Consider the following 72,089-nt stretch of genomic DNA (forward strand, 5'->3'; position numbering starts at 1 on the left):
ACGGGCAGATGGTCACGGCAAGTGACCGGGGCAGTCTCTGGGTAAAGGGTTGGTACGACCTGTGGCGGCTGATGGTAGACGTGAGCTCCCAGGTGAGCAGGCGAGAGTCTCTGGATAAACGGGTGGTCACAGCATGTGACGGCGGAGCCTCCAGGAAGACCAACAGACAGGCGGCAGATGAGCGCTCCCAGGAGAGCGGGCAGAAGTCTCTGGACAGGCGGGTGGTCACAGCACGTGACGGCAGAGCCTCCAGGTAGGCTAGCAGACAGGCAGCAGATGAGCGCTCCCAGGTGAGCGGGCAGGAGTCACTGGACAGGCAGGTGGTCACAGCACGTGACGGCAGAGCCTCCAGGTAGGCTAGCAGGCAGGTAGCAGATGTGCGCTCCCAGGTGAGCGGGCAAGCTGGTCCATAGACAGACTGACAAGAGTTGGAAGGCAGACCGTCGGACCTCAGGCAAGCAGGCAGGTAGTTGATGTGCGCTCCCAGGTGAGCGGGCAAGCTGGTCCTTAGACAGACTGACAGGAGTAGTAAGGCAGACCGTCGGACCTCAGGCTAGCAGGCAGGTAGCAGAATATCAGGCAGGAATAAGACAGCAAGCTGGCAGGAATCTAGCAGGTATCTGGCAGGTAACTGGCAACGGGACCTGAGGGCTGAAGCAGAGTAGTGAACAGTGCAACAACATTGCTGGGCACCTCCATTTTGGAGGAGGTGCCTTATATATGGTGAAGTCCTCCGGCCATTGGCCGGGGACTCCTTAGGACGGCGCGCACGATCCCTTTAAGAGGGAGGGAGAGCACGCGCGCGCGCCCTAAGCACAGTGGCCGGGAAGGAGCGCGCGCTGCCAGCAGAGCGGGAGGAGGACGCCGGGCACGGAGCAGAGAGGTGAGGAGAACAGAGTCCCTGCCTAGCAGAGGGCAGGGATGCCGGCGCTACACTTCCTCATTGTCTCCACCAACAGGAGTTACAGTTTGGGAATGAGGGTTTACATTATGGTCAGAACCTTCTGCGTCTGGTCCTGGATCTGACTCATAAAGATTCTGGGCATCAGTGCAGATCATTTCCTCGTCTGGATTCACAGAAACGCTGGAGCCGACCTCTGATTCCCAGGCTACAGTATGAGTAAACAGCTCTGCAGACTCAACCATCTGTTCTACCTCATACTCAGATGGGCAGCTGGAGATTTGGGAGCTGTGAGGAAGCAAGTGCGATTGGGGTGACACCTCTGAGGACTGGAGTATTTGTGATGTTGAAGTTGATGTGGAGGAGAGCCCACTTAAAGGAGCACTTGATATCCGTTGAAGCACCTGCTGTTTTTGTGCCTCGTTTGGAAATTGTAGCGATTGGCGTGGCCGTAAGAAAGGGAACTTATCACATTGTCCGCTAAAAGAAGTAGACATTTTAGTTTTGCTGGAAGATGGTCTTTCTTCTGCAGATGTTACTGTTGCTTTAACACCTACTCCACGGACACAACCTTTTTTCCCCTTCCCAACACGTCTATTCCCCTTTCCACCAGCAGCAGGCCTTTTTCCACTCATTTTCGTGGTTAACTAATTCACAACTCTGGAGTTGTTTGCACAAAAAAACAATGGAAGGGAACCGAGCAGAGCTGAGTGGCCAAACTGTGGTATTAGGCCAAAACTATTGTCTGGGTTAGATGCAGAAAAAAATTATATTCAATTTGCAACCTGATGGAGGTCAGTATAGATGGACTAATAGAACAAGTCCCACACACCGCTAGAAGGCCAAATATTTTTTCAGAGCTAGATGCAGAAAAAAATTATATTCAATTTGCAACCTGATGGAGGTCAGTATAGATGGACTAATAGAACAAGTCCCACACACTGCTAGAAGGCCAAATATTTTTTCAGAGCTAGATGCAGAAAAAAATTATATTCAGTTTGCAACCTGATGGAGGTCAGTATAGATGGACTAATAGAACAAGTCCCACACACTGTTAGAAGGCCAAATAATTTTTCAGAGCTAGATGCAGAAAAAAATTATATTCAGTTTGCAACCTGATGAAGGTCAGTATAGGTGGACTAATAGAACAAGTCCCACACACTGCTAGAAAGCCAAATATTTTTTCAGAGCTAGATGCAGAAAAATATTATATTCAATTTGCAACCTGATGGAGGTCAGTATAGATGGAGGGATAGAACAAGTCCCACACACTGCTAGAAAGCCAAATATTTTTTCAGAGCTAGATGCAGAAAAATATTATATTCAATTTGCAACCTGATGGAGGTCAGTATAGATGGACTAATAGAACAAGTCCCACACACTGCTAGACGGCCAAATATTTTTTCAGAGGTAGATGCAGAAAAAAATTATATTCAGTTTGCAACATGATGGAGGTCAGTATAGATGGAATAATAGAACAAGTCCCACACACTGCTAGAAGGCCAATTATTTTTTCAGAGGTAGATGCAGAAAAAAATGATATTCAATTTGCAATCTGATGGAGGTCAGTATAGATGGACTAATAGAATGATGCTATGCCCAAAAGGTTTTACTTCACTAGGTGCAGTAAAAAAATTGGTATTCTATACAGAGGTGGTGTAGCTTGCAACACAGATAGGCTATTCCACTGACTAACACACTCTGCAATAGGCCAAAAAGGATTAGCTTTGCTAGATTTAGCCAAATGCTGTGAAAAAAACTTGCACAGCACTGGCACAGACCTGCCTGGCAAAAACTGATAGGAACTGATGTAACTTAGTCCTGAAAAGGACTGCAATTACAATTAGTCTTTACTCCCAACCTATCTATTTAAGAGCACAGACCTGCCTGATAAAAGTCGTAGGAAATGCTGTAACCTAGTCCTTAAAAGGACTGCAATCACAACAATTCCCTACTCCCAAGCTATCTGTAATTTGTGCGAAAATTGGCTTGAAATTAACAAGGTATAGCGCACACAGCAACAGCGGTGCCGTCTAACACGCAGCTGCAGCAGTGAGAAAATGGTGGCGATGGGGAAAATGGCTGGGTCTTATAGGGCAAGGACATGTGACATACACTGCCAATGACACATGCCCTTGCTTGTGTGAAAAAAAGCACTTTGCTCCGTGTGTGCGCTGCTGATAGGCTGACAGATTGCACCTCCCCACTGTAAATGCGGGAAAGAGAAAAAAAAATGGAGATCTTCATTATTCCTGCAGAGATCCATCCCCTGCCCCTCCCCCCGCCCCGCTGTACACTCAAACTGCGTATTAACATTAATTTTCATCATTACTGAGAAAAAATCCAGTTATGATTTTGGTGCACGAACAGTTATCGAACATAACCTCGAATAGCCGAATTTTTTTCAAATCGTTCGTGTTCGCCGAACGGCTCGAACACCGCCCAAAACAGCTCGAATTTGAGATTGGCGAACAGTTCGAGTCGAACAACGCTCATCTCTAGTTATAATTCCACCGGCGTCAATAAAAACCCGCTCTGACAAAATTCCAGTGGCAGGGCAGGTCAGAACCTCCAAGGCATTGACAGCCAGTTTATGCCACGTGTTCAGCTTGGATACCCAATAATTATAAGGCACAGAGGAATCACGGAGGACGTTGGTACAGTCGACAAGGTACTCCCTCAGCATCTTCCCAAACTTTGCACCACTTGTGAGAGTACCCCGCGCCTCAGGGCCTGTGCGATGGGAGGGTCTATTAAAACTGTCCCAGAACTTTAACAGTGTTCCTCTGCCTCTGCTCAATTGCATTTGTATCTCTCTTGCCTGTACTCCTTTTTTGTCAAATGAACTGTGACCTCTGCCGACAACGTTTTCGGGTGGGAATTTTTTTAATAATTCCGCAACAAGGGCCTTCTCGTACTGTAACATTTTATTAGGCCAGTCCTGCCAGGGAATAAGAGAAAGAAAGGTCTCCTTGTAGCGTGGGTCTAGAAGTGGCACCAACCAATAATGACTGTCACCCAAAATTTGGACAATGCGAGGGTCAGGGGAAAGGCAGCGTAACATAAATTCAGCCATGTGTGCAAGACTACAAAGAGGCAAGACTTCCAAGTCCTTACCAAGAGGACGACTGACCATGCTCTCATCCTCCTCCTCTCTATCCTCAGGCCATCCACACTGAACAGACGGTATGACAGTTGTGCAGATAGTCTTTTGCGCAGGAAACTACAGGTGCTTATCACAAAATTACAATATCATCAAAAAGTTAATTTATTTCAGTTCTTCAATACAGAAAGTGAAACTCATATATTATATAGAGTCATTACAGAGTGATCTATTTCAAGTGTTTATTTCTGTTAATGTAGATGGGTATTACTTACACCCAATGAAAACACAAAGGTCATTATCTCAGTAAATTAGAATAAATATCAAAAAAACACCTGCAAAGGCTTCGTAAGCATATATAAAGGTCCCTCAGTCTGTTTCAGTAGGCTCCTCAATCATGGGGAAGACTGCTGACTTGACAGATGTCCAGAAGGCAGTCATTGACACACTCCACAAGGAGGGTAAGCCACAAAATGTCATTGCTAAAGAAGCTGGCTGTTCACAGAGTGCTGTATGCAAGCATATTAATGGAAAGTTGAGTGGAAGGAAAAAGTGTGGTAGAAAAAGGTGCACAAGCAACCGGGATAACAGCAGCCTTGAAAGGATTGTTAAGAAAAGGCCATTCAAAAATTTGGGGGAGATTCACAAGGAGTGGACTGCTGCTGGAGTCATTGCTTCAAGAGCCACCATACACAGATGTATCCAGGACATGGGCTACAAGTGTCGCATTCCTTTTGTCAGCTACTCATGACCAATAGACAACACCAGGAGAATCTTACCTGGGCCAAGGAGAAAAAGACCTGGACTGTTGCTCAGTGGTCCAAGGTGTTCTTTTCAGATGAAAGTAAATTTTGCATTTCATTTGGAAATCAAGGTCCAAGAGTCTGGAGGAAGAGTGGAGAGACCACAATCCAATCAGTGATGGTTTGGGGAGTCATGTCATCCACGGGTGTAGGTCCACTGTGTTTTATCAAGACCAAAGTCAGCGCAGCCGTCTACCAGTAAATTTTAGAGCACTTCCCTCTGCCGACAAGCTGTTTGGAGATGGAAATTTCATTCTCCAGCAGGACTTGGCACCTGTCCACACGGCCAAAAGTACCAATACCTGGTTTAAAAATGACAGTATCACTGTGCTTGATTGGCCAGCAATCTCGCCCAACCTTAACCCCATAGAAAATCTATGGGGTATTGTCAAGAGGAAGATGAGAGACACCAGACCCAATAATGCAGACGAGCTGAAGGCTGCTTTCAAAGCAACCTGGGCTTCCATAACACCTCAGCAGTGCCACAGGCTGATTGCCTCCATGCCACGCTGCAATTATGTAATAATTGATGCAAAAGGAGCCCCGACCAAGTATTGAGGGCATTTATTGAACATACATTTCAGTAGGACATTTCGGATTTTAAAATCATTTTTCAAGCTGTTGTTATAAAGTATTCTAATTTAATGAGATAATGACTTTTGTGTTTTAATTGGCTGTAAGCCATAATCATCAACATTAACAGAAATAAACACTTGAAATAGATCGCTCTGTTTGTAATGACTCTATATAATATATGAGTTTCACATTTTGTATTGAAGAACTGAAGTAAATTAACTTTTTGATGATATTCTAATTTTGTGAAAAGCATCTGTAGCTCCTGTTCTTCCTCATCCTTATTGTCACCCAATCCATGTTGGGATGAGATGAGGCTGGGCTGTGTGGAATCACCCTGTATGGTTCCTTGCTCCATGTCATTGTGCTTCGCCTGCAATGCATCCTCTTTAATTTTGACCAGAGATCATTTCAGAAGACAGAGAAGTCGGATAGTGATGCTCACCATCTTGGTGGAGTCCTCAAAGTTTTGGAGGATTGTACATATGTCTGAAATCCATTTCCACTCCTGAGGTCTTATGTGTGGAGCCTGAACTGAATACCGACAGCCATGTTGTTGATGCTGGTAGTCAACAACTGCCCTCTTCTGTTCACAAATCCTTCCCAACATCTGCAATGTAGAGTTCCAATGCGTGGGGATATCACAGACCGGTCGGTGAGCTGGAAGCTGCAAATGCTGCTGAAGCACGCAAGAACGGCGGAAGCTGTAGCTGACTTTCTAAAATGGGCACACAGGTGACATACTTTGACAAGCAGATGCAACAGATCCGAGTAGGTTTTGAGAAACCACTGAACCACGAGGTCAAGCACATGGGCCAGGCATGGTACTTGTCTGAGCTCGCCTCGCCTCAGAGCTGCCACCAGGTTTCAGCCATTGTCACACATGACCATGCCTTGCTGTAGGTTTAGCAGTGTCAGCCACAGATCTGCCTGCTGTTTCAGAGCTGTCCACAACTCTTCAGCCTTGTACAGTTTGTCACTTAAGCATATTAACTTCAGCACAGCCTGTTGCCGCTTGGCCGAGGTAGTGCTGCAGTGCTTCCAGCTTGCAACTGATGTAGTCATTTCGGAGATGGAGGCTGAAGAGGAGGAGGAGGAGGTGCAAGAGCTGTAGAATGTGGGGGCAACACTAATTGACCCAGGGCCTGCAATTCTCAGCGTCGGGAGGACATGTTTCGTCCCAAGGTCCGACTGGGTCCCGGCTTCCACTATATTAACCCAGTGTGCCATCAGCGAGATCTACCGTCCCTGCCCACAAGCACTTGCCCACGTGTCCATAGTTAGGTGGACTTTCCCGGTAACTGCGTTGTTGAGGGCACGTCTAATGTTGTGGGACACATGGTCGTGTAATGCGGGGCCGGCACACCGGGGGAAATAGTGGCAGCTTGGAACCGAGTATCGAGGGACAGCTGCCATCAGGTTGTGGAAAGTTTCCGTCTCCAAGAGCCTAAAAGGCAACATTTTGAGCGCAAGCATTCACGAAATGTTTGAATTTAGTAGTGTGGCCTGTGGGGCATTTGCTGCCTATTTGCGCTTGTGTTCCAAGGACTGCGGTAGGGACAACTGAACACAGCGCTAGGACAAGGACGTGGAAGTGCTTGCAGATGGTGCTAGTTGAGAGTGTGCAACGACAGGTGCAGGGCGGGAGGCATCTTGGCATGTGCCATGGACAGGGGATTGGTGTGCACGCACAACAGCAGAACAAGCAGTGGTGTCTCCCGCAGCCACTTTTTCTGGACCCTGGGGTTCGGCCCAGTTAGTCGGGTGCTTTGCTGCCATGTGCCTGATCATGCTGGTGGTGGTCAGGCTGCTAGTTTTGATACCCCTGATGATGCTAGCCTGGCAGGTGGTGCAAATGGCCTTTTTGGGGTTTTCTGCAGAGTCTTTAAAATTTAACCAGACTTGGGAAGACTTAACAGTTGTACTGGCAACTTCCGCTGTGTTGGAATTACAAGGAAAGCTTTCCCGCTTTGTGTCTGCAGCCACCACACTGCTTCTTCTGCCAGGTTGGATCAGTTACTATATCATCCACCCCCTTGTCTTCCACTTCTGCACCCTGGTCTTCCTCCTAACTTTCTTCTGGCAATTGTGTATCATCATCATCATCTACCTCTTGCGACAGTAATTGCACTTTCCCACCATTGAATTCGTGTGAACTTGGCTGCTCCAATATTTACACAAGTTCTCCTCTTGACTAGCTTGAAGCTGGCCAGGCGAGTGGCTTGAATCTACAATTGGAAAAGTGAACATCTCTTCTGAGTGTCCAAGTGTGGGATCAGTTGTCTCCGGGCACTCGGCATGGTGGGAGGAAGGAGGATCAGGGTGAGGAATATGCGGTCCAGACTCAAGACTACTGAGACTTGACCGTGTGGAAGACAGAGTGGTGGTGGTGATGGTGGATAAGTGACTGGAAGCATTATCTGCTATCCAACCAATAACCATTTGATACTGTTCTGTGTTCAACAGTGGTGATCTGCGGTCCGCTATTAATTGGGACAGGAAGGTCGAGTGACAAGATGTGGGTGTTTGTTGTGGCACAAGATCAGCTTGCCCACGGCCACGGCCTTGGCCTCGGCCTCTGCATGCACCATCATCATCATGTTCACTTCCCCGTCTTTTGCCACGCACCTTGCCCATTTTTAATGGAGGACAATATTTTCCACGTTCACGAGAAATGGCTGATTTTGGAATGCAGTAATGTGATACGTCTGACAGAGAACCACAATTTTAAATAGCAGGCCTGTAATTTGCTAATACTATCCTTCACAGACACCTAGTGTGAATAGCTTGGCCGACACACTGCAATGGAATGAAAATGGAAGAAATGTAAGATTTTGGAACACTCTTACAGGTGTTATGTCTGACAGAGAACCACAATTTTAAATAGCAATCCTGTAATTTGCTAATACTATCCTTCACAGACACCTAGGGTAAATAGCTTCACCAACACACTGCAACGGAATAAAAATGGAAGAAATGTATGATTTTTGAACAGTCTTATAGGTGATATGTCTGACAGAGAACCACGATTTTAAATAGCAGGCCTGTATTTTACTAATATTATTCTACACAGAGATCTAGTGTGAATAGCTTGACCGACACACTGCAACAGAATCGAAATGGAAGAAATGTCTGATTTTGGAAGTCTTATAGGAGATATCTCTGACAGAGAACCAGGGTTTTAAATAGCAGGCCTGTCATTTGCTAATACTATCCTTTACAGACACCTAGTGTGAATAGCTTGACCGACACACTGTAACAAAATGAAAATGGAAGAAATGTCTGATTTTGGAAGTCTTATATGTGATATGTCTGACAAAGAACCACGGTTTTAAATAGGAGACCTGTAATTTACTAATACTATTCTTCACAGACACCTAGTGTAAATAGCTTGACCGACACACTGCGACAGAATGGAAAAGGAGGCCAATATTTTCCACGTTCAGCTTAAATTTCTGGATTTTTATCGCTGAAATATGGAACAGATCTGGCTTCATTCTACAGTGAGAACAAGCAAATGGAGCAGAAAAATGTTGGACTCTGGGTTGCTTTTAAAGCAAATAACCAGGATTAAGATCAAAAAAAATTTCTCTTGACCCTTATATCTGGGGCTATGTCTACAAATAACTGTAATTATTACAGCAGCAGCAGCAGTATGGACGTTCAATGGACCCTCTTGCTATATGCACTGCAGTCTGTCACATACACTGCCTGCCTGCCTAGCACTGATTATATGCAGCTGGATTAGTCCTCAGAAGGACTATTAGTTCAGATGGATGTATATTTATATATATGTTGTGAAATACGTATACTAACAGGACGTTCAATGGACCCTCTTGTGCTGTATCATGCACTGCTGTCTGTCACATACACTGCCTGCCTGCCTAACTACTGCTATCAACACTGAATATATGCAGCTGCATTAGTCCTGCTAGTTCAGATGGATATATACTGTATATATGTTGTGGCATACATATACTAACTATAAACAAGCAAATCTCTCCCTGACTGAGCAGCACCTCTCCCTACTCTGCCTGATTCCTGGGTAGACTGTGATGAGCATGGCGGTGCCAGATCTTATATAGACCTGATGACGCTGTGCGGCCAGCCAATCACTGTAATGCCCACAACCAACATGGCTACAGCATTACAGTGCGTAGAAGACAATCCCTGCATGTTCATTGGCTCTCTAAAGAGCTCCAAACATGCAGGGAGGGGACCCAAGATCCTGCCCAAGTAACCCGGAAATACTCGCCGAGCGCCGAGCTTGTCGAGCACAGTGATGCTCGGGTGAGCACTGAGCAGTGGCGAGCACGTTCGCTCATCACTAGTAAGCAACACTACCTTTTAGCTTTCTCAGATTCTTCAAGCAAAAAGTAAACTGGAGTAGATGTACTTTTTTGGTAACTCATTAACATTATGACTAGAATAGAAAGCAAACACAGGCTTTATTCCATGATCACATCTGCTCCCGGGTACTATTGAATTTGATTTGTCCAATATTCCTTTCCGCTCGTGTCATTGACACTTAAATTAAACATTAATTAAAATAAAACCCCTGCTGAGTGAAGATAATCACATACAGCCCAATTCATTACTGCGTTTGCACCATTTTTTCTCTAGTTTTGGTGTTTTTCGCCTGTTTTCCATTTCTGCCCCTTTTTCAAAGTCTATTTTATGTGTTCAGCCATTTTGTTGTTTGTTTGCAATTGTTAAAAGGGAATTTAAAGGGAACCTGTTAGCTTCCGCAGGCACCCAAAACTGCCACCATGCATATATTGATTCCTTTATATACTTCCTAACAAGCCCCTTTTCATGCCTAAAAACAATTTTATAATTAGGCTTTCAATATATTAAATAGTGGGTGACTAGTCATGGGGGAGTTGTTTTCTCCAGACTAGTCTTGACATGATTTGCAAAAAACAGAGTCACTGCTTGCCCTTTGCAAATCTATGGCCCCCTGGCAATGTGAAGTTTTGCCCGGTATATGCTCCCCTGCTTCAACACTGTGCATGCCCAGGTAGACTGCAGTGATGTAAGACACAGAAAGCTGCGAGATTTGCAGACATGCCGGTAACTAATGGCTGAATTCTACAGCATTGCTTCTTCCTTAGGCACTTGCCAAGTTTCGATGATCCCAGGGTGTACACACTTGGCATCATTGTGCATTTCCAGGGAGGAAGAGATTTGCAAAGAGTCGTCGATGACAATACCACTCACGTCAACAGATCATGATCAGATGATTAGTGGGAAAATTAGTCTTGGGAAAACAATGCCTTCACAACTAGTCTTAGGCTGTGTGCCCACGATGAGTTTTTAATGCATTTCCGCAGCATTTTTGCAGCTGCGGAAACGCATTAAAAACGCATGGTAGAAGGGCAGCAATGTTCCCCAATGATTATCATTGTGGAAAAAAACGCAGCGCTACCAATTATTTTGCGGAAGCGCTGCGTTTTCGCCGCCATTGACTTGCATTAGAACGCGCCAATTCCGCAAGACTGCATCTGTACTTGCGTAATTGGTGCGTTCTAATGTGCGGATGGTACCCGGGTGTAGAGGAGAGGAGAGTCTCCTCCACACCCAGGTACCATTAAAAAACTGTAAAAATAAGAATAAAATAAAAAATAAATGTATACTTACCTTCTGGCTGCCCGCGGTGTGCTCCTCCTTGCTTCCCGGCACTTTGCGATGGAATGAAGGACCTGCGCTGACGTCAGAGTCATGTGACGGGTCACGTGATGCTGACGTCGGCAGGTCCTTCACTCTACCGCTGCCGTCAGCCGGGACCGAGCGAAGCAAGACAGCGCTGGCCATCGGAGGGTACGTATATATTTATTTTTTTATTTTTTACCATTCTCTCGGGTCACACTATATAAATCCATGCTGTTTGCATGGATTTATATAGTGTGACCTAGTTGTCAATCACTTTCCAAGTGATGCTAAAATCACTTTGAAAGCGCTTGTCAATCCGCATGTATTTCGCAGGAAAAACGCATGTACAATCTGCATGCGTTTTTTCTGCCAGGGAGATGCAGAAATGCTGCAGAAATTTTCTGCTTCATTTCTGCATCGTGGGCACATAGCCTAACCCTACAACTAACCCTAACCCATTCATTAACATATCTCCAGCCAAGTTAGAAACAAAAGAAAAAAAAGAAAAGGAGCTTGCTACCAACAATATAAAGGGATCAAAAAATACCTGTTGAAGTTTCCAGATGATTTCCACTTTTTAATTTTATTTGCTACTTTTCAAAAAGTCTCAAATTTTGCTCCAATTGTACTTTAGTCCCCCACCTGGAGGGATTTAATATATTCCAGGAATTTTAGTTAAATTTTTGTGACATTTTGCAAAATATGTTGCTCTAAATTGGGTTAAAGACAAAAATAATGACACTTTTTGACTTCACACAAAATTGATATTTTGATGAAATTGGCTTTCGTAAAATGGCAACAAATACTGCAAGACAAAAAAAGAAAAGACAACGCATCACAAAACTGAAGCAGAAATTAAACCAAATGATATCAACCTGCTGCGCCTCGATAAAAGCGAGAGCGCAACTCATAAACATAGCTATTCGAGATGAGCGGATCTTTTGAGATTCAAGTTCGTGAACTTTATTGAATTTGTCTGAAAAGTTTTGTTTTATTTTTTTTTTTCAGACAGTTGTTTTATGCATTCTTCTCAAGCAGATTATAAAGCTTAAATTTAACCCTGGCCCTTGCAGATTTAGTCTAATGGTGTTGGTTTTCATATATATATATATATATATATATATATAGTTTGTGGCAATGACAAAACCCATGTGTAATCTACTTAAAAAACATGAACTTGATTTTTTTTTTTTTACTTTCCGTCAGACCATTCAACATAGTTGAGATCAATGAAGAACAATTTAGTAAATATTCCCTTATGTTCCAGTAAATCTCCATCACAAGTCTACAGATAAGAAATAGGAAGATAAGATAGTGGCTGATGGCCGCCAATTACTGTGTGAGAGATTCATTCCACGATTTTACGACTATCCTCCCTATGGTCCCTTTTGAACAATAACATACAGGAGAGAGAGAGAGGACACTGATCATAAGAGCTTACACTCTACAGGAGAGAGAGGACCCCCCTGAATATAAGAGCTTATACTCTACAGGAGAGAGAGAGAGGACACTGACCAGAAGAGCTTACACTCTACAGGAGAGAGAGAGGACCCCACTGACCACAAGAGCTTACGCTGTACAGAAGAAAGAGAAGACCCTGCTGAATATAAAAGCATACACTCTACAGATGAGGGAGATAGAGAATCTCACAGATCATAAGAGCTTACACTCTACAGGAGAGAGAGAGAGGACCGCACAGATCATAAGAGCTTACACTCTACAGAAGAAAGAGAGAGGACCCCACTGACCATAAGAGCTTACACTCTACAGGAGAGAGAGGGGAACCCACTGACCATAAGAGCTTACACTCTACAGAACAGAGAGAGAACCACACTTTTCATAATAGCTTACACTCTACAGGAGAGAGCGGACCCTGCTTAACATATGAGCTTAGACTCTACATGAGAGAGAGGACCCCACTGACCATAAGAGCTTACACTCTACAGAAGAGAGAGGACCCCATTGATCATAAGAGCTTACACTCTATACGAGAGAGATAGGACCACACTGATCATAAGAGCTCACAATCTACAGGAGAGCGAGGACCCCACTGATCATAAGAGCTTACACTCTACAGGAGAGAGAGGACCCCACTGACCATAAGAGCTTACACTCTACAGGAGAGAGAGACCCAGTATCTCTGGAGTTAGAAAATGAACCGTACAAACTATGTTCCGCTGGGAACTGCTGATCTGTGATGGCCCAGGTACTGACCACTACTGTGCAGCACTGTGGTTGCAGAGCATTATGGGAAGGCCTATGCAGCAGCACAAAATGATACTAGCCTGCTCTCTGATGCTTCAGCAGTGTTAGAAATGCTGCTTCGCATGTTATTTCTTTTTTGCAAATCATGATTGAATCTTAAAATGTTTGAATTCGCGTGAAACAGCAAATTTCAGGAAATTCTACTTGAAGTTTGTCCTTCACAGATCGATCCACTATTTTCTACTAATAAGCAAATCTATTCTAAAAAGATCAAATTCAGTACAAAGAATCCTCCAAAATTTGGTTGGCTTGAATCAAGTAAAATGGCATCATTGACTGTATGTGGCCAAGTCAGTGACAGCGTCCAATGTGAAGACCCAAAGGAAAGAGAAAATGTAAGAGAAGCCAACCGGAGAGGATATGGGGGCAGCTGGAGATGAAGAGGTATCAGGAGGGCTGAGGAAAGTTGAGCAAGTGCTCACTCACACTAGCATATAAATCAGACGAGCTCAATCTGATAAAAACAATCGGATTTCACTCGGACAATGTTAATCAATGAGGCAGTGCAGATCTGTGTATTTTTTTCTCAGCTGTTTTCAGTATAAATGCTGCGATTTCACTTTGAAATCAGGACAGTGCAAGAAAAATATCTCATGCCATACGGACATAAGACCATCATCCGATTTTCACGGATACATTACAATTCTGTAGCAAGGGAAATTGTAAATGGTACGCTACTGTGAGCTAACCCTAAAACTGAAACCCAGAATTAAACAAACCTGCCAGAATTTAATTTCGGAAATGTAAGTCAAATCTACATACAGGTGCATCTCACTAAATTAGAATATCATCAAAAAGTTAATTTATTTCAGTTCTTCAATCCAAAAAGTGAAACTCACATATTATATAGAGTCATTACAGACAGAGTGATCTATTCCAAGTGTTTATTTCTGTTAATGTTGATGATTATGGCTTACAGCCAATGAAAACACAAAAGTCATTATCTCAGTAAATTAAATAATTAACAAAAACACCTGCAAAGGCTTCCTAAGCGTTTAGAAAAGTCCTTAGTCTGTTTCAGTAGGCTTCACAATCATGGGGAAGACTACTGACTTGAAAAATGTCCAGAAGGCAGTCATTGACACACTTCACAAGCTGCTTGAGGTCTAGTGTGAAGTTTCCACAATCAGTGATGGTTTGGGGAGCCATGTCATCTGCTGGTGTAGGTCCACTGTGTTTTATCAAGACAAAAGTCAGCACAGCCGTCTACCAGGACATTATAGCACTTCATGCTTACCTCTGCCGACATGCTTTTTGGAGATGGAAATGTCATTCTCCAGCAGGACTTGGCTCCTGTCCACACTGCCAAAAGCACCAATACCTGGTTTACACACAACAGTATCACTGAGCTTGATTGGCAGCAAACTCGCCTGACCTTAACCCCATAGAGAATCTATTATAGAGAATCTATTGGGTATTGTCAAGAGGAGGATGAGAGACACCAGACCCAACAATGCAGACGAGCTGAAGGCGGCCATCAAAGCAACCTGGGCTTCCATAACACCTCTGCAGTGCCACAAGCTGATTGCCTCCATGCCACACCGCATTGATGCAGTAATTGATGCAAAAGGAGCCCCGACCAAGTATTGAGGGCATTTACTGAACATACATTTCAGTAGGCCAACATTTCAGATTTTAAAAACATTTTTCAAGCTGTTGTTATAAAGAACCGTATTTTTCGGACTATAAGACGCACCGGACCATAAGGCGCACCTAGGTTACTCACCTAGGTATTAGAGGAGGAAAATAGAAAACAAATTTAAGCACAAAATGTGGTCACGATGAACTGTTAAGGGGGAGCGGGTCTGCTGCTGACACTGGTATAGGGGTAATGTCCCCCAATTCTGATAATATCCCCCATCCTGGTAGATGTGCCCCCCTTCCTATTATACGTGGCCCCCATCCCCATCCTGGTATGCATGGCACTCCTCCATCTGGATATGCATGGTACCCCTCCATCCGGATATGCATGGCACCCCTCCATCCTGATATGCATGGCACCCCTCCATCCTGGTATGCATGGCACCCCTCATCCTTATCCTGGTATGCATGACACCCCTCATCCGTATCCTAGTATGCATGGCACCCCTCATCCCCATCCTGGTATGCATGGCACCCGCCATCCCTATCCTGTTATGCATGGCCCCCCAGATCCCTATCCTGGTATGCATGGCACCCCTCATCCCTATCCTGGTATGCATGGCACACCTCATCCCTCTCCTGGTTTGCATGGCACCCCTCATCACTATCCTGGTTTGCATGGCACCCCTCATCCTTATTCTGTTATGCATGGCCCCCTCATACTTATCCTGGTTTGCATGACCCACTCATCCTTATCCTGGTATACAAGGCCCCCTCATCTTGATCCTGGTATGCATGGCCCCCCATCCTTATCCTAGTATGCATGGTCCCCCTAATCTCCATCACGCTGCACATAAAAAATAAACACTCCCACTCGCCTTTCTTCTCTCCTCCAGCGCTGCGTCCTGTCTGCCCACACTGATCTCTCCATGTGAGAGAGGGTACACGCGATCGCCCGGCAGTAGCAGGAGCCGCGCTGCGGTTATACTGTGTGCCACTATTAAGGAGCATGGCATAGGCATGGGGAACAGTGAATATTGATTTTCTTTAGCAGCGGGGACAGTGTAGGCTGCATCAGGCGGCTGCTGCCTCCTGTGCCCCGCTCCTCCGCCGCAACCACTCCCCCCACACCCCACATAGTGTACTATATATAGATATATATACACCCCCCCAACATTCGGACTATAAGACACCCCCCCCATTTTCCTCCAAAATTTTGGAGGAAAAAAGTGCATCTTATAGTCCGAAAAATACGATATTCTAATTTACTGAGATAATGACTTTTGTGTTTTAATTGGCTGTAAGCCATAATCATCAACATTAACAGAAATAAACACTTGAAATAGATCACTCTGTGTGTAATGACTCTATATAATAAAGGAGTTTCACTTTTTGGATTGAAGAACTGAAATAAATTAACTTTTTGTTGATATTCTAATTTAGTGAGATGACCCTGTATATGATGGCTTAGGTATAAATATCCTACTGTTTGATAAATAAAATAATAGATTTTCCATTAATAACCCAAGGAACTGAGTTGCGCAATCACATTGGTTTAAGTCGCTTTTTTGGCAATATTTCAGAAATAAATTATTCTCTCAGTACAATAAGGTATATTTTTTCCATAGATCTCCATTTTTTTTGTTTAATTAGTATAAAAAAATGCACATGAATGAGACATTTTGTTAAGTTTTTTTTTTTCCATTAGAGTTTGTGTGATTTAATGTGAAATCTTGAGATGAATCAATGAAGCACGTGGCAACAAAAAAATCCTGTAAGTACAAAAATAATTTACACCAAGTTTTTTGCTTGGGACTCTACTCAGCAAAGAAGTAACTGTGGAGGTTGTATGAATCTTAGCTGACGTAAATCAAGGGTGGGACTAAAAGCCGTAGAATGCCAGGAAAAAGAAAAATGCAATAAAATCTTAGTTCGTCATTGTGTACAACACTGACGTGAAATGATCTATGGCTGCTGTAAAATCATAAATAGAAATATCTATAAAAAACATGAACGTCAGAGCTAATTATATCCCACAATAAAGAATAAGATAAGATCATAACACCTCCGTTATAAAGTTAATGTACACCTCTATAAAGCCAAAGCTAGACAGCAACCTCAAAATCATGGAACTGTAGTAATATTTCTAATTGAATATATTTTCAGGCCAAAAAATGGAGACCATTTTTGTGCTCACTCTTTGCTCCGGGACATACAGAATTGGCTTGGCGCACTTGGACTTTCACTCTCATGCAGCAATGACCAAGATGGGAGAAAAATGCCCTATATGGCTCCGGGGCATACAGAATTGGCTTGGCGCACTTGGACTTTCACTCTCATGCAGCAATGACCAAGATGGGAGTAAAATGCCCTATATGGCTCCGGGGCATACAGAATTGGCTTGGCGCACTTGGACTTTCACTCTCATGCAGCAATGACCAGGATGGGAGAAAAATGCCCTATATGGCTCCGGGGCATATAGAATTGGCTTGGCGCACTTGGACTTTCACTCGCATGCAGTAATGACCAAGATGGGAGAAAAATGCCCTATATGGCTCCGGGGCATACAGAATTGGCTTGGCGCACTTGGACTTTCACTCTCATGCAGCAATGACCAAGATGGGAGAAAAATGCTCTATATGGCTCCGGGGCATACAGAATTGGCTTGGCGCACTTGGACTTTCACTCTCATGCAGCAATGACCAAGATCGGAGAAAAATGCCCTATATGGCTCCGGAGCATACAGAATTGGCTTGGCGCACTTGGACTTTCACTCTCATGCAGCAATGACCAAGATGGGAGAAAAATGCCCTATTTGGCTCCAGGACATACAGAATTGGCTTGGCGCACTTGGACTTTCACTCTCATGCAGCAATGACCAAGATGGGAGAAAAATGCCCTATATGGGTCCAGAACATACAGAATTGGCTTGGCGCACTTGGACTTTCACTCTCATGCAACAATGACCAAGATGGGAGAAAAATGCCCTATATGGCTCCAGGGCATACAGAATTGGCTTGGCGCACTTGGTCTTCACTCTCATGCAGTAATGACCAAGATGGGAGAAAAATACCCCATATGGCTCCATACTAGACAACCTAAGAAAAAAAAAAATCATTATGCATAAAAAAGGTTATGTGATTAGTGATAACTAATTGGATTTGTCTTAGAGGTGATCATCCTCTCTGTCCTCAATGATAAAAGTGAATGGTATTATCATTGGTGGAAGTGAGGATAATCACCTAATTGGTGAAGGACTATACTCAAGCACTGCGCTTTTTGCTCTGACCCAAGCCCGGCCTGACAATCTGCCTTACCGGTCAGATGCTCGCTGGATTGCAGGTACCCTGGGCTGCTTGGGCTATTCATGTATAGACCAGGTACAGTTCCACGGGCTGCATGCAGCCCATCAAGGGGAATGTTGCGGCCCTCGGATCTGTCCAGGATTTGCCGGCTTTCTTCTTCCTATGTTCAAATGTATTCACATCTTTCAAACACGAATACATTTGAACATTGTGGCACTGGGACAGAGGTAGAGCAGAACAGAGCTCACCAGCCCCCACTCTCTTATGGGCAGCAGTGTGATGAGGTCAGCATGCTGCTGATGTTATCACATTGAAGCCGGTGCAGAGGAGCAGAGACAGACCGGGCAGTGGTAAGCGCTCCAAGAGGAGCCAAAGATTTTAAATGCTTCATCATTTTGGATGGAGAAGGGGACAATTGTGAAAGGGGGCATCATTTTGCTAAAAGCAGTGTAGGGGCAGTGTGTGGGTGAATGGGATATTTTGCAGAGAGGCAGTGTGTGGGGGAGATATTTTGCAGACTGGCAGTGCATGTGTGTGTGTGTTGGAGATATTTTACAGAGGGTCAGTGTGTGTGTCTAGGGGGATATTTTTCTGAGAGGCAGTTTAGGGGAAATATTTTGCAGAGGGGCAGTGTGGGGATGAGCTCTGGGTGTGAAATCTCATCATAGTATCTGTGTTATATGGAGACAAAAGGGATGGGAATCACTTCAGAGAAGATGCCATCTATAAAGTACCTGGATGTGATTGTTTATTTGTGATCCTGCCTGCATGTCATCGATACTGTGGTTCCTCTATGGTCCACAGTCTGATGATGGCTGGTTACTGCAACTTCCAGCATCTCCTTATCATTGTTAAAGACATACTGGGAGTTGTAGGTTCATGCGATACAATTGTACATGGGGCTGACCTGACACTGCAATTGATTCATGTACTGATGGTAGGTCTGGCACTGCATTCATGTACTTTTGGTGGTTCTGGCACTGCATTCATGTACTGACAGTTGTTCTTGCACTGTATTTATGTGCAGACAGTGAGTCTGTTGTGCATTCATGTGCCAATGGTGATTTTGGAGCTGCATTCATGTGCTGATGGTGGTTCTGATACTGTACACATTTACCAATCCAAAATGTGCTTCATGGCTATGTTAAAACTTTAAAATCCTTAAAACTTGGAGTTTTAACATTATTGCAATCGTTTTTTTGCCTCAGTTGTGGCAAAAACCACTGTCTTGCCACAATTTTTCAAAAATTGCAACAATAAACACTGCAATGTGTGAACGCAGTCTATAAAGGTGGCTCATTTCTACATCAAGAGGTGAGTAGTGTTAGTAATGTCAAGTTTGCACATACCTACAAAGATACGTGAACAACGGTCATGTCCTATTCCTATTCCTATTCTCACTACTACCACTTCCGGATGTATTAGTGTAAAGAATGGCATCAGCATAAAGAAGAAAGGGAGGAGAAAGTGCCCAGCAACTGTGTGCTTGTGCGCTTAGGCACAGGCAGTGTCAGAGCGGATGTGTCCACAAGCCAGCAACATTCAGACAGTGCTTTCTCTGGGAAGAAAGCACTGTCAATCAGAAGTGTGGGAAGGCCCCCAACATGCAAATGAGGAGGTATAACAGTGCACCGATCTTTTGGCCACACCAGGGTTGTACGGAAGCCTCCTCATTTGTATATGAATTAAAAGTTATTTTGTGATTCACTGTACTTGCAACAGATATAGTTATAGTATGATTTTTATAGGGAATAAATCCCCTACAACACTGTATAGCTAATTTAACCAAGATGGGGTGACAAACAATCTTTAATCATGTTTTAAATCTGACCATTCATTAGAATCCATAACTTCTCTGTGCGTGTTATCTTAAAGGTAGTGTGGGTCTAATGCATTTGCAAAATATCCTACATGCCCTGGCATATGCTCACTTCCAATCAGGGTCAAACAGGCCATACTGTAATTCCACAAATGTCAGATTGTCAGATCCAACAGTGGGCCATTATTCTGAAACTCCTTTAACAAGTGTTTTCACGTTGCGCTGATCTTCTAATTTGTGGGTCCCATTGGAGTTTGCATCTGAACTCTAATGATGCCAACAGAGCAAACGTCTGCTCTGCCGTGCATCATTTTCGCCCGCATACGCCTACTGGAGGCAGACACCCAGACACAATCAACTACATCTGGGTGTCTGTCTCTAGTTGGCGTATACTCCCAAAAGTGATGGATGACAGAGTGCACGTTCACTCTGCCGGCACCATTATAGTCTATGGCCCAGTCGGTGCATGCATCTGAACATGTTGGTGCAAGCCATAAACGTGAAGCTAAGCACAATGTGAAAGCAGCCTAAGGCTTCAGACACTGTGAACAACTATTGCAAAGCACAGCGCCATCTGCTCCCTGCTCTGCCACTTACTCAGGTATGCTGCTTCAAGCCTGTAGCCTGTCAAAGGCTGAGATCATGCATGGGGCATCAGTAAAGGAATGCAACTTGAGGTGTTAGTTGATTTTGTTCTTTGTCAGGCACATTAGTGGTATTATTACTATTTGGAGATTGACAAATGGAAGAGGTGGTCATAGTGTTCTGGGTTGAATAGGAAAAAAAAGAAAGAGTTTGATTACTATCAGCAAGAATGACACCAAAAAGTCACTGGAGTTATTTGTACAATATACAAATATATGGCCTGCAGTGCACTAATGTTAAACTGATAAGAACCATTACAGTATAAGGTCACTGTAGAAGGTCCCTGTCTGGTGATAATAGTTTTAGTTTAGTGGTTTTACTGTATGATCAATATGGTAATATCATAATGAGTGTATATATTGATAACATGAAGATATGTTCTGACGATATTATTTGTTTCTTTGTTGCAGTATTGATGGCAATATCAGTCTTTCTACAGTTGTGTTTGGTAATGATCAGGTTGGTGTCATTATTTGGTCACTATGTGGTGGTGTCACGTGATGATAGATTGGTGACATAATTTACCTTTAGATAGTGATTTTGTTAGACATATTTGTCTTGTAGAAAATGTTAACATCTTGAGAAATGTTCGTGTGTTGGTGGGGGTGCTGCATAGACCTATATGCTTTCAAATGCCCTAGCTGACTTTCAATCAAGGAACAACTTTGTTTCAAAGTCAGAACTCCTCTGGAGTGCTTCATTCACTGGGTCCTGCAAAGGACAAGAACTGGTGGCATAAAGCAGTAAGTAAATGTAAAGACCTGGTCTAGGGTTTGAATTGATTTTGAATTCTGGTCTAGTTACCTAGATCATTTTCCGATCTGGTTTGAGAATTAAATAAATTTTGGAGTCTTGTCAGGGGTCTTAGTTCATCATGAGATTTTATCTAAGGTCTGAATTAATCAAAAGGTTTGGTCTATGGTTCAAATTGACTTAAATAGAGTATTCTCAAGTTTGGAAGTTATCCAATGTCAATGTGATAGGCAATAACTTCCCAATCACTGGGGGTCTGACCGCTGGGACTCCAACCAGCCCCATGTAAATGGAGCTTTGATCATTCATGTGCTCTGCAGCTCCATTTATTCTTATGGGAGTACCAAAGGAGCGGAATGCATAGCACAGCTATTATAATAAGAATTATTGGTGCGCCAGTGCCCATGATCAGCTAAAGCTCCATTTACAGGATCAGTGGTGGTACCAGTGGTCATACAGCAAACGATTGGTAAGTTATCCCCAATCCCACAGAAAAGAGATGATTTCCAAACTTGAGAATACCTCTTTAGTATCCGGTCTAGATTCATTAGCGAGTCTGGTCTGGGTCTGAAATTATTTTGGATTTTGTTTTCTGGGTTATTAGTGAGAAACTATAGGAGAACAGGGATCGCAAGTTCCCTATGTTGTCAATCAGCCAGGGACCCAATAGTGAACAGTTATTACCCTTTTAATGATATGTACTATTTGAATGAATTTCATATGATTTTTTGAAAATAAGCTGCATTTCTCTAATTCCATCATCCTCATGAGGAAGCAGAGCTGAATAAGTTAGTACGCTGGTTCTAATAGTTAATGAAGAACAGTTTATTGCAGTCCTGTTATGCACATAGATAACATATCAGGCCATAATCAGTAGTTAAACAGTGCACTTAGCTACTTCCTTCTTAATAAAATAATCCATAGATTAATCAGTAATGTCTTCTTAGTCTGTTTGCTCAGCCCCTTGAGTGTCTTTCTCCTTCCCTGCTGGTTTAGACTTTCACCCCTAAAGCTGACACTCATTTATAGCACCTGAGCGTGATCATGCAGTCACCTTGTTTCTTCATGTGTTGAAATCTTTACGTCAAGAAGAGTGAATTAATTGGTCCTGACTCACGTTGTGTTTTGATTTTTTAGCTTTTTATTATGGCTGTGACCTAGACAAGAAGAATGGCATTTTTTCTCAACACACGTGTCTACAGGTCCTTAAAGTAGCCTTTCACCTGGCCATGAAAGATATACAGTTACCCTACTGCTTGTACTCTGTTTGCTTCTTATTCCCTTCTGCCCCTGAGACCGATGTTCCAGGCATCCAGCATCCAAAATGGGGAGCCCAATGTGGAGTACCATGGGATTTCTAAACCATGCCTCCACTGATTTTCATGTGTTGTGGAGCTATGGCACAGAGATACTAGTGCTCTCTATGCAACTATAGAGACATCTTGGAGGCAGAAAGGTTGGAACTCCAATCTCAATGGGAGGCAAACCATCTAGAGAGAGAATAGATGACAACTTTATAGTAACTTTCAGTGCCAGGGTAAAAGATTGCTTGGAGCTTGGTTCATTAGAGGTTAGATTTCTATAGTGTTGTAGAGGAATGAGCGAACCTGAACTGGAAATTTCAGGGTTCGTACCAGACTTCTAGTGTCCAGTACCGGACCCCTGGCACAGACTACTTACTGTATGTTCGGTTTCCTGTTTGGGTCCGGAAGTCTAATACAGCTTGTTAAAACGCTGCTGCGCAGCCAATCAACAAGCTTTAAGGCTGTGGGCACTTTTGGCTCAAACACAACCATGTCAAGTAATTTGCAGGATAGTTAAAATAAATAAATAATAATAAAACAAATGACGTGCAGTCCCCTTCCTTTTTAAAACCAGCCGAGGGAAAACATACAGCTGCGGGCTGATATTAATAGGCTGGTAAGGGGCCATGTATATTGGCCCCCTCCCAGACTAATAACACCAGCCCTCAGCCACCCCTGAAATGGCATATTCATTAGATGCACCAATTGTGATGCTTAGCCTCAGCTCTTCCTGCTTGCCCTTGTGCGTTGGCAAGTTGGGTAATAGTTTATGGGGTTGATATCAGCTTTGTAATGTCAACTGACATCAATCCAAGGAGTTAATAATGGGGAGGCTTCTATCAGACACCCCCATTGCTAGCCCAGTAAGTTAAAATAAATAAATATACACACACATAGGAAAAAAACATTTTATTTGAATAAAGACTCCCCCACACATTCCCTGGTTTACCCATTTATTTATAAAAAAACCTCTCTGCAGATCCGATGATTTCCAATTAGGTCCCACATCGTTCACCGATTTTCTCAAGGGCGATCATGTCAGTAATGTCATCGCCTGTGAGCCATGACTGCGAGAACGACACTCCAGAAATTACTCGTGGTCATCTCTCAAAGGTGTAATGTCATTGCCCATTAGAAATGACCTTGCATAACCTCTGCAGTCTCGTTCTCACGGTCACAATATCACTGTGAGCCATGACCACGAGAACGAGATTGCAGAGGTTATTCAAAGTCATTTCTTATGGGCAATGACAATACACCCGTGAGAAATGACCAGGAGTAACCTCTTCTGTCTTGTCCTCGCGGTTCTGGCTCACCGTGATGACATGAGCGCTAGAACAAGACTGCAGAGGTTATAGGAGGTTATTTCTCAAGTACGATGACATTGTACCCATGAGAAATGACCATGAGTAATCATTGCAGTATCATTCTTGCGTTCATGGCTCACGGGCAATGACGTTAGTGACACGATCGATAAAATCAGTGTACGACATTGTTGGATGTCGTCGGATCTGCGGAGATTTTTTTTTATTAATAAATGGGTAAATCAGGGAATGTGTGTGGGGGGGTCTTTATTTAAATAAAATGTTTTTTCCTGCGTGTGTGTATTTTTTTCATTTAACTTATGGGGTTAGTAATGGGGATGTCTGATAGATGCCTCTGCATTACTAACCTCTAGGCTTGATGTCAGCTGACATTACAAAGCTGACATCAACCCTATAAACTATTACCTGGCTTGCCAATGCACCATGACAAGTGAGAAGAGCCAAGGCTAAGCTCTAGAATTGGCACATCTAATGGATGTGCCATTTCTGGGGTGGCTGAGGGCTGTTATTAATCTGGGAGGGGGCCAATTCAAGGCCCATTCTCAGCCTATTAAGATCAGCTCGCAGCTGTCTGTTTAGCCTTTGCTGGTTATTAAAAATAGGGGTGACTCCAAGTCAGTTTTTGGTAGCCTCCTTTTTAATAACCAGTAAAAGCTAAACAGACAGCTGTGAACTGGCTTTGAACCTTTATGGATATTGACTCCTTTCCAGAATAATAATGCCAGCCTCCAGCTATCTGCTTTCCCTAAGCTAGTTATTAAAAATAGCGGGGAAGCCATGTAATTTTTTTCATTTATTTATTTATTAACAAGTACAGTAAAATACACAACCAGTGTAACTTTAGTTCACAGCCTCCAGGTGTTCCATCATCTGGAAACTCAAGTAACCTTAAAGTGTCCCTCAAAGCTGCTGGAAGACTTGATGGCTGTGAACTTTATTAACCTGAAAAGTTACTTGAGTTCACAGGCACCGGGTCTCTGGTGAGTTCCGAATGCCAGACTCACAGTCATTCATTAGTCCTGGTGTTGCTCAGCATGAGAACCAGCTGCTATGAACTCAGGTGACCTTACAGTAAGGTTACCAGAGTCACAGGCCGGCTCTCACAGAGTTTACCTCCGCCTGTGAGAATCGCCACCTGTGACCTGCGGTAACCTTAATTACATAACCGCTTGTCACTGCAGCCGCGTTCTCATGCTAAGCTCAGTGTGTTCCGGCTAGCGTGGTGAGCTGTCACAATACTGATGATGCTGCTCAATATACCAGTTGATATTAATAGGCTGGGAACCTTTATTTATATTGACCCCTTCCCAGAATAATAACAAGCATAAAGAGGAAAAATCAACTCACCAGAACAGCTTGTGATGCATGCAAGCAAAGGAAACGTGTGGTCACACGTGATAAGCAGCAAAAAGAACGGAAAAATCAAGCTTCCAAAAATTTTTGGAAGCTGGATTATTTTGTTCTTTTTCCAGAATAATAATACCAGCCCCCCGATGTCTGCTTTCCTCAGCTGGTTATTAAAAATAGGGGGGACCCCACATCATTTTTGGTCCTCCCTTTTTAATAGCGAGTAAAGGCTACACAAACAGCTGTGAGATGTTAGTAATAGGCTGGGAGCATTTATGAATATTGGCCCTCTCCCAGAATAATCCAACGAGTTCACAGCTGTTTTCTTTTCTTGCTAATTTTATTTAACTCTGGGTAGGTTTCAAGGAAATGGATTGATATTTACAAATGACATTGATAAAAATTGTCTACATTGACTTACATTGATTTTGGACTGTGTGTTGTCTAGCATCACACCATACTATTGATTCTATCCAGCCTGTTGGATTAAAAATTAACTCAATGTACACTGACTAATATAAGGGATTAAAGTCATTTTTCTATCCAAATTTGTTTTCATGGCACTTGTCCTGCTCTTACCCCCATTTTGCTACTTTATTTCAGCCCCCTAGCCCTTACCATTTTACAGCCATTTTACAGCACCAAAGTCCAGATCCCCATTGACTTCTATTGGGTTCGGGTTAGGGGTCAGGGTCAAGTTCGAGGTCAAGATTGGACACAAACCGACCATTTTTGTCAAGTTTGGCTGAAACCGAACTTCCACGGGTTTGCTCATCACTAGTGCTGTATAGTTATTTCACATGAAATATAAGTGAATATTATAATAATACTAATATTATTATTATTGTTATTTACTTAGTCCCCTTGTTGTTAATGGATCCAGCTATTTTCAGTACAATTCAACTTGTTTCTGACACATACCGTACATAAACGCTGCATGCCAGGTTCTTCTGTATGATGTGTTCTAAAGAGCTGAGCCTGCATCATACTTGGCAGATTTAGACTGTGTTACACAGACAGCATCTGCCTCTTAAAGAAGCTTTCAGAGCTGAGCTTTGTCCAGTCCTGTTGACCTCTTTGACAGAGGTATTTAAGAAGCATAGTCCAGGGTGAACACCTTCCTCTGCACCAATCTTCACACCCCACAAAACAAGATGATAAGGTGCCAATGGTATCTAGGAGCCCTATGAAGACTTTTGTGCCTGCCAAGATGGAACTCCAGTGGAGACCAGTCTGTGGCTTGATTTCACGGGAGAGCATTATTTTCTCTACATGCTGCTTTACATTTGTATTAATATTTCTCAGTAAATTAACTTAGGTATATATGAAAAATAACTGATAACTTTTATTACATTCTTATAAAATATTTTAGCTAAACAAAGATAGAAAATAAAAAAATTTAAATACAGATGGAAAAGTGGTGAGTAGTACTGTGTAAATACAACTCACTATGATAAATAAAATATATTCCTATTTCTTCCTCTCCAGCTCAATTAAAACTAACTAATATATATATTAAAAATATTAATATATATTAAATATATTTAAATATTAAATATTATATATTAATATTATATATTAAATATAAAATATTAAATATTAGTATTATATATTAAATTAAATATTAATATTATATATTAAATATATTTAAATATATTTAAATAAAATATATTAAATATATTTAATATATATTAAATATATATTAACTAATAATATATTAAACCTACTAATATATGGAAAAAAAAAATTTCACAATTTTATCACACTTTAAATTCTATTTATGTTTTCCACTACTTTGTATGGTAAAATTAATGGTATCATTGAAAGCTAAACCTGTCCTGCAAAAAAGCCACCATATGGCAGAGAATTGTCTTGCCTGGATAGGATTATAACAATTCTTCAGCTGTGAAAAGCATTAGATATGTACAAGTGAATATAAATATTGAATTCCTGCATTCACTGACAGCAAATAACTTTTTGTAATAAGTGCAAAATTTGCTTTGGTTTATATCTGTAACCTGCCACCCTGAGCAGAGCCTAATCTATCCTGAAGGCTTGCGGACATCATTCTCTGGAATATAATGGATGGTGGTTTTGCTATGGTTTGATGTTTTCTTTTTTTTCAGTTTTTTTTTATTTTTTTTTATTTTATGTTCACACGTTGCACTTGGGTCATGGCCTGTTGCTGTTTTGCTGTAATTATAAGAAATAATCGTGGTTTTAATATAACTTAATAAAAGGGGCCATAAAAAAAAATGTTAATTGCGAACGCTCTATATATTTCTATATCTATTAAAAATTCTTATTCTATTTACTATTTTTAATAAACCTAAGGAAATAAGACGGGAATGTAAGCAGTTAAAAATGAAATAAGTAAATAAAAAAGGGAAATAGAACAAAACAAATTAATAAAAGAAAAAAATGTACAAATGAAAATAAATTTCTTATAACTTAGAACTAAAGTGTAACATAGAGAAAAGATTTTTAAGTAATAAAACATTTTGAATATGAAAGAATGAATTATTATAAAATGAAGATAAAATTTACTTTTATTAATATCTACTGTGAGACTGCTTGAATCTGTTAAAATGCATTAAAATGTAATTTTAAAAAAAAACGTCTTTAACAAATAATATTTTTGAATTAACGTGAAAATGAAAATAGGTATCACATTTTGGTGGACCTTCAGAATGAAGAAAGGGCAACAAAGGATTAAAACAATTAGTAGCAATAAAAATTATAAAATGGCATATATATATATATGGCATATATGAAGTGGCATATAGTAGCATAAAATTAGTTACTGCGTTATTTTAAGCAATTTCGATTGTTACTTAGCACAAACATTGTTATGTTCATAAAAATAAACTATATAGAGATTTTTACATGATATTTTATCGATATATAAAATGTATAACTCAACATACAGTTGTAGCAGAGCTGATTTTGTCACTTACCTCGCCTTAAAGTTGTCTCATGAAGCCAACCCCTGCCCTTATGCCATCGTAAGGCATATGGTGGTCATATAAGGGGCCTCCTGCTAATGACTCCCTTCCATGAGCCAGTGTCAGCACATGGGACAGGTGAGTATAATGTTATTTTTTTTATTTGAATGCTTTTCTAGCTCACCAAAGAACCCAGCAAAAGAGTAATCACCATACACTCTAGCAGTCAATGCCTTGGATAGACCTCCATTCATTAGCAACAGCATAGGAAATGTCTGACTTACTGTGGCTTCTCCTGGCATGATCAGTTTTGTGCCTGGGTGTCAAGGTTTTACATAGGACTGCAGATGAAAGTAATACACATTAATAAGATCAAATACAAATTCAACTCTGCTACATCAATGGGGATAGTCGGAGGAGTTTAGTAGTTCTAGTTATCAGACTTGTAACTGTTTATTGAAGCTGTACTTTGTCCCTTATTAACTCATCGATCACGTAAGTTGGTAGTGTGACGTATTGTAAAGCGTGTTCTTTTTACTGTCTCCTAGAATCAGTGCTTAGGCTCTTCCCTCTGTGCTGACGTCACATTCTACAGTATAAATCCCAGTGTTTGTCGTGGGCTATTATTATCTATAAAGGAGAGAGCAGATACCTCACAGGCTCTCACTCCATTGGCATATTCATACAAGAGATTTCTAGCCATACAAGTTCGGAATCTTTCGGAATGATGGGGATCTTGCGGAGATCCGCCGCCCTGATATTGGCGTCTTTGCTTGTGATCGGTGAGTCTTATTTTTTGCTATATTACGGCTTGTCTATGAGAGTAAAAATACTGTATATCTCAAGAAAGAGGGATCCAAAAATGTCATACCTTTTGAAATTTTACAACCCGCTGTGTTTGTACCATTCTGGGAGTTGTAGTTTTGCAACAGCCACAAGTTGGAGACCATTGTCCTAAATTGTGTTAAAATTCAGCCTACATGGGCTTAGGATCATGGTAGAGATATATCAGGGCTGAACTTGACATAAAATGATTTTTTCTTCTCTGCTGAACTGAGATAATGCAGTAAATGTAACGCAGCCCTGCATGGATCGTAAATGATTGTAATAGCACATTATGGCAAATGACAAACTCAGTTCTGGTAGATCCGTACATGCTATTATATATTTTGCTGCTACATTGATATGCTGCTGATAATTAAGCTCAAAAATATCAGTACGGCATTAATCATATCCAAGGGGTATTACTATAAACATAAAGACTGGTCAAATTAGAAGAGGTCCTATTTCCAGGACCACCATGAAAAAAAAATTAGCAACTTTGTGGCGTCACTTCTCCATCTCTTCACATGGACCAGGTGTTGGATTAACACTGGCATTTGTAGCATATGGGTCATCAGAGTCCTTCTTCAGGACTTTTATATTTGTGTGTGTGAACATTATATCATATTGGGATTTTTTTTTCCGATATGAAATTTGGGTTCTTGATTCTGGAAATAATTAGCAGCTGTAGCAGAGTCACTTTATTACTTGGGGCAACGTGGTATCAGGAGTTTTGCATCCAACTGCAGGTAAAGTTATTGAATTGATTATTATTATTGAGTAAATGAACCTTTATGGTTGTTAAAATGTAGGACCTGGTTCATTATTGCATTAGAGACATTTTCACATGTTCTCTATTTGCACTTTATTCTTTCAATTTGACCATTTTTTTAAATCTATTTTACACGTGTTCACCTGTTACTTACTTTTATGTTTGCCATTGAGGGCAAGGTTTGGGGTTTCCAGATGTTTTGGCCATATTCATCAATTGCGACATTTTTACACTCCAATCCCCAATACCTCAAGACAGAAAGAGAAAAGGGACTTCAAAACTTGCCTAATGATGAATTGGTCCTTCTATGTTTGAATTCCTTAGAACTTTCATGATCTCAGGTTGATGACACTGAATGTGAACACTCCATTTTCCATTCATAGACATCCAGCAGATACATAGTTTGGCTCTTAGCAGATAAATGGATACACTTGTATGGACATTGTTCTGTGCTAATCAAATCAAAAGCTGCACAAATCTGTAATTTGCTACAATGTATCAGTCTGGAATCGCCAGACTTATCCAGCCACATCCAAGCTGAGAACAAGATGAGATGTCTCCATTCACAGGAGGCAACTTGGCACATAGGAGAGTTTCCATTCATTAACACTAGAGCTGTGTATGAATGTATTTTTTTTACAGACCTTAAAATTTAACACAGATGAAAACTGCAAATGTAGCAGACTACAATTTGTTTTGTAGACATTTCTTTTGGAAAGAACAACATATGATCTCTGGACCCCAATGCAAGACTTGTATCCTCCATACACCCCCAACCATTATGTTTAATTGATAATAATATTGACCTCTAATATGCGAGCTATGTCTGAACCACCTATAAGTATGTCTCGTCTTTTTCAGGGCCTACAATCACTAGATCATCTACATCAGCAGAACCAGGCAGCAGTGACTCCTCTCAAACTACAGGGCCTACAATCACTGGATCATCCACATCAGAAGAACCAGGCAGCAGTGAGTCTTCTCCAACTGCAGGGCGTACAATCACTGGAACATCTACATCAGCAGAACCAGGCAGCAGTGAGTCCTCTCCAACTACATGGCCTACAATCAATGGATCATCTACATCAGCAGAACCAGGCAGCAGTGAGTCCTCTCCAACTACAGGGCCTACAATCACTGGATCATCCACATCAGCAGAACCAGGCAGCAGTGAGTCCTCTCCAACTACAGGGCCTACAATCACTGGATCACCTACATCAGCAGAACCAGGCAGCAGTGTGTCCTCTCCAGATACAGGGCCCACAATCATTGGATCATCCACATCAGCAGAACCAGGCAGCAGTGAGTCCTCTCCAACTGCAGGGCCCACAATCACTGGTTCATCCACATCAGCAGAACCAGGCAGCAGTGAGTCCTCTCCAACTGCAGGGCCTACAATCACTGGATCATCTATATCAGCAGAACCAGACAGCAGTGAGTCCTCTCCAACTACAGGGACTACAATCACAGGATCATCTACATCAGCAGAACCAGGCAGCAGTGTGTCCTCTCCAACAACTGGGCCCACAATCACTGGATCATCCACATCAGCAGAACCAGGCAGCAGTGAGTCCTCTCCAACCACAGGGCCTACAATCACTGGATCATCCACATCAGCACAAACAGGCAGCAGTGAGTCCTCTCCAACTACAGGGCCTACAATCACTGGATCATCTACATCAGCAGAACCAGGCAGCAGTGTGTCCTCTCCAGCTACAGGGCCCACAATCATTGGATCATCCACATCAGCAGAACCAGGCAGCAGTGAGTCCTCTCCAACTACAGGGCCTACAATCACTGGATCATCCACATCAGCAGAACCAGACAGCAGTGTGTCCTCTCCAATTACAGGGCCTACAATCACAGGATCATCCACATCAGCAGAACCAGGCAGCAGTGAGTCCTCTCCAACTACAGGGCCTACAATCACTGGATCATCCACATCAGCAGAACCACACAGCAGTGAGTCCTCTCCAACTACAGGGCCTACAATCACTGGATCATCCACATCAGCAGAACCAGACAGCAGTGAGTCCTCTTCAACTACAGGGCCTACAATCACTGGATCATCTACATCAGCAGAACCAGGCAGCAGTGAGTCCTCTCCAACTACAGGGCCCACAATCATTGGATCATCCACATCAGCAGAACCAGGCAGCATTGAGTCCTCTCCAACTACAGGGCCTACAATCACTGGATCATCCACATCAGCAGAACCAGGCAGCAGTGAGTCCTCTCCAACTACAGGGCCTACAATCACTGGATCATCCACATCAGCAGAACCAGACAGCAGTGTGTCCTCTCCAACTAAAGGGCCTACAATCACAGGATCATCCACATCAGCAGAACCAGGCAGCAGTGAGTCCTCTCCAACTACAGGGCCTACAATCACTGGATCATCCACATCAGCAGAACCAGACAGCAGTGTGTCCTCTCCAACTACAGGGCCTACAATCACTGGATCATCCACATCAGCAGAACCAGACAGCAGTGAGTCCTCTCCAACTACAGGGCCTACAATCACTGGATCATCTACATCAGCAGAACAAGGCAGCAGTGAGTCCTCTCCAACTACAGGGCCCACAATCATTGGATCATCCACATCAGCAGAACCAGGCAGCATTGAGTCCTCTCCAACTACAGGGCCTACAATCACTGGATCATCTACATCAGCAGAACCAGGCAGCAGTGAGTCCTCTCCAACTACAGGGCCCACAATCATTGGATCATCCACATCAGCAGAACCAGACAGCAGTGAGTCCTCTCCAACTACAGGGCCTACAATCACTGGATCATCCACATCAGCAGAACCAGACAGCAGTGTGTCCTCTCCAACTACAGGGCCTACAATCACAGGATCATCTACATCAGCAGAACCAGGCAGCAGTGAGTCCTCTCGAACTGCAGGGCCTACAATCACTGGATCATCTACATCAGCAGATCCAGACAGCAGTGAATCAACTCCAACTACAGGGCCTACAATCACAGGATCATCTACATCAGCAGAACCAGGCAGCAGTGAGTCCCCTCCAACTACAGGGCCCACAATCACTGGATCATCCACATCAGCAGGACCAGGCAGCAGTGAGTCCTCTCCAACTGCAGGGCCCACAATCACTGGATCATCCACATCAGCAGAACCAGACAGCAGTGAGTCCCCTCCAACTGCAGGGCCTACAATCACTGGATCATCCACATCAGCAGAACCAGACAGCAGTGAGTCCACTCCAACTACAGGGCCTAAAATTACTGGATCATCTACATCAGCAGAACCAGGCAGCAGTGAGTCCTCTCCAACTACAGGGCCTACAATCACTGGATCATCTACATCAGCAGAACCAGACAGCAGTGAGTCCTCTCCAACTACAGGGCCCACAATCACTGGATCATCCACATCAGCAGAACCAGACATCAGTGAGTCCCCTCCAACTACAGGGCCAACAATCACTGGATCATCCACATCAGCAGAACCAGACAGCAGTGATTCCTCTCCAACTACAGGGCCTACAATCACTGGATCATCCACATCAGCAGAGCCAGGCAGCAGTGAGTCCTCTCCAACTTCAGGGCCTAAAATCACAGAGTCATCTACATCAGCAGAAACAGGCAACAGTGAGTCCTCTCCAACTACAAGGCCTACAGTCACTGGATCATCTACATCAGCAGAACCAGACAGCAGTGAGTCCTCTACAACTGCAGGGCCTACAATAAGTGGATCATCCACATCAGCAGAACCAGGCAGCAGTGAGTCCACTCCAACTGCAGGGCATGCAATCACTGGATCATCTACATCAGCAGAACCAGGCAGCAGTGAGTCCTCTCCAACTACAGGGCCTACATTCACTGGATCATCCACATCAGAAGAAGCAGTCAGCAGTGAGTCCTCTCCAACTACAGGGCCCACAATCACTGGATCATCCACATCAGCAGAACCAGGCAGCAGTGAGTCCTCTCCAACTGCAGGGCCTACAATCACTGGATCATCTACATCAGCAGAACCAAACAGCAGTGAGACCTCTCCAACTACAGGGCCTACAATCACTGTATCATCTACATCAGCAGAACCAGGCAGCAGTGAGTCCTTTCCAACTACAGGGCCTACAGTCACTGGATCATCTACATCAGCAAAACCAGGCAGCAGTGAGTCCTCTCCAACTGCAGGGCCTACAATCACTGGATCATCTACATCAGCAGAACCAGGCAGCAGTGAGTCCTCTCCAACTTCAGGGCCTACAATCACAGGATCATCTACATCAGCAGAACCAGGCAGCAGTGATTCCTCTCCAACTACAGGGCCTACAATCACTGGATCATCTACATCAGCTGAACCAGGCAGCAGTGAGTCCTCTCCAACTACAGGGCCTACAACCACAGTATTATCTACATCAGCAGAACCAGGCAGCAGTGAGTACTCTCCAACTGTAGGGCCTACAATCACTGGATCATCCGCATCAGTAGAACCAGGTAGCAGTGAGTCCTCTCCAACTACAGGGCCTACAATCACTGAATCATCTGCATCAGCAGAACCAGGTAGCAGTGAGTCCTCTCCAACTACAGGGCCTACATTCACTGGATCATCCGCATCAGCAGAACCAGGCAGCAGTGAGTCCTCTCCAACTACGGGGCCTACAATCACTGAATCATCTACATCAGCAGAACCAGGCAGCAGTGAGTCCTCTCCAACTGCAGGGCCTACAATCACTGGATCATCCACATCAGCAGAACCAGGCAGCAGTGAGTCCTCTCCAACTACAGGGCCTACAATCACTGGATCATCTACATCAGCTGAACCAGGCAGCAGTGAGTCCTCTCCAACTACAGGGCCTACAATCACAGTATTATCTACATCAGCAGAACCAGGCAGCAGTGAGTCCTCTCCAACTGTAGGGCCTACAATCACTGGATCATCCGCATCAGTAGAACCAGGTAGCAGTGAGTCCTCTCCAACTACAGGGCCTATAATCACTGAATCATCCGCATCAGCAGAACCAGGTAGCAGTGAGTCCTCTCCAACTACAGGGCCTACATTCACTGGATCATCCGCATCAGCAGAACCAGGCAGTAGTGAGTCCTCTCCAACTACGGGGCCTACAATCAATGAATCATCTACATCAGCAGAACCAGGCAGCAGTGAGTCCTCTCCAACTGCAGGGCCTACAATCACTGGATCATCCACATCAGCAGAACCAGGCAGCAGTGACTCCTCTCCAACTGCAGGGCCCACAATCACAGGATCATCCGGAACAACAGAACCAGGTAGCAGTGTGTCCTCTCCAACTGCAGGGCCTACAATCACTGGATCATCCACATCAGCAGAACCAGGCAGCAGTGAGTCCTCTCCAACTGCAGGGCCTACAATCACTGGATCATGCACATCAGCAGAACCAGGCAGCAGTGAGTCCTCTCCAACTTCAGGGCCTAGAATCACAGGATCATCTACATCAGCAGAACCAGGCAGCATTGGGTCCTCTCCAACTGCTGGGCCCACAATCACTGGATCATCCACATCAGCAGAACCAGGCAGCAGTGAGTCCTCTCCAACTACAGGGCCTACAATCACTGGATCATCTACATCAGCAGAACCAGGCAGCAGTGAGTCCTCTCCAACTACAGGGCCTACAATCACTGGATCATCCACATCAGCAGAACCAGGCAGCAGTGAGTCCTCTCCAACTACAGGGCCTACAATCACTGGATCATCTACATCAGCAGAACCAGGCAGCAGTGAGTCCTCTCCAACTACAGGGCCTACAATCGCAGGATCATCTACATCAGCAGAACCAGGCAGCAGTGAGTCCTCTCCAACTACAGGGCCTACAATCACAGGATCATCTATATCAGCAGAAGCAGGCAGCAGTGAGTCCTCTCCAACTGCAGGGCCTGCAATCACTGGATCATCCGCATCAGTAGAACCAGGTAGCATTGAGTCCTCTCCAACTACAGGGCCTACAATCACTGGATCATCCGCATCAGCAGAACCAGGTAGCAGTGAGTCCTCTCCAACTACAGGGCCTACAATCACTGGATCATCTACATCAGCAGAACCAGGCAGCAGTGAGTCCTCTCCAACTGCAGGGCCTACAATCACTGGATCATCCGCATCAGCAGAACCAGGCAGCAGTGTGTCCTCTCAAACTGCAGGGCCCACAATCACTGGATCATCCGCAACAACAGAACCCGGCAGCAGTGAGTCCTCTCCAACTGCAGGGCCTACAATCACTGGATCATCCACATCAGCAGAACCAGGCAGCAGTGAGTCCTCTCCAGCTACAGGGCCTACAATCACTGGATCATCCGCATCAGTAGAACCAGGCAGCAGTGAGTCCTCTCCAACTGTAGGGCCTACAATCACTGAATCATCCACATCAGCAGAACCAGGCAGCAGTGAGTCCTCTCCAACTGCAGGGCCTACAATCACTGGATCATCCACATCAGCAGAACCAGGCAGCAGTGAGTCCTCTTCAACTGCAGGGCCTACAATCACTGGATCATCCACATCAGCAGAACCAGGCAGCAGTGAGTCCTCTCCAACTGCAGGGCCTACAATCACTGGATCATCCACATCAGCAGAACCAGGCAGCAGTGAGTCCTCTCCAACTGCAGGGCCTACAATCACTGGATCATCCACATCAGCAGAACCAGGCAGCAGTGAGTCCACTCCAACTTCAGGGCCTACAATCACTGGATCATCTACATCAGCAGAACCAGGCAGCAGTGAGTCCTCTCCAACTACAGGGCCCACAATCACTGGATCATCTACATCAGCAGAACCAGGCAGCAGTGAGTCCTCTCCAACTGCAGGGCCTACAATCACTGGATCATCCACATCAGCAGAACCAGGCAGCAGTGAGTCCTCTCCAACTGCAGGGCCTACAATCACTGGATCATCCACATCAGCAGAACCAGGCAGCAGTGAGTCCACTCCAACTGCAGGGCCTACAATCACTGGATCATCTACATCAGCAGTACCATCTACCAGTGGTTATACAATAACCACTGCAAAGATTGCTTCAACAGCTCCTACTACACGGCCAGGTAGATAAAATTTATATTTTCTCATCTTTTTGATATTTGAATTTAAATAATATTAATATTCTCGATAACACTAACAAGGCTTATGTTCCTTTCTGGGATTAACCACTTTCAGGGAAACCTTTTTGAGGTTACCACTCAAAATTGTATTAAATGTTTTTCATGAAAGCACATATGGGTTAAGTATGATGATGCCATCACTAGAATTCTGGTTTAGATAAAGGCATGGTCTTCTCAAAAAACTGTACATTTTTAATTTTATTAATTTTTAAAAAGGTATATACAATTTAAAGATGGTTAAAAACTGAAAAGAAAACTCACCGCCTCCCTATCCTAGCCATAATGCTTCTAACAGAATATCATATCTTTAATATTTGTAGGTGTTGTCACCCCGAACTGTCAGAATGATGGGTACCACGATGGGAATAAGTGTATTTGTGGATCAAATTTCTATGGTAGTTTCTGTGAATTCATCTTTAGTGAAATCAGACCAGGTATTTTTTAGTGCTTTCAATATAATTGAACTTATTAAAAATCTAGAAAATATACTTTACAAATAATGGAATAAACCTAGGTTTATACATCCACTATAGATATGAGTATTATAGATGTTTATTAGTGATGAGCGAGCTTGCTCGTTACTCGAGATTTACGAGCATGCTCGGATGTTTTCCGAGTATCTTCAAGGTGCTCGGGTGTTATGTTTGAGTCTCTCTGTGTGCATTATTTGTGACTGTTTGAAAGCTTTTCAACATGTGAGGAATGCCTGTTTCTTAGCATGCTCGCCGAAAAGGTTAACAGAACATACTAGCTCATCACTAATGTTTATGTTTAGCCTACAGGCCGCACTGCTTTTTTTATTATAGCATTTGTACTTTTCCTTTAACATTTTCAAGAGGATATATATTCTACAATGAACTTCCTAGAAAGTTAATAACTGTTTTTATTTCACTACAGTTGTTAATGCCACAGTTAATGTTGCGGTTACTGTGGTTGAAGAATTTACCGATGGGCTAAGCGATTCAAACTCAAAAGAATACGCCGATTTTGTAACCCGATTTGAACAGCAGGTGAGCTGATAAAAATTTCCAAAGGTTCTCTCATAATTTGTTTTTGCATTGGCAATTTTCACGAAGCAGTGCTCAATGCCTTGCTTAAGACTCCGCAGCAGTCCATTTTTCAAACTTCAAAGTGTTGGAAACCATTCAACCAAGCTGCTTTGAGAACGTGTTGAAAATCCCCTTAAAACATACAATAATTAAATTGTCTCCATCACTTAGGTTATTTATGAAATCTCTCCAAAAGTTCATCAGGTTGACAAGTTCAGTTCTATAATATTATAAATTGGTCTTCTTCTTCTTCTTTGGGTAGACCAACCTCTCTAGAAAACCATTGTTTTATGAAATTTTGGAGTGGTCATCTCAAAGATTTTTCTTTACATTTTGTTTTTCCTCTTAGTCATAGTGATGTTCCCTTGATGATTTGACCAAGTTATACAACTATTTTTCTTATTCACCTTTTGTGTCTTAATGTATATTTTGACTATTGTATTATAGATGGCACGACTTTACAATGAAACTCCACATTACAAAGGAAGCTATGAAGGTCTGGAAGTCATCAGCTTAACGTAAGTATTCAGCAGATAGATTTAGTCACCTGCCATTTTTTAAAGTCATGTGGGGAGTTATTAAAGCACTGAGCTTATGCATATAATAAGGAATTGTATCTGTATTCTCTAATCCCAGGAAAGGAAGTATCATTGTTGAACACATTGTATTGCTGAAAATTTACGCTGATGAATACAATGAAATTGTTGATGAGGTGACAACACTTTTAAATCACACAAACTGCACATCTGACTCAAGAACTGGTAAGGATCTTATTGAATATTAGACATAAGTCATAACATGTTGTCTATGGTCTTCCTACCTCCTTGAATCCTTGCTCTGTGTTGATACAGTCCAAAAGGGTGAAAACCGTCTGTCAATAGCTAGTAGTGGTGACCGAGCATGTTCTGTTAACCCTTTCGGCGAGCATGCTCAGGTGTTATGTTTTGAGTCGCTCCGTGTGCATATTTTGCGACTGTTTGACAGCTTTAATACATGCCATTTTTCACATGTGTTAAAGTTGTCAAACAGTCGCAAATCATGCACACGGAGCGACTCAAAACATAACACCCAAGCGCACCGAAGATACTCGGAAAACACCCGAGCATGATCGTAAATCTCGAGTAACGAGCATGCTCGTTCATCACTAATAGCTAGGTGTTTTTGAATGGATAACACCTGACTGTTCATGCACATTATAAAAATGTCAAGTAAACCTACCTATTTGGGGCGCCTCACTTGATATCAGAAGTTGCTAACAAGAAGGAGTCGTCAACTTTTGAGAATTTTTTTTTTTACTTAAATGAATGTATTTGGGCCTAAGTACATGCATTTTTTGCTATTTCACAAATTGACTAGTTTTATTCATTAAGAAGGGAGAATATTTAGACATTACATCAGGATATTTCCCTGATAGTCTCACTTTTTCCATTAATTTTTCTTCTGAGTGCAATTGTTTCAAATTTTACACAATCTATTAGATTGTCATCTTCTTGATAATGAAAAGAAGAAGAAGAAGTGTATATTTGTTGGCAAGATAAAAGAGCATCAGAGCCAAAATAGTAATGCTTTTTGTCTTCTCTGTTATGCAGTACCTTTATGCTTCAAACCAAATACAGTAAATGTTCAACCTGTTCCACTCGATTTTAAAGGTAAGAATAAAATAAGGAGAAAATTAAAGCATATGAGATAATTTGAAGCTTGAGTAACCAGTAGACAATAGAGTCACTGACCACGAGAGTGACCACCCTAATAAATTAGACTTCCATCATTTTTCTTTATGATGCTTTGCCCCCAAACCACAGTGTCTTAGTTGTGTCTGTTCTTGGAGAATTGATCGCCTCTATCGTCATGAAAAATAAATCCAACAATAGTCTATCTCCTGAAAATGTGATGACTAAAGAATTTAGGGAAGACCATCCAATTGTTTAACTCTGTGTTTTTATTTTGTATCTTACATGTCTATGGGAAAAATTATGAGGCAAGAATTCAATATATCCAGTAAAAACTAAAATCACTGACTGAAATTTTAACAAAGGAGATGACCAAATTTGTTCTACTAGAATTGAAGTCTCCTCAAATTTTACAAAAATTCAGATTCACTAGAAAATAATTTTTTTTTGCAATTTGCTAAGTGCAAAATTTGAAAAATGGGGGCACCTAGTCGCCAATTTGCTGAACAGTAGATGGCCAGCAAAATCGTAAAAATAAAATTACTAATCATCACCACTCACCTCTTCTGATAGCCCCAACGCATCATGTCCAGTTCTTCGTGCCTCTTTCTTTAGGCTTCTTTTGGGCTAACATCTTTTTTGACCTGCTTCACTTTACATTGGGCCTTCTGGTACCTGTTGGGCCTCTGAGATCATGTCTTGTGCCATGTATCGAAGCCCATATCATGTTATCACAAAGAGCTAAGCCCATGAAGCTGACTTAGCCTCAGGCGTTGCAAGTCGTAACACTATGACGTCCAAGTGTGAGTGAAGCAGGCTGAAGAAGATGTAAAAGAAAAGTAATGGAGGACCAGAGAGCAAGCTTCAGGAATGGTGAGACAGATGATCATTGAAGTGAGTATTCATTTTTTTTTTGCATATTTTGCTTTGGGGTGTCGCCCTCATTTAGCATCAAATAACTTTGCTGCAAGTTGAATTTTTCTGTCAAATTCGAGTGATCTGCCGACTTTGAATCTTGGAAGCTTGGCACATCTCTATTTACCAAGTTTTCTAATATGGCATTCCATTATTTTTGTCTAAAATGTTTCCATTGTCAGGAGAAAATTTCCAAATTTTTTTTTTTTTTTTTAAAAAATGTACCGTTTACTTTCCAAATGTCTATGTAATGAGCCAAGTGGTGTGGGGATATCAAAAATTGATGAAGACCATTCAAATATTCAACATGTTTTTTTTTTATTTCTTAGGCCTCATTTTTCATTTCTCAGGTCCTCAGTAAAGTCTATGTTGAATACCTATATAAATTGACTCTTGTTAAGCACTTTTTATTGTTTTAATTCTTCCAGAAATCTGCTCGAAATTAATCAACATCCCAGAAGACATTCAACAATATTATAGTCCGGTCAATGTCTCAGGAAAGATAATTTGCGTTTCCAGATGCAGTGACAATAGCAAAGATCCTATTAACTGTATCAAAGGACAATGTTCTGTCACAAAGCAAGGATCAAATTGCTAGTAAGTGATTTATCTTTGTTCTTCTTTCTAAGCTAAATCTAAACATGGTCAAAGTAGGAACCGTATGGTGATATTTTGGTGAATCTTCCCAACGATTTGTTTTCTTAGTAAAATTTTTTAAGCATTGTTTTCCAATTGGTTAATATATTAAATACAAATAAATTCTTCTGTACTAAGAATAATCAATATAAACATAGTGTTTGATAAAGATTTATCAAAAATGTGCACCATTTGCTTCACGAAAAGATGAATGTCCCAATACTGCAAATTTTAAGAGCATACATCCGATAGTAACCAAATCTTTGTGTTTGTGGCCACTACAAATTGATTCCCCAAAATTGGATAACTTCGTAACCCCTTCTATCCTCAGTAATGAATGGAATCAATTGTGGTGCATGTGAATGACTAAAAAATACATGCCTGATTTTTTCCAAAAAGAGAGCAGACATAGTTTTCTAATCTTATACTACCGTTTTAAAAATGCCTTAAAAAATAACTTTATTTCATGGTTTTCACATTTCTTTAACTCATTTCATTTTTTCTTTTAGTTGTGAGACTTCGCCCGATTACTGGTACTCAGGAGACCGCTGTCAGACGGCCATCAGTAAACCAGGAGTATATGCAGGAGTGTCTGTTGGGCTATTTGTGTTGCTCGTTATTATCATTGCTCTAGCTGTCATCTTATACCGTCGTCGGAGACTATCTAACAAAGAAAAGTGAGTGTTTCTATTACATAGACACCAATTTGATTAAGAAAAGGTTCCAAGAAAAGTTGGACTGAAAACTTTTTCCCAATAAAATATTGACCTTAACCTGAAATTTCAAAACAAAAGTTAAGAAATTAATAATATTTACAGGTGAAAGTATCTGTTCTATTTAGGGATTTTTATCTTGTAGAAACAAATAATTGGTCTTGAATCTTGACAATCACCGAACTTTCCGTTTATTTCATAGGTCATTGCTCATCTGGGTATTGGGCAGATGTTGACACAAAGTAGTGAATATAATGTTATGAAAGGCAAAAATCCCTCATGTATAAAATAAAAAGTATTAGGATTACTATTAGTAATAAAAGCATTAGCACTCCTGTTAAAAGTATGACACCAAAAGACATGTTAAAAAGTTAAAGAAAGTTATGACTTTCACAAAGCAGAGAATCGCAAAGTAAAATAAAAGTAAATATGTGTTGTAATTTATTTTTTTCAATGCATGAAATAAATGTGAAAAGTTAAGCAACAAGTAATGAATGAATTTTTCATCCAATGGCAAAAATAATGAACTAGTGAAAAACGTAAATGAACATACAACTTAGCTTTTTAGAAAGTGATAGAACCTTTTTTTGTATATAAGGAGAGTTTTTTTTTGCCCTAAAAATGGAGTGAGTGACATGATTGAGCTGCAGTTTTCTACAAAGCCTCAAGGGGGTGACACATTTCATATTAGTTGAATTCAATCTTAATCTACAAGTGAGACTTGATGGCTGCGTTAATAATTCCTTGAGAGATAATCTTTATTCTTATATGGCCCGTAGACTCACAAACTCAATTAATCACTTAGTGTACACGTCAAGTTAAACAATGGCGTAATTTATAGCCACACAAAGATGATCCTTCCCGTTGACTCAGCACTTCACAATGTCTCAGAGTATGTTGCCCTTGTGCCAACTTTCATCAATGATAGCAAAGTCATGTATTTCAGTATCAGCACATGGTGAATATTTAACATGAGGGGGGGCGGTCTATCTAGTACAACCAAGTGAAGTTAATACTAATTCATTGGACGCATCAAAAAATATCACCTTAAACAATCTCCTTTAAATCCTTTCCGATTTGCTTTCACCCTTTTCTGATTCTCGAGATCTAAGCTCACATCCTGACAAACGGATTCTGGCTTCCAACAATTCATCCGGTAGGCCATAGGCTGAGTTCCATAAGAAACCATAATTTTAGCAAATAAAATTAATCCATGCTGTAAAAGCTAAAAAGACCAAAAAAAATTAGAAATGGCAGAATTTTGCTTTTTTTTTGTCACCACAGTTCCCACCCTCCACCTCACAAAAATGCAAAAATAATTGATTAAAATGCTACATGTACCCCAAAATGGCACCAATAATGGCAGCTCGCCACACAAAAAAAAGCTCTTGCAAAGCTCCAACAGAAAAATTAAATGAAAACATTATGGTCTTAACAGAAGGCCATTTTATTTTTTAGTGATTTTTTTTACACGTTTAGTATCACTGCAGTCATAATTACTGCACAATTAATCTGAAAAACAATGGCGGAATTGCAAGAATTTTTTTTTTTCACAATTTTGCCAGACTTGGAATATTTTTTTGCAATCTTCTACTATATATTATGATAAATAAATGGTGTCATTCAAAATTATAACTCAGTTTGCAAAAAAACATAAGCAGAAAAAAAAAGAAAAAAGTTATGGCTCTTGGAATAAGGGGAGGAAAAAGTGAAAGAGGAATAAAATGGAAAATGGCATCGGCTTAAAAAAAAAAGACTAATGTGAAATTCTAATACCGCCTCCAATTACAATCAAGATGAAAAACATGCAGAATTATTTTTTTCTTATTAACAAAAGTAAAGCAGTAACAATAACGTTAGTGATAAGTGAAGTAAAAGTAGCAGTAATAAGAGCAGTGGTAATAGCAGCAGTAATAATAGTAATATAGTAAAATAAACTTTAGTAGTGATTCTAGTAAAGTAATGGTAACAGATGTTATAATAGTAGTAACTAAGCTAAAAAATTACTTTCAGTGGTATTAGTAGTCGAACTGTAAAAGCATTCTGTACTTCTATGGATAGCCGTAAAATTGGCAACAAATATAGCGGTACTTGTAAAATTGGTAATGTTTGTGGCAGTGATAATAATACATTAATTGTAACACTAGTAGTTATAGTATTAATACTAGTGGTTTTAGTAACAGAGCAGTAATAGCGCAAGGGGTCAACATAATTTCAGTAGGGAAAGTAAGAGTAGTAGAGATAATGGTATTTGAAATATACCATTTGTACAAGTTGTACTTAACTTTTTCTTTTTTGCTGCTTTGACAGGTTAATAGACGAGAATCGGTGGTATGAGGAGGGATGGGAGGAGGAAAACCGAGGTCCTAACGACAGTGCCAGTGGTGAGTTTTCCGATAACAGTTCCTCTGCCGAGCTAACGCGTGCCATCCAAAAATCACCAGAGAAAGTTAGGGTACAAAGATACAAAGATGAGGGAACAGTAAGGGCTTTGGATTAGCTAAATGGTACACTTTGAATTAATTGTTTTGTTTGTTCAAATTCTTCAGCTCCTGTGGGCTCAATCTTCCATCCAGACCTGGAGAAAGTAGATACCAGCATGAGGGTAAGAATTTAAGGATACTCGTTAAGAATTTAGTCAGTTTAAGGGTGGTTTCATATGACCACTCTTCGGTGCAAAAAGCTGAAAATAGTGGGCAGGTGTCATCGACAGACTCATAGCACTAAGTTCCCATACTGTAAAGCTAAATCTGCTATTTGTCACTTACAATACAGATTTTTTCTTATATTTTGGGCTACAACTGCACCTCAGTATCCTATATCTGGTTTTCTAATTGAAACATTTGTCACCTTTCCTCTTGGCTTGAAATATCACAAGATTGGTGCCATGACAGCTTAAAAAAATATTACTCTGTTGGCCATTGTGAGTAACTCAAATTTTTTTTTTTCCAAAACTAGTCATCTTACATTACTCTTCTTGAGTCAAGCCAGGAGGATAGGAAAAGAAGGGATCATCTGTATATATGACAATAGAAGCCACCATATATGTACCTGTATGTGTCTGCAAATAGAGGTCCTGATTTTGGTCCTAAGTCATATAGTATTGCCCTTTAAAATGACGATATTGACTTTTAGGATTGATATTTCTTAAAGGTGGCACTAGAGCCCCTGAAATCTTCCTCTATGAGGAGGCTATTTGCATATTAAATTCCCAAGAGAACATTGCATGACCAAAAAGTCTCCCTACACCTGCTCGGCACTCTCCACAAGTAGAAACTTTAGTCCAGAGAACTCTGCAAAAGGCTACTCACCTAGCCAGCCTCAAAATTCTCAAAACATGTTTACAAAAGTAGGTTCTGATTTGTCTGTATATCCTAAGTTATGTAGCAAGGCTCTTTAAAGGGTGGATATTGACTTCTATGACTGCTACTTCCAATAGATGGCACCAGAATCCCTACTCTCTTCCTCTAAGATCGAGCTATTTACTCGAGGAACACATGACAGCAAATGAAAGGAGAGCTTTGAGAAAAAAGGAGAAAAAGTTACTAAGATTATCAAAGAGCAAAAAGTACAATAGGTCACAATTAAAATATGTTATTATACAGATAAATACAAAGTCAATCAACATTATTCAACCTCAATTAGAAATTCAATTTATTAGCAAAATGTACAAACTTTTTACAATCAATTGCAATAAAGCAATGAAACAAGAACAAATTCATATATTCGTACATTGTACTAAGATTGTTCAATTCAATGTGTAATAGTTTAGGAAAAAAATACTAATACTTGTTTCATATTTAGCTTTGATCCAAGCTTAAGCTGATATTATATTGTTTTGTTTCAGGTGACTGTACCAAGGCCTAATGTTGTGCCCGCTGGAAAACTTTTTTGAGTGAACCACTTGAAGACCTCAAGACATTCCAATAAGATATCTTGTTGTCCTGTCACTTGAACTGAAATATGTATTAGGTCATGACAAAATGTCTCAAAGACTGAGCCAAAAAGAGTTAATGAACATGAGACACATTATAGGACTCGGTTCCAAATGTGGATGGACTGGATGTTCTGCTGTCCTTCAAAGACTGGAGTCTTCTTCATTTTTCAACTGCACAAGAGTTTTCTTTTGTCAGTTTAATGGTTGGCTGTATGGTTGGAGTTCTGTGAATATATATTATTTTATACAATGAATTCTAGATCCTAGTTTTCCAAAAAAATGTATGAATAAAACTCTAGGTCATTCAAGATCTCACGTTCCTCAAGTCCCTACCCAATGGCTCATGATTCAAGATTTGGAGTTAAGTTTATGGAGAAAGTGTAAAAATAATGGTGTCATTGCTTTTTATGGCTACTTTTGCCTTAATTTAACCTTAAGCCCTATGTAACAAATAATAATAGTTGATGGATCATAAAGAACACAAACATCAGAGAATAAATAAGGACCAACTCGTATTGACTCCATTCCAAATGGGTGGTCTGTTCCCGTTCTTGTCTATCCCCCACCATATCTATAGTGGTTATCAGAGGTTGAACAGGTCACCAAAATCATGAGATGAGATAGGATGAGAGAGAATAAAAAGACTTTTTTTTTTACTTAATCTTCATCGCAACATACAACATTTAAGTCATTTGTAAAATCTGTACAAAATGAGAAAAAATATTCTCAAGTGTGAATCTCTTCAGTATTGAAGCAACTCAAGAACAAAAATGCTAATTGTGACAAAAACTTATTAAAAAAATATATGAAATCTCTATGGAAATAAACATTTTATAAGTTTAAAGCACTTTAATCTTCCATGACTATGATCATTTGTATCTGTATATAAAATATATTTTGTAACATATTTAATAATGTTATTTTATATTTATTAAATTATGAATTTGCTATGTAATAATATTTTATTTTATATATTTATATATATACTTGTATCATTGCATATATTATATGACTTCATTGCATATTAATAAATACTTAAGAATTAAAGTCTTAAGACTAGTTAAATTCTTTCTTCTTTTTTTCTTCCCAGGGATTAATTGTTGTTTTTTTAAATGCTGACCCTATTTCAACTTGACCAAAGTTTAGAAACTATTTCTAAAGTGTGCCGTCATATAGCTTTTAATGGCCAGTAAACTATTGTCATAAACTTACATAAATAAGTCCTGGTGCCCTTTAGTGTTTGCTTTAGTCAATCATTAAGAGCTCAAGAATAGAGGTGGCATGTATTGTGGATTGTGATTACACTTTACATCTGTGATAGCATTACAGAATATGATTGATATCCTGAAATAATATAAAAAAAGATATATATATATATATATATATATATAAAATTAGTAAAGAAAAGCTGGAAAAATTATATATATTTATTCTTCTAAGTTCAGTTCACTCGACCTGTTGTTGTTCAGGCGGTCTTTTGGTCACAAGTTACTGTCTAAATGTGTCATGCTAGGTATGGGAAGAACCCAGCGTATGGTGACGGGAAAAGGGGGGAAGCCCAGCCTCTAGGGAAAGAGGGAGTGGAAATCCCTAAGCAGATCTAAACAACACCCTGACTCCCCTATAATCCCTAAATACGTCCTGCACCTATCGCCGAGCAGGATACCTTAGTCCTGGCTAACCCTAGAGCTAGGCCCTAGGTAGGGAGGGGGAGGGGTGTGTACTAGTCAGCCCCACTGCAACTAAAGACAAACCAGGGAGACAGACAAGGGGATGCACTTAGCTTTCAGAAGACACCAGAGAGATCACGACTACAATCCACAAAGGAACTCCAAGGAGAATCCAGCCGAACTCCAGACCTGAACAAAGGATTTTACTCTATCACCAGCAACTCTGGAAAAACTGAATGTATTTAAAGATCCAGCAAGGGTGTGTTAATTAGCAGCAGAAAGTGGAGATCACCACTGGGTCCTAGGGAGGGAGAGATGACGAAAGGATCAAGAAGGTATCCGCAAAGCCAAGCTCAGTGATCTTCTACAGCCGGATCCTGAATGACTGCCTGTTAAACCTGACACACCCGTGACAAAATGACACCTATTGTATATGCAGGGCCTGTCCACCTTTTTATTCTCCTTGTTTGTGACCATACTTACTCTCCACAGTCAAGGAACGGGATATAATTTCTGAAAGTTAAAATGCTGCCATTTTTCATGAATTTGATGGGAGTGCATTAGCATGGCTCATCCTCAGCTGCGCCCATTTTGGCCAAGATATTTGAGACTCGTGTAAAAATTCCAGAAGTTGTAATTTTTTTGCGCAACTCTGTATTGTGCAAAATATGTTGCAACTATTCAAAGTGTTCTACAACAGTTTTATGGAGTAAACGCTTTTATGTATTGGCCATTTAATCTTATAGTGGTGTATTACTTCAGTGCTTAATTACAGTTCAGAGGGTAGTAATCTCATTCTGTGAATAGTAATTCAATGATTCAAATGATATACTAGGAAGTTCTGTACCTGTATAGTCACTATGGGTGATGTAATTGATTGATCTGAGATATGCTGCAGTAACAGCAACCTAATAACAATCTTTTATTATTTTTCACATGCTGCAAACAAGGAAGACTGTGTTAAACCCCTCAGTGTTTATTTTGCTAGTAAGCCAAAACCTGAAACCAAGGCTTGTGTGTCACAGAAAGTATGCTTCCTGGCTTGTGAGATGGATATGCCATAACTTTTTTTTTTTAAAGTCCGGAATAAAAATCTCCATAAAAAGATATTTAAACACTACTGTCTAGCTCACAAAGTGTGCAAGTTATAAAATAATATTTTAATTATTTTTATACATGTATTCTCCATTCAATTAGAAGCTTTTCAGTACTGTAATTCCCATCAAATTTATTTGTTGAAAATTTTTGGGAAAAATTCAGCAAAGCTGGAGAATTTAAATTTCAAGTGAACCACTTAACTCTACAAAAAATAAGCTTGTAGACTATTTAGCCTAGCATTTATGACCAATATAATTTTGTTTTCACAACTCAGTTTGGGGATTTGATCCACTTACCTGTTGCTTCGTGGTCAGTTCCTCGGTCTGCTGAGTATTTGCCCTTTTTATCCTGTCCAAATGCTGATAGTTTCTATTGTCTTTGTTTTCCTTTCTTGGTTTGCTCCTCTCCAGGTGTTTCTCATTTTCCCATTTTGGTTTGCCCTATCACATTATACGTGGGATTTTATTGGTTCACCCTTCACTGTACTTCCTTGCTGGCTTTACCTCTTGGTGGATGTGAGTTCAGGAGTACCAGTCCTTCAGTTAAGTGGTTTACCTTGCTTGGTAAACTCCAGTTGTATTCTTGGAGTGAGTCTGGTTGCTTTTCCTCCCAGCACCTTCTCCTTTTACCACTGTTAGGTGTCTGGGAAATTATACATCTTCCTTTATTTTTAGTTTCTACTTAGCTTTCCCTTTCTACCTTATTTGAATTTTTTTTAGTTTCTCACCCTAGGTTTTCATATCTTACTTCACACTCTTCCCTTGTTATCAATTTGTTGCAGTCTCCCCTCTGGTTCCTCAGGAGCTATGTGAAAACACCCTGACAGCCTTTTAGGGAGCCAGGTCCAAAATGGTGTTTGTTGTTGTGCTGCTAGAGTCTTTCTAGTCTGTACAGGGACCAGATGGGTGTAGGGGCAGTGTTAACCATGTATGAGTGTGTATATGTTCATAACATCTGTCTCATTAGCTGAAACATTTTGTAGGGATTCAAATTTTTCTTGGCTTTCCAATGTCCTCTAGAAAATAAAACAAGTTAAAGAGAAGCCATCAATAGTCTGGGCCATTTTTACTTAATAACAGTGGGTAGCACCAGACTGGTTATTTTACAAAATATAATTAACCCTAAGTCCCCAAGAAAATGCCCAGCATCAGGGGAGTAGGATTCCAACATAAGGAGCTGGATCTCACAACCTTCAGTGAAACCTTTCAGAGTATTCCAGCTTGGAGAGTTGGATCCCGCAAGTCTCTGGGCCACTCTTGTGAGATCCCACCGTTTGCATTAATCCAGCACTAATGTATACCATACTAAGCTGTTATTAAAGTATACTCTAATGATGTTACCATTTGGTAACAGTTTAGTAAAGTTCATGTCAGTGTTGAGTTAGCATAAATGATAAATAATCTTGAGAGAACATGTCCTTTTGCTGCAAGTGTGGCCACAAAGGATTGTGGGATCCTATTCTGCATGCCATGTTCCCATAAACTGGAAAGTCAGGTATAACTTTTGATAGAAATTCAGTTCCTTTCAATGGTGGTGGTGGGGGCATTAAGGTTACTTAGTAGCACTTTAGACAATAACATCTAAAAAAGTCCCCATTCTGGGGCTGCCCACTCTTTCAAAATAAAAAGGGCAGGTCCAGATTGTTGATTGGTCCTCTTTAAGCTTTTACACGTCTGTATATTATCCCATAGTCATTACCTTGTTATATATTAGCTATAGTGATTGTTTTATGCCAATGTTTCACTTCGCTGGTAAAGCTATGTTATCCTCATTAGATTTTTAAACTTTGCCCACTGTTAAGGATCGTCTAATTTACCGTATTTATTGTTGTATTTAGTTATATGGGTTTATTTGTATTACAATTATGTGCGTCAAAGATTTGACCTTTAATCTTGAAGTCACAATAAAAGTAGATGAAAAAGATTGAAGGAAAATGAAAGAGAACGCTGACATTCATAGGACCGCATGAAGAACATGTCATGTTCTTACTCAGTTGTCTGGTAAATTTTGGATACAAAAGTAATTTGGAGCAACTAATGTCACACAGAAGGTCGGGCTTCTCCAGTTTAAGGGTGCCACAATGTTGAGAGGGCAAAACAATGTAAATAATTTTCATCTCTCTGAAGATGACTGGTAATTCTTCATTAAGGGTCCAAAAAATGTAACTGTCTATGTAGGACCCCCGCCATGAAAATAATGCTTCTGCATCAAAATGAATCTTCTCATCCAACTAGAGTTGCCCACCATCCAAAAATTTCTGGACAGTCTATAAAAGTAGGAAACTTTATTCCCTTGTCCGTAAAAACAAATTGTTACGTCCATGATCTTTTTGTAAGCTGGAGAGACATGTGCACATTTTTATGACTGTAATTATCATCATTTTACAGCTGATGTCTTCATTAGTGTTGAGCCACCCCCGTAGTGTTCAAGTTCGGTTCGGTTCGTCGAACACCCGTGTGTTCGCCGAACTGTTCGTCGAACTGTTCGTCGAACACCTTCGAACACCGTTAAAACCAATGGCAGGCAAACAAAAACACATAGAAACACATAGAAAACACCTTCAAAGGTGTCCAAAAGCTGACAAACTGCTCAGAAGACACAACTAACACATGGAAAAGTGACAAGTACATATAGTCATGCGAAAAGAAAAGAGGTGGAGGAGTAAAAGGAGGGGGAGACACAGATATAGGCATGTCATGCCCTTCTAAAATCCAAAAAGTGAGAAGCCGACACGTTCAGTCCGCTCCTGCCCGTGCCACCTCCGTGTCGCCGGGTTTGTGCCAGAGCCGCGGTGAACCCTGACGGCCAGCCCCCCTCTCCCAATACTGGTGCCTGTCCGCTGGTGGGTCGAGCGAGCCCCCCTGTGGTGGAGGCAGCTCTAAGCTTTTTAATTAAAATTGTCTCTCTAATTTGAATGAATACACTTTAAATCCATTTACAAGGATCTATTGGAGGGCAAGTCTCATGCCAGCAGCCGCGTAATTCCAGCTCCAGTAGCGTCCACTAAAGCTGCTGCAGTTAAAAAGCTTTTATAAGGATCGAGCTCGGCTGTCCACCGCAAGGCATCCTACTGCCAGTCCCAGCCCCTATGCCTTGGGGTGCCTCCTGATGCTCTTCACTGAGTATCCCGTGGTCCCGAAGCATTTCCTTTGAAAAAATTAAGTGTCCAAACTACAGGTGGTGTAGCTTGCTTAACAGCCGGGATAATCCGCTGACTAGCAGACACTGCTACTAGGCACAAAGTATTTCCTGGGCTAGATGTAGTTAAAAATTTGTAATTAGATACTCTCGCTGGATGCTGAGAAAGCATTCCATAGAGTCTCCTGGCACGCCATATATGATTCTCTTAAAAAGCTTTGGGTAGGGGTCTAGGGGACCCTTTTATAGCCCAAATCACGGCCCTGTATCACAATACGTCACCTAGGCTGAAGATAAATGGAACTGTAGCACCCTGAGGGCTCGGTTGCTACAGAGGTATTGCACCTCACCCAGAGGTGTGATATCTCACTCTCAGGTAAGGATGGAGTGTGGATCAGGACCCGACACCTGCATGCATTACACCACATTGCCGTGGGGCAGGGTGACCAATATGCCTCTGAGATGGGCACGACAGTCCCTGTCCCTGGCTGGAGTAGGGGGAGGGAACACTGAGGAAGGGGAACCCTGTAGTGCAGGAGCAGGGAGGAAGCAGTTCCTGGGTGCATTGAGAAGGGAGTATAAAAGGTGGGCACCATCTTAGTTCAGTGCAGAGAAGTCTGAGCAGAAGTGGCAGGGAGCAGGGGCTCTGCATGAGCTCTGCTCTGGAGGCGGGCCTAGTAACAGAGGCCCAGGCCTGGAAGAGGGAGAAGGAAGGAAGAGGAGCGGAGAAGGCTCCAGGAACGAGGAATGAAGGGATCCCAGGGGTGCGGACGGGCGAGTCGCCACCGCACACCCGAATCCACCTGCTTGGAGGGGTCAGGCCAAAGGGGGAGACCGGTCCCCGAAACTAGTGGAGGCAGGAAACGACCCTCAGCTAGAAACCGGAGGCTGTGACATTTTTTGTGGCGCAGCCCCTCGCTACACCCGCTAGGAAGGCACCACATAGGGTCAGGGAAACTGGCGCCAAGTTTACCAAGAGGAGGCCCGAGGCAGTCGGACAGAAGCGTTGGTAAGAAAGGCCAGACAAAGGACACACAAAGGGGGTCCTGTGAAGCGCTCCAAAGTTATCTGGGAGTTGTCTGAGACCCTCACCTGGTGAGCACAGTACGACGTGGGCAGCCGTTACCTGCAGACGTGGTCTGGATAATAAGAACTGTGAGTAAAGGCCCTGGACTGCATCACTGACTCCGTGTCGTTACTGCTGCTGCCCTGCACCATCACCCCCATCCTCCGAATACACTGCCCTGAGGCTATACTCCTCCCGTGGGGAGTTATGCTACGCTCTGCTGCACCCACAACACCAGCCTCAGCGTCTGCCCTGCAGCGGCGGTTCACTCTGACCGCAATCCACAGGTGGCGTAGTCGGACATTTAAACATCAAAACCACATAAATAGTTCCGCCACTGGTTTGACCACCCTGAGCCACGGAACCGGGTTGCCGCCACGGAGACTACAACCACCAGCATCCACCAAAAAGGGTCCGGCTCCGGGTGTCCCAAGGCCCAGGGGGCGCGTCAGAACATTTTCATCACCTTTCACAATCACCAATGGGACAAGGCAGGGATGTTCTCTGTCCCCTCTCTTATACATCCTAGTGACGGAGCACCTGCTCTCATCAATTCGCCATAACCCCAATATTAGGCTGATTGAGGTGGGAGGTACCGAGTACAAGTGCTCTCTATTTGCTGATGATGTCCTAGTATATATCACTCAATCACATATATCCATCCATGCTGTTATGGCTGAAATAGATCACTTTGTTACATGGTCAAATTTTAAAATCAATGCAGCGAAGTCTGAGGCCCTCGATGTCTCCCTCCCCAAATCCATATAGGATTCCATCCAGTCCAACTTTCCCTTTGCCTGGCCCTCACAGGGTATCAAATACTTAGGAATTCCTATTCATAGAGACCTCTCCCATCTATGTTATCTTAATTTTGGGCCCTTTATTGAACAACTCCATACAGACCACGGTTGGCAAGTTAGAACTGTAAGATTCACTACGTGAACCACTGGTGTTTTGTGGAAAAGCACATGTACACTGTGTTCCAAATTATTATGCAAAAAGTGTTTAGGAGTGATAAGGGAAGAATTTGTTTGTTTGTCAGTTAAACTCATTGATGGTGATGTGTGTCAGGGCTCTTTATATCACTGTAAGCAATTGCAGACACCTGTGCTAATTAGTTTGGCAGGTGTGTCCAATGAAAGGCAAGACTACTTAAGAAGGCTGTCTCACATTATTAAGCAGCCTACATTTTCTGCCAAAATGGGAAAGAAAAAGGATGTGTCGGCTGCTGAGAAGCAACAAATTGTGGAGTGTTTAGGTCAAGGCATGACTACAATCAACATTGTGCGATGATCAGGATGAAGTGTCTTGGCAATCAAGAAGTATGTAGCTGATTCACAGTACACACGTGTGCGTGCTGATAAGGGCAAATTGAGGACTCTTTCCTACAGGCAATTACGTCAGGTTAAAAGAGCAGCGGCAAAAAAGCCTTGTCATAGCAGCAGACAAGTTTTTGAAGCTGCTGGTGCCTCCAACGTCCCCCGAACAACAAGATGCAGGGTCCTTCAGAGGTTTGCAGCTGTGCATACGCCATCCTGTCGACCTCCTCTATCCACTTCACACAAGCAGAAACGGCTCCAGTGGGCTAAACATTATATGAAGACTGATTTCAAAACTGTTTTGTTCACGGATGAGTGCCGTGCAGCGCTTGATGGTCCAGATGGATGGAGTGGAGGATGGCTGGTTGATGGACACCCCACGCAAACACGGCTACAGCGCCAACAAGGAGGAGGTGGAGTAATGTTTTGGGCTGGAATCATGGGGAGAGAGATTGTCGGCCCCTTTAGGATCCCTGGAGGCGCTAAAGATGAACTCCATAATGTATGTGGATTTTCTCAAACAGCACTTCCTGCCATGGTTCAAGAAGAAGAACCGTGTATTTCACAGCAAGATCATTTTTTTGCATGATAATGCACCATCTCATGCTGCACATAAAACATCTGCATCTCTGGCTGATATGGGCATAAAAGGTGACAAACTTATGGTGTGACCCCCATGCTCCCATGACCTCTACCCCATTCAGAACCTCTGGAGCATCATCAAAAGGAGTGTATATGATGGCGGGAGGCAGTTCACATCTAAGCAACAGCTCTGGGAGGGTATTCTGTCCTCATGCAAAACAATTGAAGCAGAAACCATCCAAAACCTGACAAATTAAATGGACGAGAGAGTTCAGAAGCTCCTTTCGAACAAGGGGTCCTATGTGAAAATGTAACATCACCTAGAATAAAGTTTTGAGTTGAAAACTGTTTGATTTCAGTTTCTAATAACCTGCTAATGCTTATAATTTCAAAAATGACCATTTTTTTGGTCTTTATTAAAATGAAAAGGTTGATCGAAAAGTTTGGGGGATCTAAGAGTGTGGCAACCCAGAAGTCTTGACTACTTCGAATTCTGACAATATGAGGGTCATGTTGCAGGTAGTGCAGCAAGAAGGCACTTATGTGTCTTGCGCATCTCGGAGCCCCAAAATTATTTTCCGGGCTAGATGCAGCTAAAAATTATTATTAATTTTAAATCTGGTGGAGCTTAGTATAGATGGCCTAATAGGATCAGTGCTGCACACTGCTACAAAGCCCAAATTATTTTCCAGCCAAGATACAGATAAACATGATTAGTAATTTGAAAGCTTAAAACGGTTGGTAGGGTGATTTTAACCAATCATCAAGCTTTTACTCTCCCCAGGATGACACAGGGGTAGAAAAGTCGTTTCGGATCCATGATTTGTTCATCTTTATGTACGTGAGTCTGTCTACATTATCAGTGGAGAGCCGTGTGCGCTTATCTGTCAGCACACCACCAGCAGCGCTGAACACACGTTCAGACAGAACGCTGGCTGCGGGGCATGAGAAGATCTCCAAGGCGTAAGTGTCTAGCTCCGGCCATTTATCCAGATTGGAAGCCCAAAAAGAGCAAGGGTCCAGTGACACAGTCATGGCTTCAATGTTTACTTGGAGATACTCCTGTACCATCGTCTCTAGGCGTTGACTATGTGTCAGATTTCTTGTCTCCTGTGGCCTTGCAAAGGATGGGCTAAAAAAGTGGTGAAATGATTGCGCAAAATTGATGTTACCAGCAGATACTGTGGTTCTGTTATGGTTTGAGTGCTGAACACTTGACGGTCCCACGGTTGGCAAGTTGGAACTGTGAGATTCACTACGTGCACCACTGGTGTTATGTGGAAAAGCACATGTAAGATTCTGCAACAGTCTCTGCTGATACTCCTGCATGCGTGCATCCCTTTCTATGGCAGGAATAATTTCGGCAAATTTACTTTTGTACCAGGGATCTAACAGTGTGGCAACCTAGTAGTCAGGATTATTTCTAATTCTCACAATTCGAGGGTCATGTTGCAGGTAGTGCAGCAAGAAGGCACTCATGTGTGTTGCGCATCCAGGAGCACCAAGTCCCTGTTGTGTTGGTGGCGAGGTAACAATCATGCTTCCTTCCTCTGTCCTCTCCGCCCAACCTCGCACAACAGAAGTGTGATCAAGGTCTCCCTCATCTGATGAGTCTTCCATCAGTTCGTCCTCCACTTCTTCCTGGGCTCCTGCACCTTCCTCACTAGTTTGGCTGCTACCATGCGCCCTGATAAAACCATCTCCCCCACCCTCATATGCCTGCCGCCTTGGTGCTGCCGACCGTCTGGACCTTGCAGATGTTAGCCCTTCCGCATACAACTCCTCCTCCTCTACTTCCTCCACCTCCTCTTGTGCCACCACCTGACTCCGAATTCTGTTTAACATGTGCTCCAGCATGTAAATCACCGGAATAGTCATGCTGATAATGGCATCGTCAGCACTAAACATCTTCGTCGCCATTTTAAAACTGTGCAGAAGGGTGCATAGGTCCCTGATCTGAGACCACTCCTCCAGCGTGATTTGCCCCACCTCTGGATCTCGTTGGCCCAGGCTATACGTCAGAACGTATTGCACCAGGGCTTGTCGGTGCTGCCACAGTCGCTGCAACATGTGCAGAGTTGAATTCCACCGGGTAGGCCCAACGACTTCTGTAGAGATGTAAGTCGCTGAGCTGCGGGATGCGAACGGTGGTAGTGAGCACACAGCGACCGTGCCCTCTGCAGAAGGCCATCTAGTCTGGGATAGTGGGCTAAAAATTGCTGGACAACCAGGTTCAACACGTGAGCCTTACAAGGCACGTGTGTGACATTGCCCCGGCAAAGGGCCGCACCCAGGTTTGCAGCATTGTCGCACATGGCCTTCCCTGGTTTCAGGTCCAGTGGAGACAACCATTCATGAAATTGGTTCTCCAGAGCTGACCACAACTCCTCAGCTGTGTGACTCACATTTCCCAGACATTTCAAAGTAAAAACCGCCTGATGACGTTGAGCCCTACTGCCAGCATAGTAAGGAGGTGTGCAGGATCCCTTCTGCGCAGTTAGAAAGCTTGTGGCATGACCAGACAGGCTTTGGGTGCAGGTGGAAGACCGAGAGGAGGTTGAGGAGGCAGAAGCAGTGGAGGAACTTTGACATAAAGAGGATTGACGCACAACTCGTGGGGACGGCAAGACTTGGACAGCAGCCCCTTGTCCTGCTGTCATCATAGTTACCCAGTGCCCAGTCAGCGACATGTAACGCCCCTGTCCATGCCTACTCGTCCAAGTGTCTGTGGTGAAATGCACCCTGTCACACACAGAGTTTCTCAAAGAAGCGGTGATGTTGTGTGCGACATGCTGGTGGAGCGCAGGCACACCTTTCTTTGAGAAGTAGTGCCGACTGGGCATCTGGTACTGGGGCACTGCGACGCACATAAAGACTCGAAAATCCTCTGTGTCCACCAGGCGGAAAGGCAGCATTTCTGTAGCCAAGAGCTTGCAGATGGTGAAATTCAACCTCTTAGCTTTCTCATGGCTAGGAGGAAATGGTCTTTTACTTGTCCACATCTGAGGGACCGAGGGCTGGCTATTGTGCTTAGACGGGGTTGATAAGGGTGTCCCCGGCAAACTGCCGGTCTGTGAGGAAGATGCAGGCGGACATGTTAGGTTGCCTTGATCCAAAGGTGGTGCTCTCGATGTCGGACAGCGCTCAACACCAGCTGGTGTTACCACCTCCAAAGAAAATGATGACCTGCCAATCACGCTGGCTGTTGCGGGTAAAGAGGTGGCAGGTCTGCGCCCCAAAACAGGTGTGACTGCTGTCCCCCCAGTCACAGAGGATGAAGAGGCCGTGGATGCACAAGATATTGCAGACGGTGGTTGGCCCGGCCGGCTAGGCCGCATTGTAGCACACGGAGCATCCCACTGCAACTTATGCTTCATGTCCATGTGCCGGTTCATGCATGAAGTACTCAAGCTATGTATTTTTTGGCCTCTACTTAGCTTTGGCTGACAAATGTTACAGATAACACGAGTTGGGTCATCTTTATTGATCTGAAAAAATGCCCAGGCTATGCAAGGCTTAGCACCCATGCGACCTGAAGAGCCACCACGACTTGTGGTGAGAGGCAGAGTTGTGTTTGAGGATGCAGTTGTTGACGTGCTTCCAGTACTACGTCTCTGTCCAGGAAGGCACAACCTGACCTCGTCGTCACTAGCATCTTCCTCCACCTCCTCTGCTGACCTCATCTCTTGGCTGACTGTGGGTTGACAGTAAGTGGGATCTCCAACCTCATCATCATCACCCTGTGCGTTATCACACCCGTCGTCCTCAGAGCCAACCTGTTCCTGCCCTGACAAAAAACTAAAGTTGTCGCTCCAATCAGGTATTTGAGTCTCATCATCGTCTTCCTCATTGTCTCCACCAACAGGAGTTACAGTTTGGGAATGAGGGTCTACATTATGGTCAGAACCTTCTGCGTCTGGTCCTGGATCCGACTCATAAAGATTCTGGGCATCAGTGCAGATCATTTCCTTGTCTGGATTCACAGAAGCGCTGGAGTCGACCTCTGATTCCCAGGCTATAGTATGAGTAAACAGCTCTGCAGACTCAACCATCTGTTCTACCTCATACTCAGACGGGCAGCTGGAGATTTGGGAGCTGTGAGGAAGCAAGTGCGATTGGGGTGACACCTTTGAGGACTGGAGTATTTGTGATGTTGAAGTTGATGTGGAGGAGAGCCCACTTAAAGGAGCACTTGATATCCGTTGAAGCACCTGCTGTTTTTGTGCCTCATCTGGAATTTGTAGCGATTGGCGTGGCCGTAAGAAAGGGATCTTATCACATTGTCCGCTAAAAGAAGTAGACATTTTAGTTTGGCTGGAAGATGGTCTTTCTTCTGCAGATGTTACTGTTGCTTTAACACCTACCCCACGGACACAACCTTTTTTCCCCTTCCCAACACGCCTATTCCCCTTTCCACCAGCAGCAGGCCTTTTTCCACTCATTTTGGTTGTTAACTAATTCACAACTCTGGAGTTGTTTGCACAAAAAAACAATGGATGGGAACCGAGCAGAGCTGAGTGGCCAAATTGTGGTATTAGGCCAAAACTATTGTCTGGGTTAGATGCAGAAAAAAATTATATTCAATTTGCAACCTGATGGAGGTCAGTATAGATGGACTAATAGAATGATGCTATGCCCAAAAGGTGGTATATCTTGCAACACAGATAGGCTACTCCACTGACTAACACACTCTGCAATAGGCCAAAAAGGATTAGCTTTGCTAGATTCAGCCAAATGCTGTGAAAAAAACTTGCACAGCACTGGCACAGACCTGCCTGGCAAAAACTGATAGGAACTGATGTAACCTAGTCCTGAAAAGGACTGCAATTACAATTAGTCTTTACTCCCACAATCTATCTATTTAAGAGCACAGACCTGCCTGATAAAAGTCGTAGGAAATGCTGTAACCTAGTCCTTAAAAGGACTGCAATCACAACTATTCCCTACTCCCAAGCTATCTGTAGATTTGTGCGAAAATTGGCTTGAAATTAACAAGGTATAGCGCACACAGCAACAGCGGTGCCGTCTAACACGCAGCTGCAGCAGTGAGAAAATGGTGGCGACGGGGAAAATGGCTTGGTCTTATAGGGCAAGGACATGTGACATACACTGCCAATGACATATGCCCTTGCTTGTGTGAAAAACAGCAGTTCGCTCCGTGTGTGCGCTGCTGATAGGCTGACAGACTGCACCTCCCCACTGCAAATGCGGGAAAGAGAAAAAAAAATGGAGATCTTCATTATTCCTGCAGAGATCAATCCCCTGCCCCTCCCCCCACCCCGCTGTACACTCAAACTGCGTATTAACATTAATTTTCATCGTTACTGAGAAAAAATCCAGTTATGATTTTGGTGCACGAACAGTTATCGAACATAACCTCGAACAGCCGAATTTTTCTCAAACCGTTCGTGTTCGCCGAACGGCTCGAACACCGCCCAAAACAGCTCGAATTTGAGATTGGAGAACAGTTCGAGTAGAACAACGCTCATCTCTAGTCTTCATATCACAATTATGGGCTGTAGACATGGATCACTTATAATCTTAATGACTTAATAAGTTTATCTAATGTGTTCATGAAAACAATGTTGGCAGTCTATGATTTTTTTTGCAAAGATGTCCAGAAAAAAATAAAAAAATTAAAAAATCAAGAAGAAAACCCTTTATCCAACTCATAGAAATTTTTCAAGATAATATCATTACAGAAAATCCTTTGAAAAGTTCTAAATCTTCATACCAAAGAAGCTGGGAAGTACTTATCATTCTTGTAATAAGCATTTGACCCAAGTCACAAAGTCCTATGTCCGGCCGCTTATCATGCCCTTGTTGGCATGTCCATAAATCTTTTAATTACACAGGTTGATGTCTACCTGGTAAAAGTTGGAGCTCTTTTAGAGCTCAAGATATTGGTTTTGGAAGGCATCTCCAAATCTTGGTCTCTAAAGTTCAATATGATAACCATTGGATGGGCAATCATACCGTAAACAGCGATCATTGTGGATTCATCTAATAATTTGATTCATCTAATGTCTATAATATATCCTTCGCTTCTTTTGTGTAGGGGGGAAAGTAACAATTCATCTCACTATTGCTTTGACCCTCCTAACCAGAAATAAGCAATATGTACAAAGCACTTTGACACTGTCTTTTTGGTAGCCAAAGACGTAATCAGTGCTTACTAGTGATGAGCGAGCATGCTCGCTACTGCTCGGTGCTCACCTGAGCATCTCACTGCTTGAGATGCTGGGCGTTCGCCGAGTATTTCTGGCTTGCTCGGGCGGGAACTCGGGTCCCCTCCCTGCATGTTTGGCACTCTTTAGAGAGCCAATGAACATGCAGGGATTGCCTGCCATGCACTGTAATGCCGTAGCCATGTTGGTTGTGGGCATAACAGTGATTGGCTGGCCACACAGTGTCATCAGGTCTATATCAGAGCTGGCACCGCCATGCTCATCACAGTCACTCTGGATCAGACAGTGTAGGGAGAGGTGCTGCTGTGTCAGAGAGAGATTTAATCGCGTATTATGTAGTGTAAGGAGAAAAACCGTGCATTACACATATTCATCTTAATAAACAGTCCTTCTGAGGACTAATCCATCTGCAGAGATATCAGGCAGGCAGGGTGTATAGGCAGGCAGTGTATATAGCAGACTGCAGTGCATATAGCACAAGAGGCTCCATTCCAATTCAGCCTTCTGCTGCTGTTAGATATTTCTATACAAAGGCCCAGGTCTCAGGGGCCAGGAATACTTTTCTTTGGATCTTAATCCTCATTATTTGCTTAAACAGCAATCCAGAGAATTAAGTTTTTCTGCGCCATTTGCTTGTGTAGGGGGAGGTGCTGCAGCGTCAGGGACAGATTTGCTTGTGTATTAGGTAGTATAGGGAGAAAAACTGTACATTACACATATCCATCTTAACAAACAGTCCTTCTGAGGACTAATCCATCTGCAGAGATATCAGGCAGGCAGGGTGTATAGGCAGGCGGTGTATATAGCAGACTGCAGTGCATATAGCACAAGAGGCTCCATTCCAGTTCTGCCTTCTGCTGCTGTTAGATATTTCTAGACAAAGGCCCAGGTCTCAGGGGTCAGGAATACTTTTCTTTGGATCTTAATCCTCATTATTTGCTTAAAAAGCAATCAAGAGAACACAGTTTTTCTGCGCCATTTGCTTGTTGGCACTGCAGAATACAGCCAGGTCCTTTCCATATTACAGCACTAGAAATCGAGCTATTTAAAACTCTGTTTTCTCCTTCACACGGTTCACATATACGTTGTCAGAAAATATTGCCATTTCCGGCTTCCATTAAAAATTTCCTTTAGTGTGTCAGTGAAGCAATTCACAGCAGTTTGCTGTTCAAACTACTTACCTACAGGCCAGGTATTTAAAACTCTGTTTTCTCCATCACATGGATCACATATACGTTGTCAGAAAATACTGCCATTTCTGGCCTCCATTAAAAATTTCTTTCAGTGTGTCAGTGAAGCAATTCACAGCAGTTTGCTGATCAAACTACTCACCTACAGGCCAGGCATTTAAAACTCTGTTTTCTCCGTCACACGGATCATATATAAGTTCGCTCCAAACTCAGTCATTTGTAGTGAGCATGGAAGATACTGTCCTTCATTTAAAATGGGCAAAGCACGTGGCAAGGGACAGGGAACTGGATGTGATGGTAATGGTGCATGCAGAGGACGAGGACAAGGCTGTGGGCAAGCCGAATTGTGCCACAACAAACACCCACATCTTCTCGACTGACCTTCCTGTCCCAATTTCTAGGGGACCGCAGCACACCACTATTGAACCCAGAGCAGTGTCAAAAGGTTGTTGGTTGGATAGCGGATAATGCTTCCAGTCACTTAGCCACCACCACCACCATCCTGTCTTCCACACGGTCAAGTCTCAGTAGCCGTGCGTTTGGACCGCATATTCCTCACCCTGATCCTCCTTCCTCCCACCATGCCGAGCACCCAGAGACAACTGATCCCACACTTGGACACTCTGAAGAGCTGTTCACTTTTCCATTCATAGATTTGAGCCTCTAACCCGGTCCACTTGAAGCGGGGCAAGAGGAGATGCCCAAATATTTGAGCAGCCACGGTCACACGAAGGTGACAGTGGCAAAGTGTCACAAGAGGTGGACGATGATGAGACACAATTGCCAGAAAGTCAGGAGGAGGACCAGGGTGTGGAAGTGGAAGACAAGGTGGTGGATGATATAGTAACTGACCCAACCTGGCAAGAGGACATGCAGAGCGAGGACAGCAGCACACAGGGGGAGGGAGGCAGAGCACCCTAACAAGCAGGAAGAAGCAGTGTGGTGGCCACAGACAGAAGCCAGGCAACCGTTCCTCGTAACACCAACACGAAGGAAGTTGCCAGTACAACTGTTAGGTCTTCCCGAGACTGGTTGTTTTTTAAAGACTCTGCCGATAACCACAAAAAGGCCATTTCCACCACCTGCCAGGCCAGCATCAGCAGGGGTGGCAAAATGACCAGCCTGACCACCACCAGCATGATCAGGCACATGGCAGAAAAGCACCCGACGTTGTGGGCCGAACCCCAGGGTCCATGAGCAGTGTCTGCAGGTGGCACTATTGCTTCTTCCGCTGTTGTGCATGCAAGCCAATCCCCTGTCCATGGTGCATGCGAAGATGCCTCCTGCCCTGCACCTGTCGTTGCACACTTACAAGTAGCAGCATCATGAAGCACGTCCATGTCCTTGCCCCAGCGCAGCGTTCAGTTGTCCATTTCCCAGTCCTTGAAATGCAAGCGCAAATATGCAACCAACGCCCCACAGGCCACACTACTAAACTCTCACATTTCACGACTGCTTGCGCTCTAAATGTTACCTTTTAGGATCATGGAAACGGAAGCATTTTGCAACCTAATGGCGGCGGCCGTCCCTCGGTACTCGGTCTCCAGCTGCCACTATTTCTCCCGGTGTGCCGTCCCCGCATTACACAAGCACGTATACCAAAACATTAGCCAAGCTCTCAACAACGCAGTTACTGGTAAAGTCCACCTAACCACAGACACGAGGACAAGTGCTTGTGGGCAGGGACGGTACATCTCGCTGACGGCACACTGGGTTAACATAGTGGAAGCTGGGACCCAGTCAGACCTTGGGACGGAACACGTCCTCCCGACGCCAAGGATTGCGGGCCCTAAGTCAATCAGGGTCGTCCCCACGGTCTACAGCTCCTGCACCTCATCCTCCTCAGCCTCCTCCTCCTCTACAGCCTCCATCTCCGAAATGACCACATCAGTCATAAGCTGGAAGCACTGCAGCACTGCCTTGGCCAAGCGGCAACAGGCTGTGCTAAAGCTAATATGCTTAGGTGACAAACCGCACAATGCTGAAGAGTTGTGGACAGCTCTGAAAGATCAGGCAGATCTGTGGCTCACACCGCTGAACCTACAGCCATGCATGGTCGTGTGTGTCAATGGCCGGAACCTGGTGGCGGCTCTGAGGCAAGGCGAGCTCACACACGTACCATGCCTGGCCCATGTGCTTAACCTCGTGGTTCAGCGGTTTCTCAAATCTTACCCGGAGCTGCCGGATCTGCTTGTTAAAGTACGCCACCTGTGTGCCAATTTTAGAAAGTCAGCTACAGCTTCCGCCGCCCTTGCAGTGTTTCAGCAGCATTTTCAGCATCAGGCTCACAGACTGTGTGTTGTCCCCACGCATTGGAACTCTACACTGCAGATATTGGGAAGGATTTGTGAGCAAAAGAGGGCAGTTGTTGAGTACCAGCATCAACAAGGCCGTCGGTATTCAGTTCAGACTCCACACATAAGACCTCGGGAGTGGACATGGATGTCAGACATATGTACCATCCTTCAAAACTTTGAGGACTCCACCAAGATGGTGAGCGGCGATGATGCCATATTTAGCATCACAATCCCGCTTCTCTGTGAGCAGAGAGCGTTTCAGAAGACAATCAAAGAGGATGCATTGCAGGCAGAGCACGATGAGATGGAGCAAGGAACCATACAGGGTGATTACACACAGCCAAGCCTCATCTCATCCCAACATGGATTGGATGACAATGAGGAAGAGGAGGAGGAGGAAGGACAGGAGCTAGTTTCATGCACTATAGACGGTACTACCTGCACAGCTGTCATACCGTCTGTTCAGCATGGATGGCCAGAGGACAGAGAGGAGGAGGAGGAGGAGAGCATGGTCCATCATCCTCTTGTTGAGGACACGAAAGTCTTGCCTGTTAGTAGTCTGGCACGCATGGCTGAGTTTTTGTTATGCTGCCTTTCCCATGACCCTCGCATTCTCAAAATTTTGGGTGACAGTCATTACTGGTTGGTGACACTTCTAGACCCACGCTACAAGGAGAACTTTATATCTCTTATTCCTGAGGCTGACAGGTCTACAATAATGGGGCTTCACCAGAAGGCCCTTGTTGCGGAACTATTAAAAAAATTCCCAACTGAAGACGCTGGCGGCAGAGGGCACACTTCGTTGGACAACCAAGGAGTACAGGCGAGAGAGACACAACTTCAATACAGCAGAGGCAGGGGAACACTGTCAAAGTTCTGGGAGAGTTTTCTCAGACCCTCCCATCGCGCAAGCCCTGAGGTGCGGGGTACTCTCACAAGGAGTGCAAAGTTTGGGAAGATGCTGAGGGAGTACCTTGCCGACCGTACCAATGTTCTCCGTGATTCCTCTGTGCCTTATAATTATTGGGTGTCAAAGCTGGATATGTGGAATGAACAGGCTCTCTATGCCTTTGAGGTCCTGGCCTGCCCTGCCGCCAGCGTTTTATCAGAGCGGGTTTTTAGTGCCACTGGTGGAGTTATAACTGATAAGCGCATCCGCCTGTCAAATGAAAATGCTGATAGGCTGACTCATATAAAAATGAACAAGGGCTGGATTGGGCCAGACTTCTCAACACCACCAAATGATTGCAGCGTAACATAAACTAAAATCATGTGTCTTTTCTTGGGAGGTGCATTCTCATGCATCTTTTCACACCCACACATGGGTATATGCTTCCTGATTTTGGCTATTTGCTCTTGTCTTCCTCCTTCTCCTCATCCTCCACCACCATATCACCAGGGTAATTTTTTTAAAGGGTGTTTATGATGCCCGTAAAAAAAAAAAATTATACAGTATGTTCATGTATACCCCCCATGGGTAAATGTTTGTCAGCCCATACACTTAGTGCATGGGCATTACAAGAATAGGAGGCCCGCTCCTTTCTAATGGGAACATTTTTTTATGAGGCCCTCCTCCACATCTCTTCCAAGGGGCATTGAAGTGCCTCCAAATTTTGGGCAGCCCTTGCATTCACTGCATAGGCCAACACTATGGGAGACTCCTCCTTTCTAATGGGAATTTGCCGTTACTGTGGCACTGCTCTATGTGTCTTTAATTTCTTAGTGGGGTTTTTCCTAAAATTCATCAGCCGTTGGACTCACTGCATACCCTATAACTGTATAGCAGACTCTCTCCTTTCTAATGGGAATTTGTCATTACTCTGGCCCTGCTCTATGTGTCTTGAATTTCTTAGTGGGGTTTTTCCTAAATTTGGTCAGCCGTTGGACTCACTGCATACCCTATAACTGTATAGCAGACCCTCTCCTTTCTAATGGGAACATGTTGTACTTGGTACTGTGGCCCTGCTCTGTGTGTCTTTAAATTCTTAGTGGTGTTTTTCCTAAAATTGGTCAGCCGTTGGACTCACTGTCATACCATATAACTGTATAGCAGACTCTCTCCTTTCTAAATGGAATTTGTCATTACTGTGGCCCTGCTCTATGTGTCTTTAAATTCTTTGTGGGGTTTTTCCCAAATTTTGGCAGCCCTTGTAGTCACAGCATGGGCATTACCACTATAGGAGACCCGCTCCTTTATAATGGGAACATTTTTTTTACTGAGATCCTCCTCTATGTCTCTTCAAAGGGGTATTGGGTTGCGTCCAAATTTTTGGCAGCCATTGCAGTCACTGGATACGCAATAACAGTATAGGAGACCCACTTGTTAATAATAAGAACAAGAAAGCATAGCCGGCTGATGGCTCTCTAACAATAGCAAGGGCCGACTGCTGGCCTTTTAAGAATAGTAAGGGCCGTCTGATGGCCCTTTAAAAATAGGCTGTATCACTTTCAGAGTCCCTCCATCATAAATAAAACAGGATGTGTCTGATGATGTGTCACACACCACATTGCCAGATAATGTTGTAAAATGTTAAAATGACATTTCCCGGTGAATGCATTTGTCTTAAAAAGTAACGTAAAAAATACAAAACAATAGGATCTTTCTTTAGTATAAAAAACAGCATCACCAATTTAACCTCAATGTAATCACATTGTTCAGCTCATGGACCTCCTCCTCCATCTCCGAAATGACTACATCAGTCACAAGCTGACAGCACTGCAGCACTGCCTTGGCCAAACCGCAACAGGCTGTGCTGAAGATAATTTGCTTATGTGTCGCCCAGGGAGATATAGGGGACTCGGTACCCGGGCCTTTTATCTTGTTTAGGATGTCACGGCAGTCTGCTCCCGGGCCTGTACTCTGGGGTTTTTCTTGAAAAAAGGGGTTTTAGTGTACAGTTTGTCTCGTGACGCCACCTGTGGTTTCCTGTAATTGTTACCGGGGCTGCTGCAGACATCCGGGGGTGATGGGATGGCAGCTGGGATGTTTCTGCTCCCAACAGGCGGAGCGAGCCCCTGGGGCAGGGTAGATGGATGGGATGCAGGTGAGAGATGGCCCGGTCGGGTCAGGGAGAATGACGGACACGCATACAAGGGATTCTCTTCATTACCTTTACTGGTGTAACGGTAGGTATGGTTCAGGGCACTTGCTAGGAAGGGTACACTTCAGGACTCTCCCCAGTGAGCGGGTATAAGGCCTCCTGATCCGTGTCTCACTTTCTCTAAGCTTCTGGCCAGCCTGGAACTTGGCCTAGCTTCTGTGTTGTGTTGTTCTCTCACCTGACCACTTGGTAGTAGGACTTTTCTTTGGCAACCACTATCCCTGGACGCCGGGGCCTTCGTGGTTCCTAGTCCTGTTAAGGGTTTAGCTTCAGGTCAGCCAGGGATCTGTAATCCTCCTGGTATGCCGGTAATCCCTTCTTTGTATAGAGGACCCTGTAGGCGCAGACCCGGTGTCCGGATTATGTCTTGGGGTGAGCCTGTGATGCTCCTCTGCCCCCTAACTCCTTGCCTCGGCCACGCTCGGGGCCCTCAGAACACAGCAGCTCACGTGTTGCTTCTTCACTGGTCTAAGTGCCAGCACACTGTCTGACTGAATTCTTTCACCGAACTCTCTGACTGAACTGCCTGACTCCACCCTCCATATATATCCCTAACAGACTCCCTCTGGTGGTATGAGGTGGAAGGGTGGAGGTGTTTGTGTAGCACCCTGAGGATTCGGCTGCTACAGGGGTATTGCACCTCAACCCAGAGGTGTGATATTCCACTCCCGGGTAAGGATGGAGTGTGGGACTGAGCTCGGTAGGCTGCATGCACTACACACATCCCATTTCCGAGGAACAGGCCGACGGTACTCCCACTTAGAAATGTGCAGGTACGACCGAGTCTGTTCCTGGCTGGAGTGGGAGGGGGGTGGTACATCCCATGTAGTGTAGGGGCAGATAGGGGGAGCAGCCTGGGTAAAGTTAGGAGCTCATTGGGTGCTGGTCACCTGAGCTCACACATAGAGGGTGTATATAAGGGGGGCACCAACTAGAATCAGGGTCAGATGCAGAGGATCAGATGCAGAGAGGATCAGCTGCAGAGAACAAGTCAGGAGAGGAGAGAAGAAAGACCAAGACCCAGAGTGAGAGAGGAGAAAAGAGAAAGACCCAGAGCACAGAAGAGAAGGGACCCAAGAACCCAAATTAGAGCACCGGGTGAGGAGTCAGCAAAAGGGTACCGGAACCCAAACTGGTGGGGGTAAAAACAATCCCCAGCCAGAGACCGGAGGCCGTGGGCAGCATCTGCCATGGCCACCCACCACATTCACCCCGAAGGCACACCACATGAAGGGTCAGGGAACCCAAGGCCAAGGGTGTCCCAACAGAAGGCCCGAGGGAGCTGGACCTAGGTGGATCACTGGTGGGGACGGCTGAAGAAAGGACAGAGGGAGAGCTCAGGGCCACGCTCCGGACTTGTTTGGGGGTTGGCTGGATCCAGGACCTGGTGGACGCAGCACGGCTCGGGTGGTCACTAGCAGCTGGAGTGACCAGTACAACATCTGCAGTAAGTAAACACCCTTAACTGCACAACCCGACTCTGTCTTCACTGCCGTCTGCACTACACCACCACAACCCCCATCCTCTGCGCCTGTCCCCTCTGAGGCTATACCCCTCCCGTTGGGGGTTATCTCACCAAGCTGCGCACCCACCATCAGCCTCAGCGGACCCTGCTGCAGCGGCGGCCACAGTGACCGCATCACAACGGGTGGCGTAGTCGACACAAAAGAACTTTAGTAACATCTGTAGAACTGCCACATCACACTGAGCTTGACGCCCTGGGCACGGGACCGGGTCACAGCCGCTCGGAGACTACAACCCCCCATCTGATCCGGTGCCGGGTATTCCCCTCAAAAAGGAATATGTCCCAGGGGGCGCGTCAACTTTGGCGTAGTCGGCAGGATTACGTGCCCGCAACACCCGGGTACTGCGTGCCTGAAGAAAAGTGCAAGTTTACCTCAGAAAGAAGTCTCCCGCCGGTTCCGGAGGGTCCACGCCATCGGACTCCATCACCAGTCGTTTCCCGCCGATTGTCCGCCATTTCCAACTTGTTCCCGCCATCTGCAGAGTTTCCCGCCACTGGGCGACGCTTCCCGCCAAAACCGCAGATTTCCCGCCTTGGAAGAGCAGCGGACGCCATTATGGGCGTGCCAAAGGAGGGCAAGAGGCCACCTCCCATCGTGGGCCGGGACAGAAAATGGCGCCAAAAGTGGAAACCGCCCCCACCAACAGAGACTGTGATGTTGGAGGTGTCTGTCAGCGTGAAAGAACTACCCCTGGAGCTGACAGTCACCGAGTTGCCCCGGGACCGCCCTCGAAGTGGGAGGAGATGAAAGAAAAGAGCAAAGATGGGTGCCGCCTGGAGCAGTCTGGAGCGAGCGCACCCGGAGGCAAGAAGTCTAACGAGGAGTAGCGGAGAAGTTTACCCGGATATGGAGAGAAAGCAGAACAGCACCGGCCCGCTGGCCAGGAGCCTGCTGGAAGAAGAGCAGAGCAGCACCGACCCGTTGGTCAGGAGCCTGCTGGACACCACGACCCCACTAGGCCTAGTGGAGGTCCTTGCACAGCTCCCCCGAGACCGGGAGTGTGCACAGACTGCCCTGGAGGGCCTCGCACGGAGGATGGCCCGGGTACAGCGCGAGATACTGGCGGAGTGGAGCCGGGAGATGACCCAGCAAGCAGAGACCAGTCAACGGAGCACGCTACCCTGGAAGAGGAAGCAGACCGCCTCTGAGCATGGCGCGGGAGGACCCAAGGCCGGAGACGACGCCGAGAAGGGAGCCGAACGCATGGAGGCAGGTAAAGGGGACGCCTATACCCCAAGCCGAGAAACCGCCCACCTGCCCCAGCTCCCCGTCGCAGAGCCCGAAAGTCCCCCTGCTGTGCCCGTAGCCGCCATGTCACCGCTATGGACTAGGCCCCGACCGGAAGCCGCCGCAGCGACCCCTGTGACGTCACGCGCCTCGACCCGGAGCGTGACAAAGCAGGAAATACCACCAGCCTGGTCGCAAGGCCTAGTACCCCCGGGCGCCGCATCACCAACAGCGCCCCCTACCTCCGCGGAGCCTCCGGCCTGGCCGCAAGGCCAGGTAGCCCAGGGTGCCGCCGTCCTAACGGTGCCCTTCACCTTCCAGGTGCCCCAGGCCTGGCCGCAAGGCCTGGGCAACCCGGGCGCCACCACCACCACGCCCGCACCCGTAAAACCAAGGGTGCCACACCTGGGGGAGGACTTGTTCAGCCAGCTCACATGGCCGGACGGGCGGCCCTTCATCTGGCCCGAAGGATACCATGAGCTGGAACGGCAGCAGAAACTAAGACCCCTGGATAAACCCCTGATTCCGGCTCCGAAGCCCGTGGCACGGATCTCGCCCCCGCTAGCGGAAGCACAGTTTGAGTGGGACCCCACCGGAGAATATCTAATGGGGTTCACTCAGGAAACTAGGGCGGCTGCAGCAGAGCGCGCTGAGTGTTGCCGACAGCAGCTCGAAGAGTTCGCGAGGGAGCGGAGAGAGAGGCGGGTCCGGGAACAACAGGCCCAAATAAGGAGCGCCGAGCAAAAGAGCCGGACCAGGAGGGACCCCCGTGCAGCGCACAGTCCCCGTACCACCGGGACTGTAATCAAGTTTAACCAGCAGCACGGGTGGGGCTTTATCAGAGACAACAGCACCCTCGGCGACGTCTTTGTCACGCGCAGAGACGTGGAGTCCCATCTGCCGGAGGGGCACAGAGGTCGTGACCTCTACATCGGAGACGAGGTCACCTTCACCCGGCACAAGTGTGCCAAAGGACCTTACGCCCTCCACGTACACCGCCTGACGGAGGAGGAGTTGCGGTACGGGGAGGAAGAGCAAGAGGACCCGGACGGGTCTGAAGCAACACCATATCACCAAGAAAAAGCAGGAGGGAGCCGTCGTTGAGGACGGGAATAGAGACTGTATATAGTTGCCCGTCGGGGCACAGTGAACCGTTGCTGCTAAAATAGTCCCCGTTGGGACCAGTGAACTGTTTACCCGTTAACCCCTTCATCCTACAGGCTGAGGACTGTGAGCAGCCATTCCCTTCCCTCTACCTGGCCGAGGACTGAGAGCGGCCAACTTTCCCTGTATATAGTTGCGCTTCCTAAAGCGCCCCCTACCGGTTTTATAGGAAAACCAGTTTTTCTAAGAGACTGTCGCACTTTTCCCGGACACACGTTGCACAGTGTCCGGAGGAGGAACCTGAAACAAGAGACGACGAGAATGTTTATATGAAAAGTTTTATATATATAATGTTTTATATGTTTTATTATGTTTATATGAAAAATTTTGTATGTTTTGGTGTTTTTGTCTTTACAGCCCGAGGACGTGCTGTGATTTACCAGGGGGGAATGTAGCACCCTGAGGATTCGGCTACTACAGGGGTATTGCACCTCAACCCAGAGGTGTGATATTCCACTCCCGGGTAAGGATGGAGTGTGGGACTGAGCTCGGTAGGCTGCATGCACTACACACATCCCATTTCCGAGGAACAGGCCGACGGTACTCCCACTTAGAAATGTGCAGGTACGACCGAGTCTGTTCCTGGCTGGAGTGGG

The 72,089-nt window shown here is 43.9% G+C and overlaps 1 protein-coding gene across 1 annotated transcript; it reads left to right on the forward strand.

The window, feature by feature from the left end:
• Positions 1 to 28,924: 28,924 nt before the first annotated feature.
• LOC141167065 (uncharacterized) lies at positions 28,925 to 46,884 on the forward strand. The gene is made up of 12 exons (XM_073654405.1): positions 28,925 to 29,103; positions 30,777 to 36,950; positions 37,328 to 37,441; positions 37,905 to 38,017; positions 38,504 to 38,574; positions 38,693 to 38,817; positions 39,646 to 39,705; positions 41,070 to 41,238; positions 41,787 to 41,954; positions 44,301 to 44,374; positions 44,540 to 44,595; positions 45,838 to 46,884. The coding sequence occupies exons 1-12, from the start codon at positions 29,046 to 29,048 to the stop codon at positions 45,883 to 45,885; spliced, it is 7,230 nt and encodes a 2,409-aa protein (XP_073510506.1). The 5' UTR covers positions 28,925 to 29,045; the 3' UTR covers positions 45,886 to 46,884.
• Positions 46,885 to 72,089: the final 25,205 nt, after the last annotated feature.

The sequence above is a fragment of the Phyllobates terribilis genome, unplaced genomic scaffold, assembly GCF_046119375.1.
Source record: "Phyllobates terribilis strain yellow unplaced genomic scaffold, ASM4611937v1 Scaffold_11__3_contigs__length_659146591, whole genome shotgun sequence".
NCBI classification, from domain to species: domain Eukaryota; kingdom Metazoa; phylum Chordata; class Amphibia; order Anura; family Dendrobatidae; genus Phyllobates; species Phyllobates terribilis.

Excerpts from the sequence above, each read along its gene's own strand:
- LOC141167065 (XM_073654405.1), top strand. The coding sequence starts at position 29,046 with ATGATGGGGATCTTGCGGAGATCCGCCGCCCTGATATTGGCGTCTTTG. Across the intron at positions 29,104-30,776 it reads GGCGTCTTTGCTTGTGATCG|GGCCTACAATCACTAGATCA; the intron begins GTGAGTCTTATT and ends CGTCTTTTTCAG. Across the intron at positions 36,951-37,327 it reads AGCTCCTACTACACGGCCAG|GTGTTGTCACCCCGAACTGT; the intron begins GTAGATAAAATT and ends TAATATTTGTAG.